We start from the raw sequence: 72,089 nt of genomic DNA, 5'->3' as shown, positions 1-72,089 counted from the left end.
CACAAAATCCCATTTCCTGCCTCCATTGCTTTGTGTACATTCCATTCAGCGTCATCAATCTTGTGGCAGGCAATACAGGTCAAGCAAATCGTATTTTTAGGAATTTAAAAATGACATGCTCCTTACCTCTTTCGCGATTTTCCCGCGAAAAAAGCCCAACCAAAATGAAAGGAAAACTATATGAAAAAACGATATCTATGCCATCATTTTGAACAGGCATATAGAGTTGGTTAATAAGAAACAATTTACATTTATTTTTCATACAATTTTCTTTTTATTCATTATAAAAAGATCGATATTCTGACCATCATGACTGTAGGTAAATATTCATACAAAATTCCCTTTATGTCAAAAGGGATGGCAAAAAAAGAGTTTTCCTGTTGAATAAAACCCAGAACTATTGCAAACTATTTTGAAGCAATATCCCAGAAAGAAATAACGTAATTGCCGTAGACTGAAAAATCCCCTAATTGACAGTAGAGCAATTTGATTGGATATAACGAATTGACATCACGTGATTTTGACGCCATTGAATTCTTAATGTAAACAAACAAGGTCAGAAGGTTCCGTATGGGACATCATCGTACATTTAGTTACTGACAAATAATTACGAGATATCAAGCTTGCCAATGCATGGTTATAAAAAATTAAAGCTAAGTCTACAGAAAAAATAAGAAAAAAATAGCCTTAGTATAACGACTTATCATTACACCTGGATACATACAAGGTTTATGTAAAAATATATTGCGTTTCATAAGTTGTAATTTCTAATTGTTTAACAATCTTATTCGTGGTAATTTTGATTTTTTTACTGAACTATTTTTAACCGATAATATATAATAAATCTTCAATGTCATTTGGAAATTCCAAGATCAATAATTCTCACTTATCACCCCAATTAAGTTTCTAACATTATTCCTAGCACGTCGAATATGTTAGCTATAAAAAAAACTAAGAATATTTAATAAAATTAAGTTCATCTTTGAAAGGCGATGACTCACCAATCTTTATAAATTTTAATTGTATTTAAATTTGTATTTACGTTTTTCATTTTTACAATAGAGAATGATATAATTTTGTAATCTTATATCTATGAAGGTAGACATGCTATCTTGATTTGAATGAAAACAATTTGTTTATAACTTTAAATTGTATAGGTATACAAAGTATAGGTTTACAAAGAAACCAATTGTTGTACAGACATGCTTTAAATTCATACTTATAAAGTCATAACATGATTTATCAGTTTGGATAATGATGACGTAAATGTCAAGGTCAAAACTGCATGGGGCACGTTTATATTCTAACGACGATAACTTTTCAAAGGAGTAGGTCTAGTAAGACCCCTTTTTGGCCCCGAAATATAGTAGTTTTACAAAATTGTTAAAATGTAAACTTTTACCTATTTATTTCAAAGAAGAATGCTTCTGCTACATACATATCTGTTTATGACAATACAATGCTTATATATGCGGGTATTTTTAATGCAGTTTATTATTATTTTATTTTCAATGATAAGCTCTGAAATCCAAGCAGGTTAAAGGTAAACCATCATCAGATCTTCTATGCAGTTACCAAATTTTATTTATTACAGTTGTTTAAAAAAAAACCATCACAGACAACTGATTAAAACAAAATAAAACTGCATAATAAAAACGAAGTTGAAAAGCATTTAGGATACATACTTCCCGCACATTTTGCCAAATACAGATAAGGTTATCTATTCCTATAAAATGGTATAAAACGGATAATACAAAATCAAATATAATTTTACAATGTGTTAAATTAATGTTATAGTGCATGACATGTACAAATAACAGGAGCGCAAGATACAAGAGGGACCGTCACGCTGATTGATCGAACATAAACTTAGAAAGCAATGGATAATATTAACCTGATTTTTAGGTTTATAGGACTGCAAAAAATTAACTGGTGAAGAAAAAATCGCATGGAGGTGCACTTCTTTTTTTTGCTACAGCGTTTTGAAATTACCCAATTCTGATGATTTTTCCCATTTTTCATCAATGTTTACCTATTTTGGTGTTATTTTCGTTAAAAAAAACACAATTCTACAATTAAACTTTTTTCATACCTACAATGCAGTGGAATAATCTGAATAAATTTAATTACAAAAACTATAGGTAGGTGTTGATATAAGAACGTGTTATCATTTTATTTAGTCAAATTTGCCATGCTTTCAATATTGTCAATTTGTGATTTTTGACTGTTTTAAGAATAGAATGCACAGTATTTAATCTTTTATAAATGATTGAAAAAATACATAATATCTAAGAAATTTGAAAAGAAATAAGTAATATGAGATGTGCATTTTTCTGGTTAAATCATTTCTTGTATCACTAACTAATTTTCTCAAAATTTGGGCTAAAAAGACTGACTTGATTTGTTTAATAATTTGAAAAATCAATTACTCATAAACTTCTTTTTGTAAATACACAATTTGTTCACAGACTTAAGTTTGATTATAACATTTTATAAATTCATCGCGATCGATATTTTCCACTTGTGTCACATGTTTCGGAAATAATTCCTGAACGAGATTTCAACAATACTGTAATGCCAGAAGTGAAAGAAACCTAGGATCTTTTGATTTGAGTTTCTTGATCCAAAAGTAAGAAAATTAGGTCAAGGTCAGAGGTGAAGGTCATATTTTAAATTTTGATGTTTGCTTATTCTCAATTCTTTACAAAAACCGTATAAGATATCGGCAACATGTTTTTACTTAATTGTAAGTTGCGACATGTCATAAAATATGAACTGTGGTTGAAAGGGTATGCTGACATTAAATTGGAGTTTTCTCCCCTCTTATATTAAAAATTGGACATACAGTGATATAACTCATTAACCATATATAATTAAGACTTACTGTCTTTTGATTTAAAGCCCTTGGTTTATGTCCTTGAAATTGAACTCAATGTCAAAAGTCAATTTGACGTTCTAGATTTTGACCTTTGTTTTTAACTTATATAGGTATAGGAAGATGTTGTATGTGTGCAAATGAGACGAATCTCCATCAAAATAACAATTTATGAAAGTAAAAAATTATAGGTCAAGGTATGGCCTTCAACACGGAGCCTTGGCTCATACCGAACAACAAGCTATAAAGGGCCCAAAAATTACAAGTAATAAAACATTCAAACGGTTTAACTAACGGTCTAATCTATATAAAAAAAAAACGAGAAACGAGAAACATGTATAAGTTACATAAACAAACGACAACTACTGTACACCAGATTCCTTACTTAGGACAGGTGTACATGATAAAACCATTTGACTTCAAGACATGTATACATGATAAAGCCATGGAACTTTTTGCATTACGTTGCAAGACTCTTGACCAGGGAAAAGCAAACCGGGAGTGATCTTGTGAAAACCGGAATCAGCTTTTTTGTACTTATTTAATGTAAAAGTATATTGAAAAACATATTTTTGGAATCTTTATCAAGTATGCCATCAACCACAACCGGAAGTGACATATTTCAAACCTGATGTAACAATTTATCCCCCTTATTTTGAAAAAAAATTGTATAGAAACCATATATTTTTGGAATCAGTGTACAATAAGCTATCATTTGACGCAGAATTTGAAATTTTAAACTGATTTTCATAGTTCTATATCAATATTGATCTTTATTGGTGGAAAGACCTTCAATTGTTTTCTGAACAATTGTTATTAGTTATAAGTTATTGTACATCTTCAAATATACTTGGGGCGTCTTGTGCACTTACAAACCAAATGTCAAGCAAAACATCAGAATCTACGGGTGCCACATGTGGAACAGGATCTGCTGACCTTCCGCATTACTATTGTTTGTCTGTTTGTCTTATTTTATCCAGGATGTTGTCACATATGTCGATTGATGAATATCCCTTTTTCGCCCCTTTGTAACCTAAAACTATAATTTAAATTCATAATTTTTGCTTTTAGTGGCCGACTAATCCCCTTATTGTAGTGTTTCCTTTTATAGATAAGATTATTTCGGCATGCATTTTTAAAATGTGATTGTGTTATTTTGTTTTTGTAGAATGTTGCTGTTCTATTTCATTTTTTCATGTTCATTTTTTGTAGTTTAGTTTATACATTTCTTTTCGTTTTTTAGACACACATCTAATTATTGTTGCTTTCTTGCCATGCGGACATATCGTATGTAATATGTATGATAAAGGTACTGTAAAAAAGTAGCTGTCATACAATGCATGAAAGTGGTGATTTTCGCGATAAGCGGCATCGTTAGTTTGAATGATAAATGAATTTTATATATAATCAAGTCGAAGGCTTCAATTAATATTTTAAGGAAAGACCTATATAGGGTGTTGCACCAATGATTGAAGTGGCTTAAGCAAAAAAGTCATTTTGATTTTAGCGTCACACCCTGGCTATTATATAACTAGGTTTTGATTGTTTATTTTCTTTACACCACACTATGAAAGTTAACTCCACTTTTAATTGTTTTTAGATTATAAGAACAATGTAAGAGGAATATATCTGAATTGACAACCCATTATGTTTTAATTGTAATAGACAGCCTTGACACATCTGGTTAGCCTTTATAATAAAAGTGAAATGAAAAAAATACTAAAATCTGAGGAAAATTCAAAACGGAAAGTCCTTAATCAAATGGGAAAATGAAAAGCTCAAACGCATGAAAGGAATGGACAACACATCTCGTATTTCTGACTTGGTACAGTCATGTTTTTATGTAGAAAATGGTTTGGTGGGTGAAACCTGGTTTTATTGATAGAAAAACCTCTCACTTATATGACAAACATATAAAACTCCATTATATTGAGAACGAACTGTGATCAAAACAATGACAAAATAGGTAAAAATGTAAAAAAAAACCATCAGGGTTCAGCAGTCAACGGTGTGTTAATATTTTAATCACTATAAAACAAACAGCTATATTAAAAACATTTAACATGACACAAATAACACAATGACGGTATGAGTAAGTACACAGTCACCTCATACGCAAGAAGGAGACACAAAAAGGCACACAAACAACGCATATTAGCAAAAACTAAAACAGACATTATCTTAGAACAAAAATACAATGACGGGATGTATTAGTACATAGCCACGTCATATCTTACCAAGAACACAAAAAGGCATACAGAAAAAGCATATTGACAAAAAAGGAAAGACAAGAATAAAAAAATATCATAGAACAATATCACAATGATGGGATGTATAAGTACATAGCCACGTCAAATGGATACCTCAAAAAGGACAATCTAATCAGTAAACTAAGTAATATTTATAAAAACAATAAAAAATACTATAACACTATATAAAGATTATAAACAACGTTAATACCCAAAATCAATACTTCAAGACAATCGTGTATTATTTGTTAAGTTGATATTGAATATTATCAACTAGGTTAAATGGCAAGACGTTCTTTGGTATTCCCCTGATTTATCACATTTCTGCTCAAACACTGGTGACGTTTTACAAAGTTTGAGTTTTGCTGCATGCTTAAAAACATCGTATAATGCTCTTTTGATAAGTCATTAGCCTGCATGATAGATTTTGTCTTTGTACCTGTCCGTTATCACTTTGATCTTGATATTTGAACTTTCAAAAATCAAAAACATGTAATACTCGAAATTGTTTTTAGGTTTCCTTATGCATAATTATTTTGTGCCGATTTCGGTTACTTTGGACTTATTTTTTTATTAAAAAATTAGTTTTCGAAATTTGAAACATGTTTTTTTCTGATTATATGTTCCCGAATATATTCTATTTTTGTACATTTTACTAGATTAGTCATATACATATGAAGAGACATTAATTGTTGAAATCTTTATTTATATATAAGGCCTGAATTTAACTGAGTATTTATTTTTTTCAGAGCTATATCAAGACATATATCGTTTTCTTTCTGTTACGAACATATTCATTGATAATTTGTACCAAAATTCAAAACACGTATTAAAGTTCAACTAATATGATAAATGCCTCCTTGAAGGTCTGCATCTGCTCCACCTATGCAATTGTACCCAACAACTTGTATTGCTTAAATGAAAAAAAATGCAGCGCACAAAGACTTTATAAATCAATATATATCTATAATACTGTAAAATTTGCCAATAAAAAAAAAATGTGTTTAGATACGAGAGATATTTAAGCTAATTTCTTGTTTATATACGAATTAATTTTGGTATTATCTTTATCTTCAAAGGCTCATTAGGGACGCTTGAATACAAAAATGTTAAAAAGGCCAAATAAATTGCGAAGTTATGGAAGAAAGTTTACGGCATAGTTTAAATACATCGAGAATTAATAGATATTAAGTTAAAATGTCTGTGTATCAGTATGTTTTTTTTATTCAAAATTGTATTTTCAAACATTTGTTAAAACATCGTTAAAAAGAAACTATTTGTAAAATAAATCTTATCTTTTGAAAACCTGGTGACTTGTTTAAAAGAATTACAATCTTTTTAAATATGAGTAACTGTTACAAATACTTTACGGTTAAGGGATTTCCTATCATTTAAAATGTATGTATACATATATTATGTCTTAACAATTCATTCACTTAGTAATTTTCTGAGCATTATGATGTTTACATTTTGAAAACTAAAAGCGTAAATGGCAACTGTGTTTTACTTAGATCTTGCGTGCTCATTTCTGTTAGCGGTCATTGAACAAGTATATGGTAAAGTGGAAAACACAGAGAGGCCAGAAAAGAAGAGGAAGAAACGGGTTTTATTAATTCGTATAACATTAGGATTAATATTTAATATTGCTGCCTTTATAACTGTCTGCGTAGTGAACAGAGAAACATTTATAGAAGGAAAGACTGCTCTAGGATTGTTTATATTTATTGTTTCGTTTACTGTGCTATCTTATATTGCTATCGAAGTAGCAGTATGGATTAATTGCCATGTTGATGATCTTGAAGATGATGATATTCTTACTAGTTTGATATATTACAGAGTATATGAAATAGAATTTGATGTTACTGTATTTTTCTACACACTAGTTCTATCAGACTGGCAATTGACGGAGTTTACAACTGCTACAACTTGTCTAGCCAGTATGGATATAGTCATAAATATTATCATGCTTGGGAAGAACTTTTACGACCTTGAAAATACCTCATGTGGGATTTGTTACCCCTTATGTTTTGTCTTGATTCCCGTTATACCAATTATACAAATCATGTCAATGAAAGTGCGGGGAAACTTACATTATAACACATGATAAAATTCAAAAACATGTAATTGTGTCAATGATTTTGAATGACATTATTATATGCAGGTATTGATTTAACAATTTCTAGTGCACACATGACAACAAATCTAAATCTGCTTAATTCTATGAGTGTTGTTAATAACATGTTTAAATGTATTAGAAAGTGTTTAGATCTGTGTCATATGTAAATTAAAATGCATTTATTAATGCTTGTCTAATATCTGGAAGGCGCAATTACTACATAATTAAGCCGACTAGTCAAACCAATAACAACAATAATATATTAAGGCAGAAATTGCATGCATTTCCAGGGCGATTACATACATATTTGATTTGAATTTATCCCGCCTTGTATAAGATTGACACTTTAAGACTGATGTTTAGCAAGCTATCAAATCATGTTGTATCATTCATTTTTTAATATAAGGAAACATATGTACATGTACAGAATCAGGATAATGACTGTTGTTTTTTATTTGTTTGGTGTGTTTCAGTTTTAGATTTGTTCGATTTGTGAAGGGACTTTTCGTTAATTGCGGTATTTTTTTTTCTTTTACATTTTGTAACGATTAGGTGTGATATTAGTTAAAAATAATCAGCTAATATCCAGTAAATATATGAAATTAGAAAAAATTATCAAACAACTAATCGAATTTTGTCTAATGCTTCGTTCGTTTCCGTGTGTGTTAAATTTTAATGTTGTATCGTTGTTCTCCTCTTTTATTTAATATGTATCATTCAGTTTTAGTTTGTAACCCCGATTTTGTTTTTTCCTCATCGATTTACCAAATTTGAACAGCGGTATACTACTGATGCCTTTATATAGTGTATTCGAATGCCATATACATGAATTCAGCTATGTTTCGGAAACCTGATCAACTGTGAAGATTCGTTTGCCATTTGATTGTCGCATGATATAAATTAAAAGACACGTTTGGCAGGATCTAAATTGTACCAGCATGAAACAAATACTTAGTTGCTTCCCTGTCAAACGTTTGGTTCATGTACCAGGTGATAAATGGAAAGTTCACAATTGGAAAGAGGACATATATATGGCGGAACATAAGATAAATAGATAATGAAAGCTGATTTTATTCTATCTTGAAGTCTTCTATATGAAGTCTACTCCATATGAATAGAGAAACAGACACATGTCGATAAAAAGCGGAGCACAGTTGGTAATAAGTAGAATGTCGTTTGTTTTTATTGAAAATACACGTCCTCTTAACGGAATAAAAACTGTGTTGTTATTGTTTATAATTGGCATGATTACATCAAAATTCAAAAAATGTATTAAAATGGGAAAACTTATGACCAGCACCCGCTGGACATTCTAAGGTCTGGATCAGCTTTCCTATGGCATTCTGTTCAATTAATAGTACTGTTATTTACACTGTTTGTTAATAAAGACAGAGCTTTTAACTCAAAGCAACAGTCTTATATAGGAAAATAAAATAACAAACTTACTTCGAGTCCCATCTCACTTTGTACTTTTTTCTAGTTGGTTTGAGATACATGATACTGGTATTTTATAGAAATATTCATTGTATTGAATCTTATGTGCTAAATATAGATAACCCCCGGTTTTTCATGATGTCATGCTATAGATTCTATGTTGTGCTTTTATATGCTGTTGTTTGTTTTGTTTTGTTGTCTTTTCTTTTCTTTTTTATTAAAATGCTGTCATTTTTTTCGACTTGTTTGAATGTTCTGATAGTATCTTTTGCCACTCCTCTATAAATTAAATTATGCTTGTATTCTGTTTTCATACAAAAGGTCGACAGTTCTCTCTTGGTACTCCATCAAACAAAAAACAAACTGGCATGTTCCCACAAGGCATACTTGGTTAACAGTGAACAAAAAGATAAAACAGGTTACATATAGAAGACGTGATCAGTATGCTGGAGTTTACAACTGACAATATATCTGTTGAATTTGGAGATTTATCTTTGTCTTTTAAATTGTCGGCATTTCAATAGAAACGAAATGTGCGCATCTCCTTGCCGACGCCTTCTGAGCTTCATATGAGTCAGAGTGCATTCAGACACTTGTCAACATTAATTTCATAATTCAGATATATCGATGTTTGGGTTCCATTAATATATCCCACAGAACTAGAAATGATAATAAAAAACAAACACGTTTTTTTCCTATAAGATAAATAATTGTTGTAAAATTCATTTTATTTTCAAGAGCTTGCGGCTGCTTCCAAGACTTTGTAATACATTATAAGTGTAATGTAAAAGAACGTCTCGTCCTTTACTAAAAAAGTTTAAAGGAACTAGTTGAAAAATATTCCATATCAACTTCACAAATAACAATGAATAATGCATGCTTGTCTTGCGGTATTCATTCTAGGTACGGACGTTGTGTTTCATCTTAATTACGTATTGTAGTGTTCTCTAATTTGTTTTCTTTTAAAAATGATTACTTTTCATGTTTTACTGTAAATAGATATAGAAAGAGGGGGTATGAGTGCCTGTCAATGAGACAACTCTCCTTCCAAGTAACAATTTATAAAAGTTAACCATTATAGGTCAAGGTAAGACCTTCAACACGGAGCCTTGGCTCACACCGAAAAGCAATCTTTGAAGGGCTATTTTTGTACTACCCAATTGACTTGGCTCGGTTTTTATACATTCTGTCGTTGTTTTCTACTTTTTGGTCGGCTTGTTGTCTCTTTGACACATTCCCCATTCCCATTTTCAATTTTATTGTGTTATTGTGCTATGGTAATTTTTTGTATTCTTTCATGTTTTCTCATGTGTTTTGTTTATAGACCTTTTTGTTTTTCTTAGTTGATATATTTGTTTGTATTTAAAGGGATAAAGATTATAACAACATTTTGACTTTTGTACCCATATTTTGGACATTTTTACCTATTATGTCTATACAAAAAAGAAGATGTGGTGTAATTGCCAATGATACAACTCTTCACTAAAGACCAAATAACACAGATATGAACAATTATAAGTCAAAATACAGCATTCAACAATTGGTACAGCCCATACCACATAGTCAGATATAAAAGGCCCAAAAAAGTAATGTAAAACAATTCAAACGAGAAAACTAAAGGCCTATTTTATGAACAAGTAATAAATAAACAAAAACAAATATTTCTTAATATGTCATGTAACTGTCTTACAAGTAAGAGGTTTATCTTACTTTAATACCAGGTTCAATTCACCATTTCTTCATAACAAAAATCTCTGTACCACGTCAGGGAATGTGACAATTGTTATCAATTCGCGTAATGTGTTTGAGCTTTTTAATGTTGCCATTTGATTAAGGACTGTCCGTTTTCTTCGTTCAATATCTTTGTTACTTTACTTTAAAACTATGAAAACAGTAGTGCATATACACTTGCTATTCTAGGATATATTTGTTTAAGACACTTTAAAGTAAAAGTGGTACAGTTTTAGAAGCAAAGGGAGATCCTATAACGAATTGCATTGTCTATATTTCTAGTAGTGTAATCTAAACGTTCGAACTTATTTTCCTATTATTAGTTAGTTAAACCCTGCATAGAAAATGCAATTTGGGTATTAAACAAAGGATGATTATTTCAATACAATAAATGAAAGATGAGTTCCAGTTTAAATAATACCTGAACAAATCGACATTTATAGAAACAACATTATTACTTGGAATTGATATTAATTTCCATCATTATATCAACGTACGCAGAAATAGGCGAGTGACTTATTTAAAAGAGACGCTTAGTTAACGACTTTAATGCTCCCAACTAACACACGGCTGTATTATATATCATTCGAAAGCTAATAATCTGTACTTTCTGTTTTGCCCGGTCGTAACAAAATCGTACGGTGCATTTTCTGTTAAATCAAGGTCAAAGGTCATGACCAAACATTCCAAGTTTAGCGGTTACTAAACAAAAACCCATTTTCTAATTTTTGTACCATAAAATTTTCCAAAAGATCATATGAACTTTATGGAACATGATACACCATTTCCAAATCAAACAAAATAAAAAAGAGATTATAAGATGCGCAATTTTTCCGAAAAATTTAAATTTATTACAAATCCTAAAAAAATGAAAAATTGTTCCAAAAGCAAAATATATCTTGGGGAATCGATATGTGTATGCTAAAAGAATAAAAAATGTATATGTGAAGCATATTTGTTTTGTAATTTTAAGATGCAATTATTAATTATTGTTCATAGAACAGCCTTCTATTGAAGTGTTTGCAGTTGCTCAAAAATCTGCCATCTGCAAAAGGTGATCATTTTTTCTTTGTTAAGATAGCACATCGCTTATTGTCAATATCAGGGAGGAGAAAGATTTTCCATAATAAAACCAGGGGTATTTAAAGTTCGAAAAGAATACAAACGAGCTAATTGTGGTAAAAATGTGTTTTTTACGATGTCAAACTTATTTGCTTTTTGTAATCATGTTTAAATGCAAACATGACTTTGCGACTAAATCTTAGGGAACATTGAAATAAATTTGTAACTTACCTTGTAAAGAAACACTTGGTTGTCTTAAGCGGGATGTGAACGAACTTAATAGTATGCTGCTGCTTCTTATTTAGTTCAAAATCGAGTTAGTCAAATTAAATGTAGTTAGAAGTTTAATCGCTTTAACTTTTTGAATAAAAGATGCTTTGAGTATTTTCAACATAAGCTTTCAAAATACAAATGCAGGTCACTGTGTATGTAAAACGCTATAAGCAGGTGTGAAATAAAAATATGAAAAAGATGCATACCCTTCCTGACTCATAAGATCAATCGCTGTTTTAGGCAGTGATCATTGTCATGGTGTGCTGTGTTTTGTGGACTGTTGTTCGTCTCTTGGACTTTAACTTTGTTTTGTTCATTGTTTTAATCTAGTTTATTTGATTCATGGTTTGTGATGTTGATTGTCCCTTTGGTATTATTTTACTTTAAAGACATTAAAAGAGGGACGAAAGATACCAAACATGCCAATGGGACAGTCAAACTCATAAATCTAAAACAAACTGACAACGCCATGGCTAAAAAATGAAAAAGACAAACAGAAAAACAATAGTACACACGACACAACATAGAAAACTAAAGAATAAACAACACGAACCCCACCAAAAACTAGGGTTGATCTCAGGTGCTCCGGAAGGGTAAGCAGATCCTGCTCCACATGTGGCATCCGTCGTGATGCTTATGTGATTACAAATCCGGTAAATAGTCTAATTCGGTAGGTCATATTCATGAAAGGGAAGGGGATTGTAGTTACGACGTAAGGAACATATCTGATATTATTTGTGAAACAGTTATTCCATAACGGTCAACCAACTCGTGATGGCGTCCGTAAAATTTACGAAGGGATGATTTCAACTTCACCATTTGTAACCCTTGGTTTAATAGCTTTCTTGAGAGCAGCAAACCTCTATCAAGAAAATCATGATAGAAAATGCAAGCACGGGAATATCGTATGAATTGGGAGATATATACCCCGTATGCAGGTGCTGCTGGAATGTTGCTACTTAGAAATGGAAAGTTCACAATTGGAAAGCTGAAATCATCTCTTTTGTCGTAAAGTTTTGCTTTCAACCGACCCTCATTGTCAATTTCTAGATGTAAGTCAAGATATGAAGCCGACTTAACTGTATATGTAGTATCCTTTATCTCTAGTTCGATTGGATAGATGCGTTCCACATAGTCACCAAATTTTGAATTGTTTAGTGAAAGAACATCATCTATATAGCGGAAAGTATAGTTAAAGGATATTGCTAACTTCTTATCTTTCTTCCTATGAAGTTCCTGCATGAAGTCAGCCTCATAATAATAAAGAAACAAGTCGACGAGTAGAGGGGCACAGTTTGTTCCCATTGGGATGCCGACAGTCTGTTGAAAAACACGTCCTCCGAACGTAACAAATATGTTGTCAATCAAGAAATCAAGCATCTTGATAATATCAGTTTCAGAGAATTTTTTGTTTGAATCAGAGTGATTCTTTACAAAGTAGGATTTATCCCTCCCTAAGACAAGATACTTGTATCTACGTTGGCCATTCTTTTTTATGAAGCAAAGTAATACCAACTCTTTCAATTTGTCTTTTAGTTTGGAATGTGGAATACTTGTGTCAAGAGTAGAAAAGTCAAATATTTTAATACTGTTACAAGATGAAAGAGAGTTAGATTGTAAGTACTCTAAAAGATCTTTGGAATTTTTAAGTATCCACATCTGATTTACGCCACCTCTAGAATAGGCAGTTTCACAATAACTTTGAAGCCCGTCTTTGATTGCTGATAAAATAGATGTTAATAATTTAGAAAGAGGTTTCGTGGAGCACTTGGAAGACCCAGCAATATACCGTTGTTTGTAAGGACACTTATGTAGTTTAGGTATCCAATACAGTGATGGAAGATCCAGTTCTTCATCTTTGGTTGAAATTCCAAAGGAACATAGAACAGACCTATGATTATCCAGGATTTCCTCTTTGGTAAGTGTCGTGAGGGTATATGTTGAGTTTCTAAGTGAATTGTCAATACCTAATTCGTTTATCAAGCAGTTGATGTAATGACTATTACACACAAAAACGATGTTATTTGGGCTTTATCTGCGGGGACAACAACTTATTTGTCTTGGAGGTCGGATAGGTGTTTTGCAACATTTGGGTCTTTAAAGATTGACGTAGAATGGGCATTGATGGAACCATTCAGTTTCTTAATTCTGATTTGTATCAACGACCTCACTGCCTTAATCCATTTGGAAAGAGTGTCTACGTCTTCCTTCTCTCGCTTAGCCCATTGCCTGGCATAATACTCGACTGGATCCATCAAAATTTTAAAGTTGTATTTCCAATTGATGGATTTAGGCTCACGATATTAACTTTCAGTAATGAAAATCGGCAAAAAAATCGTCTCAAAGTAAAGTGAAGAAGATAAACGCAATAAGAAAAATATCCGTGAAAATAACTTAATTTGCTCACGGTGATATATATATATTAAACGAGAAGACCTCATTTTGGGTGTCGCTTCTCTTCTTTCCACAATTAATTGATCAACACGCCTCTGTGTCCTATAGGAACAGTGCATAGTGCCATTTGTCATCCATTCATATGATTATTCAGATTGACTTAATTTTGGAGAAAAACGAGAAAAAAGGCATCCGGATATTGTCCCGTCATTGGACGAAATTTTAAGTAAGATTAGACTTCCGGTTTGCGTTTTTCTGTATACTTTGAACGTACATATACAAAGAATAAAGTGTATTTTCAGAATTCTATCTGCTATCATTTTCAAGTTTACTATCCACGGCAGTCACAGAGTTTATTAAATAGAGAGGGTCTGTATACTATATCAATGACCACTATGGATCGATTAGTAAAGTAAATACATGTACACTATATTTATCATATAGTAATGAATGCTCATAATATACAGATAAGCGCTAAAAATATTCATGTGAACTTTTGATACCTTTTCTGAAATTCTCAAGTCATTAAATCTTTTACAAAAATCATTGATTACAAAAAAAGAAGATGTGGTATGATTGCCATGTTGAGACAACTCTCCACAAGAGACCAATATGACACAGATATTAACAATTATAGGTTACCGTACGACCTTCAACAACGAGCAAAGCCCATACGACCTTCAACAACGAGCAAAGCCCATACTCAGCGTTAAAAGGCCCCGAACTGACAATGTAAAACAATTCAAACCAGAAAACTAGCGGCCTTATTTATGTACAAAAAAATGAACGAAAAACAAATATGTAACACATAAACAAACAACAACCACTGAATTACAGGCTCCTTACTTGTGTTGTTCATAACATACTAAATGTATGTTCATATTGAAATTGATAGAAAACCAAAAAATGGGAATATTGGAAATAAAGGAGGAGGGATAAAAAAAAGCATTTTCCTGTCCCCAATAACCTATGACTTATGATACTTTTGCTGAAATTCTCCAGTCATTAAATATTTTACAAAATTCTTCCAACAACACTTTACATACTTTAAACTACGCTTTGAATGCCCGCGATTTCGCGGGTGTGTTCTAGTATATATATTTAGAACCAAATCTTTAGAATGATACATTTAGCTACAATGATCGACAATTTTTTAACCTTTTACTATTTGAATAGTAACTAAATATATCAAAGGGACATCAAATTCATATATTGAAAACGAACTGACAAAGCCCGGCCAAAAACGAACAAGACAAGCAACAGTATACAAAACACAACATATAAAACTACAGATTGTGTAAAACAAATCCCCCAAATATATTTGGAGTTAACTTAGGGGCTACCAAAGAGTAAGCAGATTATGTTCCACATGCGACACCCGTCTTGTGGCTATGTTATTCCTAACTCGGTGTCAAGACTTATCCGGTAGTTGACAATCAAGGCAGAGATGACGATAGTTTGGTTACGTCGATTGAAACTTATCAGTCGTCATCTGATTAAACAGATATTTCATCATCGTCAATCAACTCGTAGTAGCGTCAATACATTTTTCAAAGGGATACTTTCAATTTTGCATTTGAACTGTGGTTTAAAACCATGTTCAAACAACCATTTTTCTTTAAATGTCCTGTACCAAGTCAGGCATTTGGCAGTTGGTATCCATTAATCTTTTTCTTTGTATGTTGGCGTTTGTTTTTATAGCAGTTCAGTGTTTCTGTTATATCGTTGTGTTCCTCTTATAGTTGATGTATTATCCTTGGTTTTGGTTTGTAACCCGGATTAGTTTCAGTTAGTAATTAATCGATTGATGACTTGAATAGCGGTATACTATATTTGCCTTTATTTAATACATTCATTGTGAGGAGGTTTATTTAATTTCGCGGGCAGTAAGTCGACTTAGCATGCAAAGACAAATTAAGGAAATGCAAATACCCTACATTTATACGTCATATCATCAATATTTCTTACTTGTTATTGTTTCAAAGGAGTTGAGGGTCAATGAAATCGGTCTCCTCCTATCTTTCGTCCCTCTTTTTTTCTGTTTGTCTTTTTTATTTTTAGCCATGGCGTTGTCAGTTTGTTTTAGATTTATGAGTTTGACTGTCCCTTTGGTATCTTTCGTCCCTCTTTTAGTTGTATGGATATGCAGGCGTTGCTATAATATTGCTACATAGAAATGAAAACTTTATAATTCAGTAGTAATGAGTGTTTTTATAGGTTGATTTATGCTCAACTCTTTTGTCGTAAAACTTGCTCTCAACCAACCCTCATCGTCGATTGCAAGATACGTGATAGAGTAAACTATATCTGTTGAGTCTTATTATTTTCAATTTCAATGGAAAATACGATTCCAACATTGTCACAAACTCGGCACTATTCAATAAGATGACATCATCTATAGAGTGGAAAGTGAAGTTTTAAGATAATGGCATCAGAAACTCTTGCATGAAGTCATCCTTGTATGAAAAATTAACTACTTATTCAAGCTATTCAGGAAGTCTAGTTGTAACTATAATCGTTGCGTAATAATGGATTTCTTTTCTTCAATTTTTTTCTTATTTGATGAATTGATGCATTTTAACAATAAACAACGCAATTTAAACAATCAAAAAATCAAGTTTTATAATGTTTTTACTGGGTTTTTAATTCTTTGAAATCTCATTTTCATCAATTCATTTTCTATTTATTTGTGTCTAAATCTTCAATTTCTTTTTAATGGTTCACATTAAATAAATAAAAGGTCTTTTCACTACATTAATATTAATAATACATTTAAAGCTTAAATCAAACAATTAGAAAATTCGACAGATGTTTATTTCAGTCTGGTAGTAACAATGCAGATTGCAAACTCTTAGTTATGCCCCCTTTATTTCAAGCAATAGAATTTAGTATGATTCGCGCACATATTTTTTTCTTTTAATTTTTCAGATTCTTAAGAATTTGTTTAATAAATCTTATATTGACCACATACAATGTTTAAATAGAAAGAAATGCTAAAAAGCAGTTTTTCGCAGTTGGCGGTATTTTGGGCAACTGTATACGTTGTTATGATTTGCTGTTTGGTTAGAAGTAAGCATAATTTTAGGAAACTTATGATGTCAAAAACTTCTTTGATAGTCATTACAGGGTTTAACTTAGTTTTAAGTGATTAGCAGTTGCATCAGAAAGAAAAATTTCGATTTTCACACATTTTTTAACTTTTACTCGAATTTCAGGAAACATGTGCTGTCTATCAAATACACGCTTTAAATACTAAAAAATACATTTGATTAATGACTGTTAATCTTTCTGCTAAAAGTTTAAATTGTTTGCATGTACGAATTTAGTGTATTAAAGTTGTATTATGCAATCAAGCTGAAATCTTAGAAAATATGCACCTATTCGTCCGAAGCCTTTGATCTTGATTTGACGGAAATTGCACCGTACAAATTCTTTACAACCGGGCAAAACAGATAGTACAGATGTGTAGCTTTCAAATGATATATAAATTAGCCGTGTGTTAGGTAGGTGCATTAAAAATTTAATGTTATGGGTAAAGTCACTCGCCTAAAATATCCAGGTAGTATTAATATTATTTACGTAACGAAAATTGTCAGCTGATTGTATATAGCAATGTAGTTTAAAATTAAATTTTAGTGATCAAATATGATTTGCTACTACAATGAACATGTAATATATGTATAATAAATTTTTCCAGTTAAATAAGGAGTATATATATTGCTTATTCTGATTTTTTTATATTGGACATGGTAACTCATATCTTTTTCATTTCAAAATTCACACTTGACTTTTATCAATCTCGTTTCAAAGTATAGCTATGATATTTCGTATTTATACAAACCGCAAGTCTGACTTGTGTTTAGGAATATGATAATGTATAAATCGTTGGTCATTAGACGCATCTCTTCACTCGCCCGTCTTTCTTCCTATCACGTATTTTCAATATGAGTTCTTTAATGTTTCAGCTAAGTGTCCTTTGTTTCAAATATTTTTGTTTATGCTACAAAAGTTGAGAGTGGCACTGTCTGTATATATTATAAATTGTATACCCCTAAGTTCTTAATCGAGAATGTCAGAAGTGAATAATATATCTTATCTAGTATTAGTATTAGCAAAAATGATGAAAATATTGTTATGTAAATATATATCTGACCGGAATTAACAAATAAGGAGATGCAGACCCTTGACAACTAGCTGAGTTCTTGTCATTTTTGTTCAACAGATAATATTATGTCTTGGCTTCAAATATTTCTGTCTTAAATGAAGAACGGTAGATCTGATCCTGTTTTTCAATTTTGAAATTCTATTTTCAAAATTTAATATAAAGAGAAAGTTATGTCACAAACTTTCGATACAATTTTATTTTTCTAACAATCTGAAAACCCAAACTAAAACATAACGTTTTGAAAATTGTCTATATGCGTAAATGGTTGATGTCTTGAAAAAAAAAGTCGGAATAATCCTTTCGACATTTTTTAAGTCTTTTTTTTTTAGAGTGGACTGATAATAAGATGAATAATTCAATTTCAGTGAAGAAAAATCAACACATAGTGATTTCAAGAAACTTTATATACGATATTCATAAAGAAAGTTGCTAAGTTCATCTACAATGAACTTTACCCGAATGATACTGGAACGAAAAAACCTTGATTTATAAATAGTTATTCCGAGAAAAAATTCAAAGACATTGTCATATAATTTAACAACATTAAGTAAACACCTGGATCAAGTATGACAATGCACAATTTTAGCTATAGTCGCAAAAAGATATAAAAATAACATTTACACCTATGAAATAGATATTGTTGGGTAAAGTGCATGATTAAACATTAATCTAAGAATTTTTTCATGGTGTGCACCTTTTTTTCGAAGGTGCATTTCCAAAATATATATGATTCTATTAGAAAATGCAGTTTAATGTAAAAAAAAAAAAATACCAAAAAAAAACCGAATTCACAGGAAAATTCAGATCAGACAGTGCTCAATCAAATGCAAAAATGAAAAGCTCAAACACACCAAACATGTAAAAGCAATGAGAAACAATTGTCACATAACTGACTTGGTACTGGCATGTTCTAATGTAGTAAATGGTGAATTAAACCTTGTTGTAAAGTTTGCTAAACCGCTCACATGATTGACAATTTATTTTTTAAAGTCGACAATTCCTTTAACTTTACCCTGGTTCACTTTCTGATCAAACACAAGTCACGTGAACATAGCACTTTATCTAATGTCTTGTATCAAAGCACCTTCCTTGGTTTGTTTCTAGAAATTCGTTCAAACTTTGACATTGTGAACATAGGGATGTATAGATAAGTTTAATCAGGTTTAATCCACTATTTTCTATATGATTAAAATGTTTAACAAGTCAAGAATATGACAGTTATTGTCCATTCGTTTTTGTTGTGTTTTGTCATTTGATTTTGCCATGTGATTAAAGACTTTCCGATTAGATTTTCCTCTGGGTTCAGTATTTTTGTGATTTTACTTTTTAAAACATTATAAACGATATTCCATAAATAAAATGGTCATGATCGAATTGCTAAATTAATCAATCTAAAAATGAACTTAGCCTGAATTATACTGGAACGGAAAAACCTTGATGTATAAATAGTTATTCCGGTACAAAATTCTTGGACATAGCCCTTTGATTTGACAACAATACTTAAACACGTTGAACATGTTTGACAATGTACAATATTAGCTAAACAAAAACAAATAACTTTTAAGCCTATGCAATAGATACTGTTGAGTATTCATATTTCAGATTAAACATTAATCTTATCATGCTTATATAACTTCACATTTTGCATTATTGTTTTGTAATTGAAAGTAAATTTCCCAAGTACATATCATTCTATTAGTGAATGCAAAGCTTGACTAAAGTCATTCTCCTTATTATAACAAGTAAAATCACAAAGATACTGAACTCAAGAGAAAATTCGGTTTAATATAAAAATTTAAATAAAAAAATACTGAACATGCTGAACTCACTGGAAAATTCAAAACAGAAAGTCCTTAATCAAATTGCAAAATGAAAAGCTCAAACACATCAAAACCATTGTTTATGGATTACAACTGTCATATTCCTACATGGAACACGCTTTTTTTTATGTAAATTATGGTAGATAAAACCTCGTTTCACAGCTTGTTCGACAGTCGCATGAAATTCTTAATTTTGACTGACAACAACGTGCGAACAAACAAAACCCCAAAGAATTATTAGGTAATTGCGCAAACATGTGTGTACAGCAGTCAACATTGCGTTATTTTCTAAATCACCATAAAACAATTAAATATGTCAACTAAGAAAAAACAAGCGTCATACAGACACACACCATCAACAAACGCAAAGGAAAACAATACTAATTTAGATAACATAAAAATGACTCAATGACGGGATGTACACATGAAAGTTACACTTTGTAAATACAGCTGTTACTCAAACCACGCCTCTTTTGGGGAGATTAAGAATGTTCATAGATAATGAATTATGATTACATACTGGTTCGCAGTTCTGATTTGTAGGTTGCATCTCATAGAGACATCACTTGGGAATATAACCAATGTACCAGTAAATATATACATGTGAATATTGTTTATATTAAAATAGGGGTAGTTAAGAAATGTATTGTTAGTTTAAACTCTTAGAAGTCCGGGCATATACACGTTGAAAATATGCCCCACAGCCCTATATTTTGACTTTTGCATAAAATAGTAATGCATATGCACTTTCCGTCCTAGGATATGAAAACTTCATAGTAACAGTAGTACAGTTTTAGCCGTAAAGGCAGTTCCTATGGGAAAATGCATTGTCAATATTTACAGAAATGCATCTTCAAGGTACAGATTCACGTCAAACCAAACATAGACTAGACAGTAATAGAAATAGTTTACAAAGTAAAAAAAGAACACATGATAAAACACGTTATTAAGGTAATTAACAACGTCCGTACTTAGAATCTTTACTTTAGGACCATCGTGTATTATTGTTGATATTGCTACAGAATATATTTCAACAAGGTCTAAATATCTTCAGATGATTTTTGTTTAAGGCGACACTTTTTTTTATATAGCCTTGGTTCATGAATTTTTTTATCAAACACAAGTGACGTGAACATAGCACGTTATCAAATATCTTGCATCAAAGCGCCTTCCATGGGTTTTAGCGAAATTTAAGCTAAACTTTGACATTTTGAACCTAGGAAAGTATAGATAAGTTAAAATTTATTTACGGTATTCTTTAAAGAAAAACAGTCGAGAACGAGTTGCTCAGTTGATTTTTAAATACTTGTTCATAGAATAAGAACACAGACTTTTCCCTATTACCGGTATTTGACAAAATAATAAACACCTGAATCAAGAATGACAATGAATGATATTGACTAAAGTCACATAAAATACAAAATAACCTTTGAATCTATGAAATAAATATTGTTGGGAAAAGGGGCAGATTAATATTAAGCAAATATGTTTTTTTCATATTGTGTATCAGATGTTTTAATACTAGTATGAAGGTAAATTTCCTGAAGATATATAATTCTATTTAAAAAATACAGGGTTGGCCTTAAGTAATTCTTATTATTGTCAAAAGTAAAATGACAGAAATATCGAACTGAAAGGAAACTTCAAAACAGAAAATCCCTAATCAAATGGCAAAATGAAAAGCTCGAACTCATCAAAGTAATAGGTTACAACTGTCATATTTCTGACGTGGTACAGGCATTGTCTTATGTAGAAAATGGTTGTTTTTCTATGTCAAGATCAACACATTTTGCTAGTTTTTTTATTTAATATTTACTACAACACAATTTTGCTAGAATGTAATTGCCGTTTCTACTTCTTAAAGTGATTTTCTGAATAACAGTAAAACGTATATTTACAATACGCCTTTATATTATGGTAAAAACAGAAGCAACACGACAGGTGTCATATGTTGATATGTTGATCAGGATCTGATTACCATTTGAGAGCATGTGAGATCAACCGCAGGTTACGATCGACTTGCTATTGCTCAATCATTATTTTTCCATGTTGCGTTTTGTGTGCTGTTGTTTGTTTGTTCGTCTTTTGTTTTTCTTAGCCATGGCGTTGTCAGTTTGTTTTCGGTCAATGAGTTTGAATGTCTCTCTTATGGCTTTAGTCTTGTCCTCATTGTTTCGTTCTGTTCAGTACTGTTAAGTTTGAGCAAAAAAAATGTTTCAGCAATCGTTTTTCAAATTTAGAACTCATGATATACATGTGTTTAATTTGTTAGAGTAAAACAGTGAAGATAATGTATTAACTCATCTGCAAATCAGATGTCTAAACGACTTTTAAGTATTTGATATTGTTTTCATTGTGGTAGGTTATAGACAAGTTCCCAAACTATCATACAGGAGATTTTTATTTTTATCTTTCAAAGTCTGTGGCAAGATCAAATTATTGTCTTTCAACGTATAGAACAATATAATGATTACAAGTTTAAAGTGACATTAGATACGAGATATAAAAAAGTAAAAATATGGTTTGTTTCAGTACAATCATTCATGGAAAGGAAACAGTGAAATAATAACTCGTTTGTAGTAACTTATTTGGTTAATTTTGACAGAATAAGGTAAGAATCATCGTTGATAAATTAGTTACTTGCAATTTAATAATTCATCAAACTTATTAAATCTGAATTCATGTGATCTTGTATTTAACGCATAAGATAGAGATGGGTAACGCATGCATCTGCTGTTAAAATGGAAAGCATGTAAACATCAGTAGTGAAACAATGATGAACCATTTGGTTGACTGATTTGATCCACAAAACATAAGCCTATTGTTGGTTGACGTTTTTTTATGTGTGCATATGTGTTTTTCGTTTCATGTTTTTATATAGATTATAGACCGTTGCCCTTTTTTTAAATTGATTTGCACTCGTCATGTAAGGTTATTTTATATCTTGACGTTCAGTGTGAGCCAAGAGTCAGCGTTGAAGGCCGTTCTCTAACCTATAATTGTAAGCTTTTTATTCAATGGTACAGGCATTTTCAAATGTAGAAAATGGTGGATTAAACCTGGTTCTATAGCGCTAACCCTCTCACTTTAATAACAGTGTCATTAAATTCCGTTATATTTACATGATGCGTTAAATAAAAAGTCACAATTAATAATATAGTCAAAATATGGGTACGTCAGTCATCATCGTATAACAATTTTAAAAGGAACAATTTAACAGAACACAAACACATCTACTATCTACGAACACCTTGATTGAGCTGAGTGTCTGACGTCAGAAATTATTTTATACGTCACATAAATTTGTCGTTCAATGTGCATACAAACAATTTTATAATTTACATAGGTAATGTAAGCATACAGGGTTAAAAAATATAAAATATGTAAGAATAAATTACAGAAATAGACAGAGATTCAAACTAGTCCAAAAGTTATAGATAGAATTTATGAGCATCCAACAATAGTTAATTCCACTACGTGATTGAATGATTTTGACGTTTGTGGTTCAACGTTTATTGTAATTCATAATAGAAATATATCATAATGACATATTATAGACCAATATCATACTGACGGAATCATTTAAAGTACAAAGTCACGTTATAAGAACAAAAGAAAAACAAAGAGTCGCATTTACAAAACAAACCACCAAAAAAATGAAAGCCAATACAAACACATTGACGAGATGTATAAGTACCGAGCCACGTCAAATGGATATCACATAGAACCATTCAACAGTAAAAGTACTATTAATAATAGGACAAAGACAAATGAAAGAATAATAAAACATGTTGTTAAGATGATAAACAACATCAATACGCAGAAATTATACATCAAGACCATCGTGTATTATTTGAGAAGTTGATACGGAATATTTTTCAACAAGGTCTTGGTACCTTCCGATGAACTTTTTCAGAAAAAGGACGAGACGTTCTTTGACATACCCCTGGTTCATCCAACTTTCTACTCAGACACTGATGACGTTTTACAAAGTCGGAATAGGAGCTGCAAGCTCTTGAATATCGAATAAGTTGGGAAATATATATCCCATATGCAGGCGAAGTTGGTATATTGCTACTAAGGTGGGGGAAATTTATAATTTCAAAATTAAAATCGTCCTTTGTCATAGATTCTGGTACTGAGATGCCTGTGTAAGTCAAATTCGAGATATAAGTCTAAAAATGAGGCGGAGGAAGCCGTGCCTGTTGTTTCTTTAATCTCTAGTTCTGGGGGATATATAAATGGAACCCAATCAGAAAAGTTAAGATTGTTTATGGAAAGAACATCATCAATATATCTGAAAGTGAAATGAAATAATCTGGAACCCCGATTCATATGAAAATAAGAAGAGGTCGACAAGAAGAGGCGCACAGTTTGTTCCCATAGGAATGCCGACAACTTGTTGAAAAAGTCTACTTCCAAACTCAACAAATATGTTGTCGATAAGAAACTCCAGCATACTGACCACTTGATAAACATCAGTAGGGAAACAATGATTAGCCATTTGGTTGACTGATTCGATCCACAAAAAACATAAGCCTATTGTTGGTTGACGTTTTTTGGTATGTATATATGTGTTTTTCGCACGTTTTTCGTTTCAAGTTTTCAAATAAATTATAGACCGTTGGCCTCTTTTAAAAATTGATTTGTCTTGTAAGGTTATTTTATATATTGTCGTTCAGTGTGAGCCAGGAGTCAGCGTTGAATGCCATTCTCTGACCTATAATTGTAAGCTTTTTATTCAATGTGACTGGGATGGACACTCATCTCATTGGTACCAATATTACATCTTCTTATATGTATCATACAGGTAATACATATGATAGATAGGCTTTTAACCTTCAACATGAAAGACCTAAACAAATATCCTACTGTACAAGTTCACTACGTAGTCATATTTATATTTATGTGTACAACGGGTTATATGACAGTCGGCTGTCTACGTATACAGACGACATCTTTTAGATAGCTAATTAGATGAAGCTTAGGAAAAAAACACGCAAAATTTGTCGCATATTATTAAATCCATAAATTGTTAATTGTTAAATTTAAATTTTTTGCAATTTAGTTATACCTCTTAGTTACAATTATGTTCAAAATCAAATATCATTCAACTAGAATGTGACAGCTAATGTTCCTTTAATTTTAGAAATTTTAAAATCTAAAAATGACAAAATGTCTTTATTTTGACAATTAACCTGAGAGTGTACCTTACGTTTACAAATATGTATGTTTTGGTTTTTCCTATAAATATTAATATATTGGGGACCTGCCACACGCTAATCATTCGATTGTTCGAACATTTCATCTGTCAGAATCATTCATTATTTTGGTAAAAATATATATACAAAAAAGGGTCATTGCAAGAAAAACATGATGTTGAAGCTTGATAATATATGCTAAGTTTTTCTAAATGGTTATTTAGCTAAACAATAATTTAAAAATTTCCCCGAAATTAGTTCTGTTGTTCTATTTAGATATATGAATGATCGCTATTTACATTAAATTTACAAAGGGAACATAATTAAAAAAAACACCAATAGAGTATTTATCGTATTAACATGTTGAGAAGTCTACAATGAAACAGTTATTAAAACTGATAAGCTGACTAAAGATCAGATTATCAAATGATTTTAGAAAATAACAAAATACATTATATTTATAATAATTGTTTTAATCTGGACAACACAGGATTACGATATACAATATGATTACAATTTCAATTACAACAAGATATTGATAAATAGTCAATGAACAACTTAAATAAATTTTAAGCAATCAATTACAATGAATTACTTGTTGTATAACAAAAATTAATAAAGTGGTGATCTGAATTGTTTTCTAACTTTATCAATTTATAACAATTCCTTCAAAGTATAATAATACTTATAACATTATACTGATATCTTATACAAATTGTTATATGATTTTATCTTTTTCACTGTCTACTCCTTTATATTTAAATGCTTGGTATATCATAATTATCAAAAGAACAGTTGATAGAAGTGGTGATAGCATGATACCCAACAAAACAAGACTCGCAACAAACCATTTTGTATTTTTATCTTTAACTATCACCTCATAGCAATTTTTTCCAAGTATAATAATATTTATAACTATATCTAAACAACCTAGTACTGTTGTGGCGGTTGTAAACTCATTCATTTCCCAATTTGACAAAACCAGATTGTAGAAATACACTAACGCATCAAATTCTATTTCATAAATTCTGTAACATATCATAGAACACAACATCTCGACTTCATCCTCAAACATATCATAACCATGATACATAAAAATCCACACTGTTACTTCAATGACAATATATGATATCACAGTAAACGAAACAATAGTTATAAACAATCCAAGAGCAAGGTTTCCTTTTATGAATATTTCTCTATTCAAAACACACACAGTTATAAAAGCAGCAATGTTGAATATTAGTCCAAGTGTAATTCGAATTAGTACAATCCGTTTGTACCATGTAAGTTTGTATTTTTCCCGTTCCTCCTCAGTGAGCACATACTTGTCTTTGTGTTTACTTTTACCACAACATGACACATGTTCAAAAACATTTAACAGAAATGAACATCCAATGTCTAAGTAAAAGACAATAGTCATTTTCTCAGCAATTTTGAAACAAATTAATGTTATAATATTCCGTATATGTGCGTTATAAAAACTTGTCAACAGAATATGATAAACGAAAGCGTAAATGTCCCAGGGCGGCAACAGTTAGATCATAAATAAAATTTTCCAAGTAGTCTATCAATATGAATGTACATCGTATATACAAAAAAAGATTTAAACATTAAATGGCCTAGTATAATTTTCCTGATTACAGTTTCTTTTTAAAACGAAACCATATACTTACCTTTAATTTTATTGTATTTGGTTTAATGAATAAAGGTTATCTAAATTGATAGGAAAATGTTTTTTAAGCATTGAAATCATTAGAACAACCAACAGGTCGTTTATGATATCTCGGAACTATATTATATAATATGATTATTTAAGGAATGACTGTAACATTTTTTTCTGTCTATGAAGAAATAACATAAAAATTTTGGTGCACACTGAATAACGCGCGTAGCAGGTTATTTAACAGTGTGCACCAAATCTTTTATGTTATTTCGAATAGACAGAAAAAATATTACAGTCATATCTTAAAATTTAATTCTAAATTCCATTTTAAACCGTAAAAAAGCATGAAAAAACGTTGATGACGTCACGGTCACATGACTAAATTGTGTCTATGGGCTCATAACAAAATTACGTCAGGCAATCAGAAGACGCGTTACATCCAAAATTAAATTATATTATATTATATGATTTTACCAGGACAAGTACATCCTGAAATTACGTATATATATATATATATATATATATATATATATATATATATATATATATATATATATATATATATATATACTCTATAAGAATCTCCAACCAGTAAACTTAATAGGTATTGGATCATCAAAATTGACAATACTACACAAACAGGAAAAATTATATGAGTCTGAAAGATTGTGTAACAATACCGATAAATAGATGGAAAACAAAACACTAAAAAGTGTTGAATATCATTGCACAAAGATGGAAAAACTGAACAGATGATATAAATTATACAATAATTGCAAATATTTCGGCTCAACAAATGGCCTTCTTCGGTGACAAAAGTTTTAACAATAATGAGATATAATGTATAAGGTGTAAACATAGATCACTAATAATACAGGTAAGTTTGATACCTTAGTAGATGATGACCGGTTTTACAAAAAAACTTAATTCGGACCCCACCCTCCAATTCAGCGAGGAAATAACAGAATGTTTAAAGGAAATGTGTGACAATAACATCATTGATATAGATACTTTCAAATATTTAAAACCTGAAAATTCAAAACCTGGGCGATTCTACCTGCTCCCTAAAATTCATAAACCTGGTAACCCAGGTAGACCAATCGTCTCAGCTAATGGTCATCCCACCGAAAAAATATCCGAATTCGTTGATTACTATCTTCGACTACATGTAGAAAACTTGCCATCTTTTATTAAAGATTCTACAGATTACTTACTAAAAATGCAGGATTTAAACCCTCTACCTGCCAATACTACTCTTGTCACTATGGATGTCACCTCTCTCTATACGAATATTCCCCATGCGGATGGTATTGAAGCATGTAGAGAAGTTTGGGACTCTCGATCTCTTAAAATTCCACCTACTGATTGCTTAGTTGAAATGCTTACTATGGTCTTGAAAAAGAACAACTTCACATTCCAAGGAGAACACTATTTACAGACAAATGGCACTGCTATGGGTACAAAAATGGCTCCATCTTATGCCAATATATTCATGGGTAAATTTGAAAAGCAACTGCTGGAGTGCTCCATCGAAAAAACCGCTTTCCTGGTATCGATTTATTGATGACGTTGACATGAAATGGGACAAGGGAGACCAAAAATTACAAACCTTTATAACAAATGCTAACAATCAACACCCTACCATCAAATTCACCCATGAAACATCTAATTCCACCATAAACTTCCTTGATACATCTAGCACCCTCTGTAGGTATAATAAACACAGATATATACTCTAAACCTACAGATACTCATCAATACTTGTCGCCTGAAAGTTGCCATCCTCCACACTGCACGAAGAGCATTCCATACAGCCAAGCTCTCAGAATAAGGCGAATCTGCTCCTCTGAAGACACTGCAAAACAACGTCTGGGGCAACTTAAAGGACATTTAAAAAGAAGGGGATATAAACACAAAAACATCAAAAATAGTTTTCGAAAAGCGGAATCCATCCCCAGAAGCAGTCTGCTAACTTACAAAGATAAACAGAAAGGTAAAAGAATCCCATGTGTGCTCACCTACCATCCATGCCTGAGAAATAGTTTCAAGACCATTCGTGATCATTGGACAGCAATCGAGAAACATTCGAAGTTATCCAAAATCTTTCCTGAGCCTCCCATGATTGCCTTCAAACAACCTAACAGCCTGAGAAACATACTTGTCCGTGCTGACCTTTCCAAACCTAACCATACTGTAGGTAATTGTCAGCCTTGTGGGGATAAGCGCTGCAAATGTTGCAACCAATTGCAGCATTCATCAACATTTCACAGTAAGACCACAGAAAAGACATACAAGATCTTCTTCAATGTCAACTGCAAAAGCTCAAACGTGATTTACGTTCTTGAGTGTCCTAGATGTGGTCTCCAATATGTTGGTGAATCTATGCAGCCATTTCACAAACGCCTTAATGGCCACAGGAGTGACCTCACAAAAAAACCGTATATTCCTGTCAGCCAACATTTCAGGTTACCAGATCACAATCTGAAAGATTTTGATCACATGAAGATCCTTGTGATCGAACAGAATTGTACATGGCAAAATAGGCAAAGAGAAAATCGGGAGAGGTTTTGGATAAAAACACTGGGTGTCCTCCATCCAGATGGAATCAATAGAAAGAAATAATTAAATTTACAGTCTAGTGTTTATATTATTATATTCAGGATTTTGGATTAAAATCAATCGACCAAAACTTACCTGTATTATTAGTGATCTATGTTTACACCTTATACATTATATCTCATTATTGTTAAAACTTTTGTCACCGAAGAAGGCCATTTGTTGAGCCGAAATATTTGCAATTATTGTATAATTTATATCATCTGTTCAGTTTTTCCATCTTTGTGCAATGATATTCAACACTTTTTAGTGTTTTGTTTTCCATCTATTTATCGGTATTGTTACACAATCTTTCAGACTCATATATATATATATATATATATATATTATATATATATATATATATATATATATATATATATATATATATATATATATATATATATATATATATATGATTAAGTCGCACAGAGTTTTGTAATTACTCAATAAAATACCATGCGCATTTCCAACAGCAAAAGTTCTTTTGTAATTTTACAGCCAGGTATCTGCTGTTTTATCATTGACAGATATTTATCTGTAGTCTAATCATTGTGGTACATGTATCTACAATTAAATCATTAACGGACATGTACCTGTAGTTTTATAGTCGATGGACATTTATCTGTAGTTTGATCATTTACCGACATGTATCTGTAGTTCAACAATTTAGGGACAAGTATCCTTTTTTTATCATTAACGTACATGTGTCTGTAGTGTTGGCATTAACGGACATGGCCAGCTGAAGGACGCCTCCGGGTGCGGGAATTTCTCGCTACATTGAAGACCTGTTGGTGACCCTCTGCTGTTGTTTTTTATTTGGTCGGATTGTTGTCTCTTTGACACATTCCCCATTTCCATTCTCAATTTTATGTATATGTAGTTTTATTATTGTATCTGAATTTTAATCATTAACGGACACGTACCTGTAGATTTTATCTTTGATGGACATGCATATGTAGTTTGATCATTTACGGATATGTATTTGCAGTTTTATCATTTTTTGGACATGTATCTTTTTTTATTTTTAAGGACACGAATTTGTAGTTTAACCATTCACGGACATTTGTCTGTAGTTTTATCATTGACGTATATGTATATGTAGTTCAATTATTAACGGACATGTAGATGTAGTACAACCATTAACAGACATGTACCTGTAGTTTTATCGTTGATTGACATGTATCTGTACTTTGATCATTTATGAATGTGTACATGTATCTGTATCTTAATCGTTGATGGACATGTATCTGTACTTTGATCAATTACGGACATGTATATGTAGATGTATCGTTGATAGACATGTATCTCTAGTTTTATCATTTACAGACATGTATCTGTAGTTTATCATTCACGGATATGCATTTGTAGTTTTATTTAAGGACTTGTATCTGTAGTTTTGTTATTAACAGACATGTATTTGAATTTTAATCATTCACGGACACATATCAGTAGTTTTATTAAACTTTGACTCGTATCTGTGGTGTAATTATTTACGTACATGCATCTGTCGTTTTTTTATTATTATTTACGGACATGTACTTGAAGTTTTATCATAAACAGACATGTATCTGTGGTTTTATCATTTACAGACATGTATATGTTGTTGTATCTATCACAGATACGTATCTGTAGTTTAAACATTTACAGACATGTATCTGTAGTTTTTTTCTTTTACGGTCATGTATCTGTAGTTTATCATTAACGGACATGTGTTTGAAGTTTAATAATAAACGGACATGTTGATGTAGTTTAATCCTTCACTGACATGTATCTGAAGTTTGATAATTTATGGATATGTATCTTTAGTGTTATCTTTAACGGACACGTATTCTTAATGGATTTTTTTGTAAAAGATGACCGGTTTCTGCAGTTTTAACATTAACGGACATCGTTTGTAGTTCAATCATTCACGGAAACCTATCTGTTGTTTTTTTATTAAAGAACATGTATCTGTTGTTTTTTTTATTTACAGACATGTGTCTGCAGTTTCATCATTTACGGACATGCACCTGTTCTAAGTCAGGAATCTGATGGACAGTACTTGTCGTTTGTTAATGTAATATAGACGTGTTTCTCATTTCTCGTTTTTTCTTTTTTTTTTTGGGGGGGGGGATTATATCTAGATTATACCGTTGGTTTTCCTGTTTGAATGTTTTTACACAAGAAATTTTGGGGCCCTTTATAGCTTGTTGTTCGGTGTGAACCAAGGCTCCGTGTTGAAGGCCGTACATTGACCTATAATAGTTTACTTTTTATTAAATTGATATTTGGATGGAGATTTGTCTCATTGGCTCTCACACCACATCTTCCTATATCTATGTATCTGGGTTTTTTTTTTATTATTTACGGCCAAGTGTCTGAGGTTTTATCATTTAAAGACATGCTTTTGTAGTTTTATCATTAACGAACATGTGTCTATAGTTTTGTCATTTAAGGACATGTATCTGTAGTTATATCATTTATGGTCAGGTATCTGTAGTTTATCCTTAAAATGCATGTATTTGTAGTTTCTCTAGTTCGTTATTTACGGACATGTTTTTGTAGTTTTATCATTTACGCACATTTTTTATAGTTTTATCATTAACGAATATGTTTCTCTAGCTTTATCATTAACAAACATGTATCTGTATTTTGATCATTTACTGATATGTATATGTAGTTTTTTCATTGACGAAAATGTATTTGTAGTTTTATCCTTACCGGAAATGTATCTGTTGCTTTATTATTTACGGAATTGTGTCTGTACTTTGATAATTTACCGACATTCATCTGTAGTTTTATCATTGATAGAAAGGTATGTGTAGTTTATCCAGGATGGAAATGCATGTGCGTGTATTTTTAGCCTTTACGGACATGTGTCTTGTTTTATCATTCATGTACATGTCTATGTAGCTGATCATTTACAGACATGTATCAGTTGTTTTGTCGTTGAGGGACATGTTTCTTTAGTTTTGTCATGATTGGACATGTATCTGTAGTCTTATCTATGCTGGACATGCATGTGTAGTTTTATGATTTAATGACATGTTCTTGTCGTTTTATTATTTACGGACATGTTTCTGTGTTTTATCATTACTCATCATATATACCAAGATTGAATTTGGATTTGCCAGTATCGCATATCGCAGTCTAATGATAAAAAGCTGAAAATACAAAATGAACAATTTTACAATGTGTTGAATTAATGTTATAGTATAAAATTGAGAATGGAAATGGGAATGTACCAAAAAGACACCAACCCGACCATAGAACAGTGCATCACATGTCAAAAAAGAGGACCTAAAGAATCAAGACGGACAGTCAAACTGATTGATCGAAAATAAACTGATAACGCCATGGCTTACAAAGAAAAAAAATGAATAGACTACAAATGTCAAATGATACCAAGACCTTGGTACGAAATATTCTTTACTTCATAAATAATATACATAGTTAGGGAATATAGATGCTAGCTGCTGAAGTTGCTTATCATCTTAAAAACGTGTACATACATAGCATTGTTATATTGTTCTATGTAGAATACTACTTGTACTGTTTAGTCTATTTATAGTACGATCAATTTGACGTAGCTCGTTACATATACATCATGTACATCTCTGCGATGTGTTAATTTGCTATGGGATATTTTTGCATTTTTGTCCTTTAATTTTTTTTTATATGTTTTTTGTGTTTCCTGTTTATATATTTGTTTGTATTTAAATTAACTTAGTTTATAACACAATAAAGATTTTTATACCTTTATTTGTTTAAGCTGTTTTGAAGCTGACTTCACACATCATGCACATGACATATATGACTAGGTTAGCATTATATTTATAGTTTAAACATTATTTTTTATTATGATGGATCGGGAAATGGATAATTGAAACTTATTGTAATCCTTTTCAATTTTGCGGATGCAAGTGCTGCCTTGTAATTTTTTTTCTACTAGCAGTTACTGACCTCAAACACCATGATTGAAATTTTATGTCTACATTATATACAAACCAATGGCAATCCCTCCCGGCCCGTTATGAGTTTAGTATCATGCCATCATAACATGTATGGGAAGAACATAACCCGTATCATGCCAACAACTGGTTTTAGAATAAATATGTTTATTTCCGAAGCAATGACCTCATAAGTAAATCATTATTAATACCAACATATGCAATCCTTAATGACTTGACAAACGAGCAAACAAATGTACTAGGATGATCTTTCTATAGCATTCAATGTATGACTTAATTCGTGTTCTAGTCATAAGACCACCTCGATGAACATATATAAATAAAGCTGACCAAACTGAAGTGTTTATTTCATATATTCTAAAATTAAATAATTAAAATTGTAAAGCGTCATGTTCACACCACGACCGACTTCTTGAGGTTATGATGAAACGTGTAATTCGCGGAAATACAATGTAATTATTTGCATTAAATGTCTCGTCAATGTAAGATAAACCGAGAAGTCAAAAACATGAGATTTTATTCAATGTGACTGATTAAATGACTACACATGATATGATTTATGTAAGTTTACTACTAAATAAAGCTTGATCAACGTTATTTTATACATTAGATTCACAAAGAATAATTATAATGTATACACAAATCTGAATTATGAAACTAACCATTTCTTTAACACTGACCACCTATGTCACGTCTTCTAACGATTTAATATATATGCTCTAAATTATACAAAATGGGAAAAAGGCAGGAATAAACAGGGGGACTAACATTTGATTATTTTCAATTTTTGTTTTGGGAGGGGTAAACCAACATTTTAAAATGAATAAGCTGGCATGGTAAAAGCGGCAAATAAGTTACCTTTAAAACGAGGATGAAAATTAGTATCATGCAACAGAAAAGTCAGGCACCATTGTTAAACGTATTCAATCATTCAATTTTACAAGCAGGTAGGGCTACATTTTTCATGGATGTATTTGACCTTTTGATTTTGCCATTTGAATTTTGAATTCTGACCGTTTTGATATTGCTCAGAGTTTATATTAGAATTCTTTTTATTTTACATTTTGCTGAATATGTTGGAAAAATAAACTTACCAAATTATTTATAAATATATAGTGTGATTCAAAAGGTTGTTTGTATTCGACAAGACAACGCAAGTTAGCGATGTTTAACCAACTACAGCTACTGTATACTCTAAGTCTGACTCGGGCAGTACTATTAGACATTTGCTAAAAGAAAATCCGTATTTGATATTAGTTCACCAGCTACTTATATATAAGGCATTTTATATCATTAGATACCCCCCAACCGGTACACGCACACACAAACACACACACCACCCAATGTATATCTTCGATTGTTAGTACACGCTGCATGCAGTTAAACGCTACAATTATCAATATCAAGCAAATTATAGAGTATCATCTGATTGAGATTACTAACAGATTACATTTCAAAGATTTTAATATACTGACCGCAGTAATTTTAAGTCGTATAGAACCCTAACGTTTATGCAATCTAACTTTAAGAGGGGCCGGGTTATATTGGTTTGACTTTTTTTCTCAAACAAACTGACACGTTTAGTTTCAAACAGCAATCTACCAAACTTTGAGTTTTTTGTAAAAGTGTAACCCATGCTGCGATAGCGTTTTTAGTGATTCTCCCTTTGTAACTATTGTTCTAAATTTTTACTAAAAATTGAACATGATCTGTCATGATAAAATAACCAGCCAAATATCAAATCAATATCTTCAAGGATGGAGAAAAAAGTCTGGAAAACTGATTGGCTGTCCTGACAGATGGAAAGACAGACAGACGGACGGAGTGCAAACCTAAAGTCCCTTTCGACTTAGTCGGTAAGGGACTAATAACTAGAGTCGTGAGTTATAATAGGAGAGTGGTAGTTGTTTGCTTTACCTCCAGTGGCAAATATGTAAACATATTTATTATGAGAGAAAAGTAACAAGTAATAAAATAACAATTAATAAAAAAAAAAGTAGGCCCTTTCGTCCCTCTTTTGTAATATGCGGTCGCCCAGGATGACGAGCGAACACTTTGGAGTGCCACTGGAAATAATATATATATTGGGTAGGACTGGCATTTGGCCTTACACGACTCCGCAAAAGTTGTTGAAAGGTACTTAGCGTTCAGAGATCGTGGCAATCCCTTTACACGAATTGTCGAATTTAAGAGGCTCGTTGGTACAAAAATTTCAGCAAAAAATTAAACCTTTATTTTTTCATTACAAATTTATTTATTACACTATTAGTTATTACTTTATGATATGGTACAAAAATCAACCCAAAAAAATCGATTCGGTTTGGCCCCAGATGACTGTTAAAATGTTAATATCATTGAAAAAGCTCCAAATTATCTCCCTTTGGTACAAAAATGCCATTTTTTGGCATTAAATTTGAAACATCTTTTTTAACTCATCGGTGACCTATATTTTTTTATTATTGTTTTCAAATCAGCTGTACATAAACTAAATAATTGTAAATTTTAAGCGATTTATGTAATTATTTCATTCTTTTATTTCGATATTACCTCTTTTTCTCCTATTAGTTCAACAGAAAAAAAGGACATTAACAAAAATGTATGCTTCTTCCGGAGGCAGATTGTGAGCTTAAATGAACGGTGACCCCATTTTTTTATTTCATTTTTCTTTTAAGTATGTGATAAAGTTTATTTATAAAAGGATATAGCGAAATCCTATATTAGAAAAAAAAAATATTTATACCCAGGAGCCCCCATAATGTTTGTTCCCGATATGTTTGAGTGTGACTGCAAATGTATGTGCCCTGCACCAACAAAAATGACTTGATTAAACAATTGGAAGAAGGCCAAAGGGATTACCATTTTTATACATCAATCAAAAGGAAAATAGTTACAGGCGTTTCTATATCATTATGAGGCAGACTCCAAACAAGAGCTTCTCAATCAAAAATAATTGGGACTCCTCTAAATTTAACCTCTGATTTGGTACATAGATGAGTATCTTAGCAATTGTCGACTTAGGTTATCCAAATCTGTATCATTGAGTCTAAGATAAAGATAATCCAGTAAACAGTAAAGTCAGAGCATTCAGAAAATAAAAACGAGGGTTGGTCGAAATCAAAAACTTTATGGGAAAGCAGTGACTTTGATTTTCCATTGTGAACCCTCCTTTAAAGTGAAACGACAATTAAACTTTAACTGCACATTGAATATATATACGATATGATAGTATATGGCTTGTTTTTCCTTAAAGAGGGTTGCTACTTTCAAGGACGCTGGGTTACCATTGTGCATGGTCAATTTGATTGTATTCCTTTGAAGGTTTTAGTGACCCTTCGCCTTGTTCAAATGAGTATGTTCTTTACAAACTTGATAACATAGCTTTTAGTAGTATATCAAAGTGCAATCGTTATTGACTTTCGTACGAACGGGGAAATAGATTAATGTAGGACTTTTGAGTTTTGAATGTCTGTTATTAAATCAATATTCAAATGCCTGTACATAACATCATTTTAATGAAATTTGATTGAGCGAGTATTGTGTAAATACTTGTACATGTATAAAGTTCGATATTGTATGTTAGTTGCATAAGCGCAACTGTTTGTGATATCCTTTGGGGTCTCTTTTTGAAGAAACATGCAGTTTGTATGTTGTGTCAACTATTGTGTTATTTCTTTGTGCGATTTTTTTTTTTGAAGAATGGTCTTGCTTGTATATATGTTCTAATTCCGTCACGTAGTTTTGTCATTTTTTATTGTTTTTTTTAACATTGTCATAAAGCGGAAGGTTTGGTTAGCCATCAAACCAGGTTCAACCCACCATTTTTTTTTAATGTCCTTCACCAAGTATTTGGCAGTTGTTATCAAATAAATTGTTTTTTATGAATGTTGTCGTTTGTTTTTGTTTGACACACATTGTCCTGTTTAAAATCCTGGTACATTTGATAACTTACTATACCAGATTAAATGTGTGCAGATAATCCAAGGTAAGTAATAGTAGGAGTGAGCTACTGCGAGTACTCTGATATATCTACTGTGTTCCTTTCTTTATTGTGGGGGATGTATTAATATCCTGTAACGTCGGGTCTGTGGTTTTGTTTGATGTTTTTTTTTCTGCTGGTTATATATCTGGTGAGTTAAGCCCTTGTCGATTAAGGGCATACGATACAGTTACAGGGGAGGTAATGACGTTGCTAACGTAAAATGTTTTCACGACGACAAACTGTGACATATCGAGAAAAGATGCATTTTTCGACTGATTTTTATCATTCAAACTGATTTAATTTAAAAACGAGTTCATGGACTCCTATTTTTCAAAACAGCAATTTGTTTCATTTTGCAGGGTGATTATGTGACCCAAATTTTATAAAACTGTAAATAGTGGGTTTTTCTTAATTTTGATAAACATGCAGCAAAAAATGACATATTTTCCTCAATTCATGAACATTTGATAAATATGAGTTATTTCTGAATTAAAAAATGCATAATTTTTTAAGATACTTATAAAGTACAGAAATTACCAATTATTTAACAAAAAACAATTTGTGTTTATCTTTTATAACAAAAAAGTTATGTCTTTCTTTCGAAAAAGAAATTACGGCCACAAATCTGAAGTTTGAGCAAATATACAATTTTTCGACCTCATTTTACTCAAAAAGTAGCAAATGAAGGTAAAAAATAGCCTATATGCAAATTTTCACGAACTTGTAAATACAGGATCAAAACTGTACCGTATGCCCTTAAATAATCCTTTGGTGTGCTGTTGTATCTCTGTCCCAGGTTCTGTAGGTTTGGAGCCTTCATACATATTTAAACCCGCCACGCCCTGATTAATAACAAATGTTACGGAAATACAAAATTAAGACAATTACATATTGAGTCTTTATTGATAAAATCAAAATTGAGTAAGTACAGGTATGCAGTGTAATGCATTGGTTTAAGGATTAAGAACCTTTTGTTTTATTTATTGCTAAACATATCAGTCAAGCATCTAATTCTTATACATTGTCAAAATCAGATCAGTGTTTTGTGAAAGTATGAAACTTTATAGATATATACTCCGTGTGCAGCGCCTGCATATGGAGTATATATCTCCCAATTGATACGATATCCCCGCGCTTGTATTTCCTATCATGATTTCCTTGATAAAGGATTGCTGCTCACAAGGAAAATATCTAACGGACGTCATCACGAGTTGGCTGACCGTTATGGAATAACCGTTTAACTGATGATATCGGATATGTTTATACGTCGTAACTACAAAATTCCTTTCACTTTTATGAGTGTGACTTACATAATAAGACCATTTACCGGATTTGTAATACAGAAGCAACACGACGGGTGCCACATGTGGAGCAGGATCTGCATACCCGTCTCAAGCAGCTAAGATCCCTCCAGTTTTCTATGTTGTTTCTGGTGTACTAGTATTTGTCTATTTGTCTTAACTTTTTTTATTTTTAGCAATGACGTTGTCAAATTATTTTTGATTCATTAGTATAAGTTTGACTGTTTCTGTGGTATTTTATTTTAAATCTTTCGCCCCTTTATTGAAAACTTACAAAAAATTTTGTATAAAGATCCTACGATAAAAACATGTGATGGCCAAATTCAAGATGTCCTCTTCAAAGTACAAGGAAAGCAATACAATACATTTAATGAAATCGTATCTATATGATGTGGCTCTGTACTTATACCCCCGTCATTGGGTTACTGTACCATTGCAAAGTTTGTGTTCTTGTTCTGCGTAATTGTTGATAGTATTTGTCTTTATATCTTTATGTATTGACATATTTGATTGTCTTAAAGTGATTAAGATAAAACTACTATGTTAATTGCTGTACCAACATTTTGAAATTTTTAACTATTATGTCTGTTTATTTTGTTTGCACTTTGTCGTCTATATAATGGAAGTTCATTCGACTGTCATACAAGTGACAGACTAAGTTAGCGTTAAACGCAAGTCAGAAATATGACAGTTGTTACCGTTTACTTTAATATGTTGTGTTTGAGATTTTCGTTTGACCGTTTGAATAAGGACTTTTCGTTTTGAATTTTCCTTAGGATTTGGTGTTTTTGTCATTTACGTTTTATAATAATAAGAATGAGGTAAGTCAAACACTGCATTCTCTTAAAAAATGATCTATATATTTTGTAAATGTACTTTCAATTAAAAAACAAAAATACAATTTTAAGGTAGTTCAGGGGTATAGAAAAAAAATGACAGAATTTTCTTATACTTTGTGAAATTTAACTTTGAAGTATTGTAAATGAAAAAATGCAAAATAAATTGGGGGTGACCTGCCATCTAAGACATATTTTGACCTCTGAAAATGAGTGCAAATAGGTTATATGGAAATATAGGGAAAATGGACAAAAAAAAACAATTTGATTGAATTTTTAAAGCAAAATAAATGACAGAAATTGCTCATTTTTTCAGATTGTAAAGCTTGATGTCTCTATTTAATAAAATTGAAATAAAATTTGGGGGTCACCGGCCATCCAAGAGATTTTTTTTACCTCTGAAAATGAGTGCAAATAGGCTAAATATAGGGAAAACTGACATAAAATATCTTTGATTGAATTTTCAGAGCAAAATAAATGACAGAAGTTGCTAATTTCTTTCAACTGTAAAGCTTGATGTCTCTTTTTTATTAAATTGAAATAAAATTTGGGGGTCACCGGCCATCCAAGAGATTTTTTGACCTCTGAAAATGAGTACAAATAGGCTTAATATAGGAAAAACAGACATAAAATCTCTTTGATTGAATTTTCAGAGCAAAATAAATGACAAAAGTTGCTTATTATTTCATACTGTTAAGCTTGATGTCTCTATTTTATAGAATTGAAATAAAATTTGGGGGTCACCGGCCATCCAAGAGATTTTTTGACCTCTGAAAATGAGTGCAAATAGGCTAAATATAGGAAAAACAGACATAAATCTCTTTGATTGAATTTTCAGAGCAAAATAAATGACAGAAGTTGCTCATTATTTCATACTGTAAAGCTTGATGTCTTTATGTTATAGAATTGAAATAAAATTTGAGGGTCACCGGCCATCAAAGAGCTTTTTTTACCTCTGAAAATGAGTGCAAATAGGCTAAATAAAGGGAAAACAGACATAAAATCTCTTTGATTGAATTTTCAAAGCAAAACAAATGACAGAAGTTGCTCATTATTTCATACTGTCAAGCTTGATGTCTTTATTTTTTAGAAATGAAATAAAATTTGGGGGTCTCCGGCCATCCAAGAGATTTTTTGACCTCTGAAAATGAGTGCAAATAGGCTAAATATAGGAAAAACAGACATAAAATCTCTTTGATTGAATTTTCAGAGCAAAATAAATGACAGAAGTAGCTCATTATTTCATACTGTAAAGCTTGATGCCTTTATGTTATAGAATTGAAATATAACTTGAGGGTCACCGGCCATCAAAGAGCTTTTTTGACCTCTGAAAATGAGTGCAAATAGGCTAAATATAGGGAAAACAGACATAAAATCTCTTTGATTGAATTTTCAGAGCAAAATAAATGACAGATTGAAAAGTTGCTCATCATTTCATACTGTATAGCTTGATGTCTCTATTTTATAGAATTGAAATAAAATTTGAGGGTCAACGGCCATCAAAGAGCTTTTTTGACCTCTGAAAATGAGTGCAAATAGGCTAAATATAGGGAAAACAGACATAAAATCTCTTTGATTGAATTTTCAGAGCAAAATAAATGACAGAAGTTGCTCATTATTTCATACTGTAAAGCTTGATGTCTTTATTTTTTGGAATTGAAATAAAATTTGAGGGTCAACGGTCATCAAAGAGCTTTTTTGACCTCTGAAAATGAGTGCAAATAGGCTAAATATAGGGAAAACAGACATAAAATCTCTTTGATTGAATTTTTAAAGCAAAACAAAAGACAGAAGTTGCTCATTATTTCATACTGTAAAGCTTGATGTCTTTATTTTAAAAACGTGAAATAAAATTTGAGGGTCACAGGCCATCAAAGAGCTTTTTTGACCTCTGAAAATGAGTGCAAATAGGCTAAATATAGGGAAAACAGACATAAAATCTCTTTGATTGAATTTTTAAAGCAAAACAAAAGACAGAAGTTGCTCATTATTTCATACTGTAAAGCTTAATGTCTCTATTTTATAAAATTGAAATAAAATTTGAGGGTCACAGGCCATCAAAGAGCTTTTTTGACCTCTGAAAATGAGTGCAAATAGGCTAAATAAAGGGAAAACAGACATAAAATCTCTTTGATTGAATTTTCAAAGCAAAACAAAAGACAGAAGTTGCTCATTATTTCATACTGTAAAGCTTAATGTCTCTATTTTATAAAATTGAAATAAAATTTGAGGGTCAACGGTCATCAAAGAGCTTTTTTGACCTCTGAAAATGAGTGCAAATAGGCTAAATATAGGGAAAACAGACATAAAATCTCTTTGATTGAATTTTCAGAGCAAAATAAATGACAGAAGTTGCTCATTATTTCATACTGTAAAGCTTGATGTCTTTATTTTTTGGAATTGAAATAAAATTTGAGGGTCAACGGTCATCAAAGAGCTTTTTTGACCTCTGAAAATGAGTGCAAATAGGCTAAATATAGGGAAAACAGACATAAAATCTCTTTGATTGAATTTTCAGAGCAAAACAAATGACAGAAGTTGCTCATTATTTCATACTGTAAAGCTTGATGTCTTTATTTTAAAAACGTGAAATAAAATTTGAGGGTCACAGGCCATCAAAGAGCTTTTTTGACCTCTGAAAATGAGTGCAAATAGGCTAAATAAAGGGAAAACAGACATAAAATCTCTTTGATTGAATTTTCAAAGCAAAACAAAAGACAGAAGTTGCTCATTATTTCATACTGTAAAGCTTAATGTCTCTATTTTATAAAATTGAAATAAAATTTGAGGGTCAACGGTCATCAAAGAGCTTTTTTGACCTCTGAAAATGAGTGCAAATAGGCTAAATATAGGGAAAACAGACATAAAATCTCTTTGATTGAATTTTCAGAGCAAAATAAATGACAGAATTTGTTCATTATTTTATACTGTGAAACTTGATGTCTTTATTTTATAGAATTGAAATAAAACTTCGGGGTCACCGGCCATCCAAGAGATTTTTTGACAAAACAAAAGACAGAAGTTGCTCATTATTTCATACTGTAAAGCTTGATGTCTTTATTTTTTAGAATTGAAATGAAATTTGAGGGTCACCGGCCATCAAAGAGCTTTTTTGACCTCTGAAAATGAGTGCAAATAGGCTAAATATAGGGAAAACAGACATAAAATCTCTTTGATTGAATTTTCAGAGCAAAACAAATGACAGAAGTTGCTCATTATTTCATACTGTAAAGCTTGATGTCTTTATTTTAAAGAATTGAAATAAAATTTGAGGGTCACCGGCCATCAAAGAGCTTTTTTGACCTCTGAAAATGAGTGCAAATAGGCTAAATATAGGGAAAACAGACATAAAATCTCTTTGATTGAATTTTCAAAGCAAAACAAAAGACAGAAGTTGCTCATTATTTCATACTGTAAAGCTTAATGTCTCTATTTTATAAAATTGAAATGAAATTTGGGGGTCAACGGCCATCAAAGAGCTTTTTTGACCTCTGAAAATGAGTGCAAATAGGCTAAATATAGGGGAAACAGACATAAAATCTCTTTGATTGAATTTTCAGAGCAAAATAAATGACAGAAGTTGCTCATTATTTCATAGTGTAAAGCTTGATGTCTTTATTTTTTAGAATTGAATTAAAATTTGAGGGTCAACGGTCATCAAAGAGCTTTTTTGACCTCTGAAAATGAGTGCAAATAGGCTAAATATAGGGGAAACAGACATGAAATCTCTTTGATTGAATTTTCAAAGCAAAACAAAAGACAGAAGTTGCTCATTATTTGATACTGTAAAGCTTAATGTCTCTATTTTATAGAATTGAAATAAAATTTGGGGGTCACCGGCCATCCAAGAGGTTTTTTGAACTCTGAAAATGAGTGCAAATAGGCTAAATATAGGGAAAACAGACATAATATCTCTTTGATTGAATTTTCAGAGCAAATAAATGACAGCGGGGGCATCATCTGTGTCCCTTTGGACACATTCCTCATTAATTTTTTTAGAAGTGACTATTAATATTAATTTTAACCATGACTGTATGACATTTTATATTTTAATATTTTGTGATGGATTTAAATGAGTAGTAATTGTTGCATTAGAAATTTGAATTGAGATCATTGTTGGAATAGGGGAAAGGGGGAGGTGAAAACAAATAATTTTTTTTTTTGGGGGGGGGTCAATTTTTCTTATTTCATATTTCAGAAATTAAATCTGAATTTCTTCAAACATTTTTTTTTGAGAGGATTAATTTTCAACAGCCAAAGTGAATTGCTCAATTTAAAGCCAAAAAAAAAATTTTAAGTTTGTTAGACCACATTCATTCTGTGTTAGAAACCTATGCTGTGTCAACTATTTAATCACAGTCCAAATTTAGAGCTGTATCCAGCTTGAATGATGTGTCCATACTAGCCCAAACCGTTCAGGGTTTGAACTCTGCGGTTGTATAAAGCTGCGCCCTGCGGAGCATCTGGTTAATATTGTGCTTAAACCATGCATGATTGTCACAACATATGAAAAGTGTGAGCTGACAGTCTGCTAAGTTTTTATCCATAAGTCTCATTCTGACTTTCTATCTGACAGGTTTTTATGTGTCAAAATTTGTGTTTCAATATATAAGGAAGATGCGGTATGATAATTGATGTTAATGAGGCAACTCTCTGTAATAGACCAAATGACACAGAAGTTAACAGCTACAGGTCAAAAGCCGTTATCACATAGTTACATGTAAAAGGCCCTTCAATGACTAATGAAAAACAATTCAAATGAGAAAACTGAAGGCATTTTAATGCACAAAATGATGTTCCAAAAACAAATGTGACACAACAACAAAAGATTACCACTGTCTGAATTACAGGTTCATGTAATTTGGATAGGCACATACATAATGTGATGGGGTTAATGTTTGAAGATGACAACCCTTCCTCTTAACCTGGGACAGTGGTGTAAATTGGTACAACATATGGGTTTTATCAATTTGTATTATTCATTTGTGAACTCTAACTCTACTCTAGCGAAAAGTAGATTATCACAGATAAATTTGCAGAATGAGTTGTATGAATAGTCATGCTAGTCAGGATTCTTGTCTTACAACCTTTATGAAGCAAGAAAAATGTGACGATATTTGTATGTACATAAAAGTCTGTTATAAAATTAAAGATTTCAGTATATTCCCATTTTACAATATCATTTGTAACTGCTGTATTTCACATGTTATTTTTCTTTTCTACTGTAGGATAGTAAGTGGTTCAAATATACATGTATGCCTCCTGAGACTAAAATTACATGCAATAGAAATCAGCCCCAAAAAAGCAAATGCTAATAACTACAGCTGTACATTTTTTGTTAAATGTAAATACAATGTATGTGCTAGGGTCTAAATTGACCCTGAATTATTTCAAGTGTTTTTGACCTAAAACTTTTTAATACATAACGTACTATTAAATTATTACATGTAATATAATATGCCATTTGTAATTTCCTTTTCATTTAAAGTACAAATGGGAAAAATTTGGTTAATAATATAGGGAATCACTGGAGCATGACCTGAGCGGGTCCCCTCTTAGGCAGTCAGTGAGCCCCCACTTATGAAAAATTCTGGATCCACCGCTGGGGTTTTTTATTCAACAAAAAAATTCACGAGTTTTAAATTACTGGAAAATATCACATGTTCATACGAGCATGCCCCACCCCCCCCCCCTTTTTTTCATTCAAAAACCTCCTAAACATGCTAAAAAGGCACATACTCATACATTTTTATAATTTTGACTTTTGAATAATTTTTATACATTCGACATGTCTGATACGTGTACATCAAATAAGTCTTTAAAAACGTTTTGTCTATAATATATCTCTTATAATTGCCATGCAACTTGGTCCAGAGGCTTTCAATTTAGTAAGCTCTGGTCACACAAAATTGGTTAAGATCGGTTAATTCCTACTATCCTATTACAAATGTATATAGGAACATAAAGTTAATTTATTATCCTTTGATTTTATCTTTATTTACAAAATATAGACTCTTGTGTGAACATTACACATCTTACAATTTTTTTCATACACCTTTAAAAAATATGCCTTAAAGAGGAAGTATTTTAAGAGTTGAAATTATACTGTAACTTTTGATAATGAATGGACCAGCTGAAAAAGGTTAAAAAATGTCTGAAGCCATAAAGAGAATATAACACCCACTTAGCGCAGGTGTAATTTTTAAAAGTTTGCATTTAATGTCTTTAACATGTTAAAGAAATGCACTTCGAATTACTCTGTAGAGACCTAACAAGCTTTTAAATTTAAGAAAAAATCATTTTATGACAAGACCCCTTTTCCTGTTTAGGTAGTAAAAGTTTTGTTTTTCTCTCATGAAGGTTCTGTAGGATCAAATATATTATAAGAGGGTCAGGAAAAGTTTAAAGAATAGAGAATAATGCATTTATATTACAATACATTTGTAAATAAAGAAAATAGACATACATGTAACAATGAAGAACCAGATGCTCCGCAGGGCGCAGCTTTATACGACCGCATAGGTTGAACCCTGAACGGTTGGGGCAAGTATGGACACAACATTCAAGCTGGATTCAGCTCTAAATTTGGATTGTGATTAAAAAGTTGACACAGCATAGGTTTTGGACACAGAATAAATGTGGTCTTATGAACTTAAAATATTTTTTTTTTTGCCTTTGAGCAATTCACTATGCTGTTGAATATTAATCCTCTCAAAAAAATGTTGGAAGAAATTTTCTTTTTATTTATGAAATCTGAAATGAGAAAAATTAAACCCCTCCCCCCACCATTTTTTTTTCACATCCCCCTTTCCCTTTTTTCAAAACTGATCTCAATTCAAATTTCTAATGGAGTTTGCAACAATAACTACTCATTTAAATACATCATAAAATATTAAAATGAAACAAAAAGTTCTTGTTATCACTGAATGGTAAAGAGTGTTTTAATTTATCAGTTGGTAGTAAAAGTGAATATACATTGTGCATTGTATAAAACAATGATTTAAGTTGATTCAACTACTATTCTGGACAAAGAAAGATAACTCCAATCTATTGAAAATTTCTTGCTATTGCACAATATTGTGCAATTATATATTTCTTGCTATTGCGCAATACTGTGCAATTGAAAATATTTGCTATTGCACAATACTGTGCAATTGAACATTTTTTGCTATTGCACAATACTGTGCAATTGAAGATTTCTTGCTATTGCTGAATACTGTGCAATTGAAAATTTCTTGCTTTTGCACAATACTTAATATAATAATTTTGGATCCTGATTTGAACCAACTTGAAAACTGGGCCCATAATCAAAAATCTAAGTACATGATTAAATTCAGCATATCAAAAAAGCCAAAGAATTCAATTTTTATTAAAATCAAACTTAGTTTAATATTGGACCCTTTGGTATTTAATGTAGACCAATTTGAAAACGGGACTAAAAATTAAGAATCTACATACACAGTTAGATTTGGCATATCAAAGAACCCCAATTATTCAATTTTTGATGAAATCAAACAAAGTTTAATTTTGGACCCCGATTTGGACCAACTTGAAAACTGGGCCAATAATCAAAAATCTAAGTACATTTTTAGATTCAGCATATCAAAGAACCCCAAGGATTCAATTTTTGTTAAAATCAAACTAAGTTTAATTTTGGACCCTTTGGACCTTAATGTAGACCAATTGGAAAACGGGACCAAAAATTAAGAATCTACTTACACAGTTATTTCCGGCATATCAAAGAACCCCAATTATTCAATTTTTGATGAAATGAAACAAAGTTCAATTTTGGACCCTTTGGGCCCCTTATTCCTAAAAACCTGTTGGGACCAAAACTACCAAAATCAAACCCAACCTTCCTTTTATGGTCATAAACCTTGTGTTTAAATTTCAAAGATTTCTATTCACTTATACTAAAGTTATGGTGCGAAAACCAAGAATAATGCTTACTTGGGCCCCTTTTTGGCCCCTAATTCCTAAACTGTTCAGACCTCAACTCCCAAAATCAATCCCAACCTTCCTTTTGTGGTCATAAACCTTGTGTTTAAATTTCATTGATTTCTATTTACTTATACTAAAGTTATTGTGCGAAAACCAAGAATAATGCTTATTTGGGCCCTTTGTTGGCCCTTAATTCCTAAACTGTTTGAACTAAAACTCCCAAAATCAATCCCAACCTTCCTTTTGTGGTCATAAACCTTGTGTCAAAATTTCATATTCTATTAACACAAACTAAAGTTATAGTGCGAAAACCAAGAAAATGCTTATTTGGGCCCTTTTTGGCCCCTAATTCCTACAATTTTGGGACCAAAACTCCCAAAATCAATCCCAACCTTCCTTTTGTGGTTATAAACCTTGTGTTAACATTTCATAGATTTCTATTTACTTTTACTGAAGTTAGAGTGCGAAAACTAAAAGTATTCGGACGACGACGACGCAACCCTCAAGACGACGCAGGACGACGACGACGGCAACGTGATAGCAATATACGACGAAAAATTAAAATTTTTGCGGTCGTATAAAAACCGGATGTTCAATTATAAGAATTACTGAAAAATGGAAAAAACAAAAAAATAGATAGAGATAAATGATATAAAGAATTAGATAAGAATGAAATGAAGGACCCTCCATCCAGACCATCGGTGAGAAAGGTAGTTTTGTGAAATGATTCATTTTTTAAAATAATTTATACAAACTTTTACAATCTAGATCCCGCTAGCATGTTTAACCCCGCCACATTATTTATGTATGTGCCTGTCCCAAGTCAGGAGCCTGTAATTCAGTGGTTGTCATTTGTTTATGTGCTACATATTTGTTTTTCGTTCATTTTTTTTAGACAAATAAGGCCGTTAGTTTTCTTGTTTTCTTGTTTGAATTGTTTTACCATGTTTACATTGTCATATCGGGGCCTTTTATTGCTGACTATGCTGTTTGGGCTTTGCTCAATGTTGAAGGCCATACGGTGACCTATAGCTGTTAATGTCTGTGTCATTTTGGTCTCTTGTGGACACATTGAAGTTGTCTCATTGGCAATCATACCACATCTTTTTTATATAGATGGGATATGTTCTAAATTTTAAGTGTGCATGCTTATTTAAACCCAAAATGTAACAACTGGAATCCGGGCAAAAGCAACTGCATTCGCATTCAAATAATCCAAGTTTACAACAAGAAAATTCTGTTTGCATATAAATGTAATAATATAAACCGCCTACTTTCATGAATCATGACCTTTTCTCCCAGAAACGCAAGTGGTCTGAACCCTATGCAGATGACATTTCTCAAGTCCACAAATTTTCAAATCTATTACATGATAGAAGTACCATAAGCTATGCCTATGGTTAACTTACATGTATAATTTTATTTCCAGCCTGAAAAGGGGGGGGGGTCATTGTTTTGTTGTTCGACACGGATATTTTTTTGAAATTATTTCCGCTATTTTTACGCTTACATATTATTTTTCAGTGGTCGTGAATCGGCCTTTGATCATGTATATTTAATTCATTAGTACTTACTTTTCAGTTTAAATTTTCCCCTTTTATGATTTGTTTACATCTATCTTTCGCATGTTTGTCGGACCTTTTCTAGTGTAAGACAAGGGTGAAACTGCTTCATAAGCTACCAAAATGAAGATCTTTATCTATAATTTCGATCTGCATTACAGTATTCATGAAAACCAGTTCACGTGTTCGATTAATATGAGCTATTCTCTCTTCATTCTTCTCCTACGTCAAAACATGCTCCATATTTATTTTTAGAACGGAGGTACTATTTCGACAATGACAATAGTAACAATAAACTTTATTAAGTTTTAAAATGGCATTTAAAAGTTATTCAACTCTTTCTCAATGTATTTGAATAAAAAAGATTATTTAAATGATCATATTTTATTGTTATGAAAAATTACGATAATGTGCATGACTTACGATATCATTGCGCAACTTTATGCGCAGACGGCGCGAAAATTTAAACCCCTGAACTACCTTAAGAGATATAAGCTTAGTGTTTAGTCATCAACTTTAACCAACAATATCTTTTTCATAGGTCTAAAGGCTATTTTGTATTTTTTGCGACTGTATCCAATATTGTGCATTGTCATACTTCATCCAGTGGTTAAATTTTTTCAAATAATAGGGCAATGTTCATGACCTTATTTTCAGAATAACTATTTAACAATCCAAGTTTTTTCGTTCAAGTAACATTTAGGCAAAGTTCATTTTGACCATTTCCTTATAGAATATCACATATGAAGTTTCTATATTTTTTTGTCCAAATGTAGGTTTACAATGTCAAAATGTGAAGATTCTTGCTAAAACCAAATCAAAGAAGTTGATTTGATACCAAACATTAGATAAAATGCTATATATTCATTAACCCCTGATTAGAAAGTTCATGAATCAGCTGGGTTATGTCAAAGACAGTGTCAATCATTTGAAGATATCTAGATCTTGTTGATCTCGGTATAAAGACATCATTCGTAAATATAGCTCAACATGCAGACTTCTAATACGTTCAGGTATTTCACATCCAATTTTTTATGGAAATATTCTTTATAAAGCACGAAGATGTCAGTATTCACCTCAGAAACTTACAAAACCTTTGAATAGACTTATTAAGAAGGGATATAATTACGATACTGTTGTCAAGTCATTAAAGATTGCATATACTGGCGTTAATATTGAGTCACTGATAAGGTCTTTGCATCGGAACTAAAAACATTTATTCTAAAAACAGTTGTTGGCATGACACGGGTTATGTTCTTCTCATATATGTTATGATGGTATGATACTAAACCCCTAACGGGAAGGATTGTGCCTGATGTTCATATGATGAAATCATAATCTTTCAGTCAGTTTAATTGAAGTCTCGAGCTGGAATGTCAGTTAACTGCTAGTAGTCTGTTGTTATTTATGTATTATTGTCATTTTGTTTATTTTCTTTGACATCAGACTCGGACTTCTCTTGAACTGAATTTTAATGTGCGTATTGTTATGCGTATACTTTTCTACATTGGTTAGAGGTATAGGGGGAGGGTTGAGATCTCACAAACATGTTTAACCCCGCCGCATTTTTGCGCCTGTCCCAAGTCAGGAGCCTCTGGCCTTTGTTAGTCTTGTATAATTTTAATTTTAGTTTCTTGTGTACAATTTGGAAATTAGTATGGCGTTCATTATCACTTGACTAGTATATATTTGTTTAGGGGCCAGCTGAAGGACGCCTCCGGGTGCAGGAATTTCTCGCTACATTGAAGACCTGTTGGTGACCCTCTGCTGTTGTTTTTTATTTGGTCGGGTTGTTGTCTCTTTGACACATTCCCCATTTCCATTCTCAATTTTATTGTTATGTATCAAATTAAAAAAAAAAAATACACGATGGTCCTAAAGTATAGGTTCTTAGCAGTTTTTTGTTGATTATCTTAATAACGTGTTACAGTGTTTGTCTAATCGTCTTTTTAAAGTATTACTTTTACTGTCTAGTCTATGTTCGGTACATTCCATGAGACGTGAATGTGTACATGTACCTACGTGTTTACATCTCGTCATTATGTAAGTGTACTGTTGTATATTTTTGTATTCTTTTCCTTCTTTTTTGTGACTGCTGTTTTTATTGTGCCTTTATGTTTTCTTTGTTGACATACTTGATTGTTTTATAGTGATTAAGATTAAAACACAATGTCACTGCTGAACCCTATTTTTAACAATTTTTACCTAGTACGTTTGTTTGTTAGTTCGCACATTATTGTCAATGTAATGACATTTCATACAACTGTAATACAAGAGGGACGAAAGATACGACGATAATACAGTGATGTGTTTCGTAAGCTCTAAAACCAGGTTTTATCCACCCTTTTCTACATAAGAAAATGTCTGTACCAAGTCAGAAATATGACAAATGTTTCTCATTGCTTTGATGTGTTTGAGCTTTCATTTTGCAATTTAATGAAGGACTGTCTGCTTTGTATTTTTCTCTGGGATCGGTATTTCGTGTTAGTTAACTTTTAAAATAAAAGGATGAGGTAAGTTAAAAACCGCATTAATTAATAGCGTGATATATTTTGGGAAAATATTTGGAAAATAAGATCCGTGATATGTAAAAATAATAATACCTTAATGTTCAATCTTACACTTTTGCATACAATATCTATTTCATAGGTCTGTAGGTTATTTTAATTTTTTTTAAACTATAGCCAACATTGTGCATTGTCATACTATACACAGGTGCTAAATTAATTTTGTCAAATAATAAGGCAATGTCCATGACCTTTTTATCGGAAAAACTTATTTATAATTGTTTCGTCACTTAAATGAAATTTAAATGTTATCTATTCATTCAAAAAAGAACTTGAAAATGTCGAAAGTACCATTTCAAATTGTTCATCCTTTTTTTTTACTTTTTTATAAAGACATCTAACATATATGTCAATAGACAATTCACAAAACAATTTGTTTAGTTGGTTATCTAAATTGTTGTAAATCATATTCATTTTCTAATTATTTTTTATAAATCATTTTTGTATCGAAAGTTTTTGACATGAATTTCTTTTAAATTTTAATTTTGAAAATAGAATATCAAAATTAACATGATTAAAAGACAAGCAAAAAAAATGAATAGATTGAATGATTGTTTTTTATGCAACAAAAACAACACTCCATTCTTTTATGTTTGTCGATCTGGATGAGGCGCTTGAAAATGGAATACTCTTTGTAGATGGAATGGATACTTTAGTGGCGATTAAGTTTTGTCATCAAAAGATATCATTAATTTTTTTTTTAAGATCTTTCACATATACTGGTATGTCTGGGACTGTATCTATTTTGCACCATGATATCACATTTAGCGTCCTGCATTTAAAACAGATATTGCAAATCTATAGATAAAGAATTATCTGTTTTGAAAAGAATGATATCTCACCTTTGTGCCCGGGTATGTATCTCCTTATTAATCAATTACGGTAATATATATATTTACAATCAAAGTATATTTCTTATATTCGCTTACATTTCTGTACGCCAATCTTAAAATAGATATAGTATACATTCAAAAATTCTAGATTAAGAAAGTAGTGGTGTAATAATAATAATAAATAATAATGAAAATTTATAAAGCGCCCTATATAAAAAATAAAAATTACTCTAAGGCGCTGTACATACACATGGTAATTAAAACATATCAATGACAATAACATAAAACATAAAAAATACATCATGTCAGATTCAAATGCTGAAATAAAAAATGCCTACCATGAAATAAAAGGTCAATACAAAATACATGTTAAAACAAAGAATAAAAAAATAACAATATAGGATAAAAGCATGCAGAACAAGCAAAAACTCAATACAAAGAGTAAAAGAAAGCCCGTAAAAGAGAAAAGAATTCAAGCTAATTAAAAGCAATACGATAAAAATGAGTTTTTAACTGTATTTTAAAACACTCTAGGGACTTGCATTGTCTTAAACTGTTCGGGAGATTGTTCCATAGAGATGCCGGTACCCAATCAAATTGTCTTTCACCGTACGTCTTCGTTCTCACTTTTGGAACGGTGAGTAGTTTTGTGGAACTTGAACGCAAAGATCGGTTTGGCACGTGTAGATTGACTAGTTCCCGGATGTAAGCAGGGCCAATGTCATTCAAAGCGCAGTACACATAAGTCAGTATTTTGTATTGTGGTCTATATTGGACGGGTAACCAATGTAAATCAGCAAGTATCGGTGTTATATCTTCATGTTTTCTTGTCCTGGTGATAAGACGAGCTGCTGTATTTTGTACTTTTTGTAATCTGTTCAATGTAGTCTTGTTGATACCGTTCAGCAGAATATTCCCATAATCAAGTCTGGATGTTACTAGACTGTTCACAAGTGTTTTGCAAGCAGTTGTTGTTATGAAGTTGCGAATGCGTCCAATATTACGGAAGTGAAAATGACAGGATGTTACTATGGCAGAAACTTGCCGTTCCATCGTTAGGTGTTGATCAAAATATACACCTAGGTTTTTCACGCAGGATACACTACTTATAACAGTATTGCCGACTTTGAGTTGGAGATTTGGTACACTAGCCTTCAGATGTTTCGGTGTGAATATGATAAGTTCGGTTTTATCTTGATTCAGTTTTAACATATTTGTTGACATCCATGAACTAATGTCGGAAAGACATAGTTCAAGTTTCGAAAAATAGTTTTCCCAGTTGTCTAGTGGCTTGATAACCATGTAAACTTGTGTGTCGTCCGCATAGCAGTGATATGTCATGCCATGGCGACGGCATATTTCACCTATTGGCTTAGAGAAAAGACAGTACAATTTCGGGCCAAGCACGGAACCTTGTGGAACACCGAATGTTAGATGACATTTCTTCGATGTATTTGTTCCAATCACCACACGTTGATGTCTATTCGTCAAATACGATTTAATCCATTCGAGAGCGCAACCAGTTATGCCATATGAAAATGACAGACGTTCTAGAAGAATTCTGTGATCTATAACATCGAATGCAGCGGAAAGGTCCAATAGCACCAATACTACTGATGACTGTTTATCTAAAGCTGCATTGATATCATGATGTACTCTCGCTAATGCAGTTTCAGTTGAATGGCGTGGTCTGTATGCTGACTGAAGTGGATCACACAATGAGTTCGAGTCCAAATGAACATCTAGTCTCTTATCAACTACCTTTTCTAGAGTTTTCGAAATAAAGGGTAAATTGGACACTGGTCTGTAATTTTTGTAAATTTCGGAATCAAGTCCAGGTTTTTTCAGAAGAGGTCTCACAAGAGCCTGTTTAAAGTCTGACGGCACGATGTTCTCATCAAATGATGCATTGACGATTTCTGATAGTAGCAATACGTTAAAACACACTTCAATTACCCTCCCTAAAAAATAAGCTTATTTTAGAACAATGTCCGCCACGTTTGATTTACGTATTGATGCAGTATCAAAGAAAAATCTACAATGGATGTTATTCATGTTTGTGTCGTCGCAGTATTTTTTATTTGCTTAACAATAAAAGGTAGGGACTCGACGACATAAAATTAAAAATATTTTTTTTATAATTCCTTACATATCATAATAGTACGGCGGCTTTGTGAAAAATTGTGCAAATCCTGCTACAAGCATGAAATTTGGCATAGACCTTCCTAAACTATTACTCTTTGATTTCAGATAGGGAGGCATTTCAAAAAAATGTCTCACTTCCGGTAAAATTCAAAATGGCGGACATCATACTTAAATCAGCCCAATATCGAAGGCTAGTATGTGAATAGGTGTTATTATCATGCTACTATCATAATATTTAGTACAAACCTTTGTTTTACTACTTTTGGATATATTATATAGATTAAATGTCTTAAAAAACCTCACTTCCGGTAAAATCCAACGTGGCGGACATTGTTCTAAAATAAGCTTATTTTTTAGGGAGGGTAATTGAAGTGTGTTTTAATGTATTGCTACTATCATTACATTGTGCAGGAACCTTTCTTTAGTGCTTCTCATGGATACAATGTATAAGACGTATATCTTTAAAACCTTTACTTCCGGTAATATCCAAAAATGGCGGACATAGAAATATCAATTTATTATTTAAATATTCAACTTTTTTCAACATGTAAAGAAAATGTTGTTTTATGTGCTGGTCATTAAACTTTTGACTTTAAGTTATCTCAAAAACCACTAATTCTATTTTGTTGTAAATGTTTAAATACAAAGTTGACACTTCCGGTAAAAAATATGACGGGACGTATTATGGTATACAAATGTCCGGTGTCCGTCTGTCTGTCTATCAGTTTGTCTGCTCGGCGTAAACATGCCGCAACGTAACTTTTTTTTTTGGTGAAAATAAGATTAAAACTTTTTGAGTTACGGCACTTTGTAACTAAAACAGGGGTGTGTTTTTTCACATGTCGCACCGTATCTCAAAAACGATTCTTGATCATTATTACTTAAAACTTTACACACTTCTTAGTTATAATAATCGTAATATCTGTATACTTTTTTGGTGATGATTTAAAATTTCATTCTTTAGTTATTCAGTATTTTGTAAAAAAGGGGGAGGGTTATTTACATGTCGCGGCATATCTCAAAAACGATTTAGGATTATTGCTTGAAAACTTTACACAATTCTTTGTTATAATAATCTAAAGTTCGGTATACTTTTTGATGATGATTCAAAATTTCATTTTTTAGTTATTGAGTATTTTGTAGAAGAAACAAAAGGGTAAGAGAGTGTTTTTTCATGGCGCGCCGTATCTCAAAAACGATTTAGGATCATTGCTTAAAACTTTACACACTTCTTTGTTAGATTTATCTAAAGATCTGTATACTTTTTGGTGCTGATTCAAAATTGTATTTCAGTGATATATAGTTTTTTGTAAAAACAAAACCCACAGGATGGGGGGTTAACCATGTCCCGCCGTATCTCAAAAACCATATCTGGTTATTGCTTAAAACTTTCTCAGAAACTATTTATGATTATTGCATAAATCTTCCACACAAGACGTCGGGCGTATCATGTGCTCATGGCGCAGCTGTGTATTACCACTTACAGTAAATCGAGTTAATTTGACACAGTTGATTGGTGTAATGATGAAATTTCCCGAAATTGCGCGAATAGTTTTGACTTTAGTTCATTCATATATGTACATCAATGGTTCATGCTATTCGCTTTACATTTGTTTAAAATAAAAGTGGATACGAATGATGCATAAGTCTCATAACATAGTGGTATTTGGAGTTTGCACTGCAATTTGAAATGCAGAACCTTTTCAAAGACCTCAAGAAAGCGATTTTGCTTAGTTCTTTGATTTCAAATTCAGCTATATTAAAGATTTATCAGTCAGTAAAGGATAATACAGAAACTAGAAGGTTTGTTTCATACTTTGAACTTTTCTTTGATCTTGAGACAGATTAACGACTACAACCATCAATCTCTAACAAATTTTTGTAGGTCGATTTTAACTTTCTAATTGTATATTTCCCGTGTCTCAATGTTCTGTTCCTCCTTTAAAATATATACTTTTCTGACACTTTGGACTTAAAACAGAATTGAATATTAATTTATACCTTATAGTTACAAAACGATGTACATAACATATGAGTGTGTAGTCCAAATACTAAGGACGTCTTGAAAGGCTATAACTTTAAGCTTTCATGTATTAAAACAACTCTTATTGGTGTAAGGCGTCAAAACACAAAAAGTATAATAGCCTTTCATTTGAATTAATGGATATGTGAGCAATGGCATTGAATGAGATAAATATGCACCAAAAATGTAATATGGAACTATGTCACCTTACAGTGGGTCTCATTGGGGTCTAAGCGTGAAGTTGGAATTCAGATTTTTAGTAAGCAGGACACGTGAAAATTTATACAAATTATTGTGCCGTGAAAACGGGAATTGAAGTCTGGCAGGACCCGGGTAATTACAAAAAAAATAATAATTGCTTACGTACATAGTGTAAGTGGGATATGGGAATCTGACAAAATAGTAAGCAGGATCCGGGATCAGAACACCCCAATGAGACCCCTTGTACAGTTTAGATAAACAATCATCAAAACCATTACTGTAAATTGTAGGTACAGCAAATTATAAGCTAGAATATACATATCAGCAAAAAACGTGAGGATCAACTATGTTATTCATGTCAGAATACAATTAACATTCACTAAATTATAGGCTCCAAGCTTTGTTCAGACACATAAAACATGTGGCTGTGCCAGGATTAATCCTCTGTCTGCACACCCAGACTATCAGTACCCTCAGATGTTGAATTTGGACCAAGGAGAAAGTTAAAACTTCAGAAGGAGACCTTGTCCATGTTGTCATAGATGTAAGGAGATGTGGTATGATTGCCAAACCTGTTTTCATGTAAGCTTCCAGATTTATAAATGAGATGATCAATCTTAAAATCGAGAATCAATCCCAGCAGACGTTATGATTACATGTACAGGATTAGGTCCTCCAGTCACAAGATGCGATATGCGTAGAATGTTCAACAATAAAGAATTTCACGATGAAAAGTTGTGAATTGGGTCTGAACAATGGACAATGTGCGAGAATGACACTCTAGCGCACATATTTATTTCTTCCGATAGTGCATTTTTAGAAATGGGATTAAATAACTACGATTTCATGTATTTTTCTCCGTGTAGTTTGGTTCTAACCACGTGTGTACAATGTTTTCCAAAGCTTAATTTGTCTTTTACTCATTTCTAACCTTTTTTTAGATCCTGAAAAGAATGAAATTGAAAGCAAATAACTTATAGTTCTTTAGACGGACACATTTGTTAGCTGTCACTTACTTATATTCATATATTTCCACACATTAGAGAAAATAATTGCTGGTGCAAGGTGCTTTCATTTCTGCCGACTGCAAGCATCTAAAGATAGCGATCCGGCTTCTGATTGGTTGTATTTCTAAAATAGGCGGAGTCTATAAGCCGACGATCACGGCAGCAAAAACATCTATTGCAACCGTTTACAATATAATTTAAGCAAAAAAATACCGTATTTGTGATTCAATAATTAAATTGCATCATATCGGTATATGTTTTTCATCCGATTGCATGCGAGTAATTTGTATTCATCAAATTGTATCGATAGACGCTGGTTACGGAATCCGCCATTGATGAATACATAATGAGGTAATAGCAGAGTTACCTCCTCTTGACAAAAACTCCTCGAAAATGCCTTAACATCGCTGCGCTCTGCGCCATAGTATAATATGCACATATATCAAATGATATCCTACGCTTGTGTATGTTCAGTCAATACAGACTTCAGTAACAGGAGTGTACTTTAGTATTGCGTTCATTATCACTGAACTAGTATATATTTGTTTAGGGGCCAGCTGAAGGACGCCTCCGGGTGCGGGAATTTTTCGCTGCATTGAAGACCTGTTGGTGACCTTCTGCTGTTGTTTTTTTCTATGGTCGGGTTGTTGTCTCTTTGGCATATTCCCCATTTCCATTCTCAATTTTATTCTGACTACTTAAAACAATCCGCAGATTTAAAAGGGATATTCAAACTTATAAGTCGACGATAATATCAAAACGGCATGGTAAAAGTCGAAGAACGAAGTAAATGACAAACAAAATTTTACAAAACTCTTTATCGACCACCAAAGATCAACACGAAACATCCTTAAAACCTAAGGTTATTGTGCCCCTGGAAGGTTAGCTGGCGACTGAAATAAACACGAAATAAGTTGTCATGTCACCTTATCACGAATGATATCTTTAAGCTCAGTCGTGACCCAACTCACTAGCAACTTTTTTTTTTGCGGTTTAAGATTTTTATATACTAAGTATTAGATCAGATCTGAAAATTGGCAAATAATTTGTATTCCATTCCTGTTTGTAACACAATGATACTTTTGATTCGCATGAGACGGGTTACATGTTGTTGACACAATCGAACTGATCTCTTTTTAAAATTTTGGAATTCCCCTAGCTTTTGTTTAAAAACATAAACATCGGTAAAATACTGTCGCCTCTAATGTTCCTTTGATACATACAGATAAGAAAAAAGCAGCCGGCTCACGTCAAGAAATCGAAGTCAAGGCTATCTAGGGTTGTGATATGTGTACCATTGTTTGTCTGCGAGTGTTTTCCTATGTATGGCCATGTCGTTGTCAGTTTATTTTCGACTTGTGACTTTGAATGTCCCTCTGTTATCTTTCGTCTCTCTTTCATATGCTTGCATTTATTGTAAAACAAACTACAACCATGACAAGGAATGTTATCCTCTAAAACAGAACATTTACATAAAGGCTGACTAATGTTAATTTGTTATACAGCCACTATAAACCTATACTTGGAGTCAAACTGTATTCTGAATTACATGAACATTCACAGAAGAAAGTTTTTTACCATCAGCACTGCAATATAAATGCTTACCCTTTTTGTTCAGATATCAAATCAATTATACAGACCAGACTGTAGGGCTTTACGACCACGACAAACGGAGACATTCCACAGACTACAGTCATGTGATCATTGTTAGTGTAGACTGTCGATCAAAGGTTGGTTTTTTCTTGACTTTTGTTTAGAGATATTTTGAGATGCAAGCAGCAGGACAAGACGTTTCTTTCAATACAGGGTTCTTTTGACATTTGTCCTAGCGGTGAACTGATGTTTCAGGTGTTTTAGGTCCCCATTTATAGATTGATATTGCCAAAGCGTATTTATCAATAACGAAAGGTTTTGATATTGATGTCCAATGATGCTGGATAACAGCTCGAGATATGTAGTAAATACACATTTGACCACCACTCTATTGCACTGACATCACATTAAATATCCGAAGTCTAACATTCATATCCGCAATATTATTACAAGATTCGTGGTTTATAGGCGAGCGCCAAAACAAGGATTCGGAGGTTTTTAATGCACCTACCTAACACACGGCTATATGATATATCATTTGAAAGGTATTTACAAGAAACGTGACCATAGGGAACTTTGACGACCACCCAAATCGTATGATCTAGAAGCTTTTCTTTCAATTGATACCAAAATTAGCTGTGTGTTAGATAGGTGCATTAAAAACCTTAACGAGAGGCCTTTTCTCAAATCGGCACTCGCCTATTAAGAATTGTGTCGTGTTCTTCAAACACTCTGAACCAATACTGACATTCGAGATTTGCTACATTGTAAACCTTCCACTAACTTACAAACATATGCATTCCAGCCAAGGGTCCCATCATCGTAATAACGTTCCTACATTACAAAAGTTATTTGAGGTATGAATTACTGGTTAACATTACGTATATTTAGTGCTAGGTTAAACTATCCTGCCTAGACAAATAATATTATATTGAGTCTCTTAGTTTGGGATTGAATAACCGAAACTTTCTCCATTTTAAAACGAATAAAAGGCTGTTCTATCATAAAACAATATATTTTTAAAGTTGTTAGTTTATATTAAATTGATTTATATTCTTATTAATACAAATTTATTTCATAGAAATCGGCATGACATTGTAAAAACTCAATTATAAGCATGTTTTGAAATATTTTATTTGTTGTCTGTTTTGCGTGTATCAAATTCAACATATATGGCTAAAACTTAAGTGTTCACTTTCATTGAGATATACTAGGCGGTTGTATCAATAAATACATATTTGATCATAATTTTCTATGAATTTTATTAAGTTTTGACGGACTTTGCATAATTTAAAACTGAAAACTAACCCCCTTTTTGTAAAGTCGCATACGTGTGTTCGTAAATCTCATTTAATGATGGGTTTCCACTTTTTGATGAAAAATTGAATAAGGAAGAAAATAGATTCAAGTTTTCAATCATTCTACTGTGAAAAGGGTGTTAGAATTTGGGTTAGATATTCAATTCTTTTTTCCTCCTTGAAAACAACATGTGACCTTTGATCTAGATTTCTGAAAAACTGCACCATATTTTCTTTTGGCGACCAGAAGAATCTCAAAGTACACATATTTCCAAATCCAATGATAAATGATATAGCCGTGTACTATTTTGACGATTAAAATTTTATTATTCCGACTTTTGTCATCGGCCTATATATCATGTAGTAACAAATCATATTTGATCAGTTCACTTCAATTTTAACTACTTAAACTACATTTCTATTTGTAGATACAATATAAACTAACAATTTTCGTTGCGTAAATCATCAATGTATTTTGAATTAAGTGTGTTGAATTATGAACTACATATAAACAAACAAGACACGGCGGGAAACAATGAAAGATGCGGGAATATCTCATCTTCATTTTACATATTATATAGTACATAAGTAAATTCATGAACTCGGTACGATTCATACAAAAAAAATGATACCATTGTTAAACGTGACCAAACATTCAATTTTATAAGCATGAAGTGCTCCATTTTCCATTCGATGGATGTGTTTGAGCTTTTGATTTTGCCATTTGAATTTGCTATTTGATTAAGAGCTGTCCATTTTGAAATTGCTGGGAGTTTAGAACTCTTCGTTATTTTACATTTTTTTAAATATGTTGGAAACATAAAGGAGTAGGGGCATTAAGGCCTAGTTTTTGCCCAAGAAAACAAAATGTTTGATAACCATTTTAAATTGGCACATAATGTTTAGAAAGGCATCGGGTCAAGAAATATAAATGAAAAATATAAAGATTTTTATCTGATGACGTCAAAACTACGTCATAATATGTACTGTTCACAAAAACGATGAAAAAACACAGAATTTATGCAGTTTTCTATCTTTATTTCCGTTGTGGAAACATCCTGCGCAGCCAAGAAACAACAAAATAATTTAACAGATGCTTTATTATAACTATTGGCATAATCTCACCAAATATAAAGTTGTTTCTTGGGTGCGCACATACTTTTTCAATCTAAAATATACTTAAAATTTGATGAAAAAACAAGGAAAATCACAAAATTTAACATAATATGCAAATTAAGTCATGGTTTGTTGCCATGGTAACATGTTCGATGTCAAATTTGTTTTGTTTTTCTTAGTATCTCATACCTTAGTCAAGTTTTCAGTTATTTAAGAATATGTATGATAACTTTTGAATTTGCAGAAATTTTTTGGGCAAAATAAGGGCCTTATTGCCCCTACTCCTTTACCTAATCGTTTATAGATATGTAGTGTGCAGGATTCAAAAGGTTGTTTGTATTCAGCAAGACTAACTCGGGCAGTACTATGAGACATTTGTTAAAAAAATCTGTATTTGATATTAGTTCACCAGCTACTAATCTATAATGCATTTTATACATTTATATAAACCTCAAACACACACACACACACACATATACAAACAAACAAACACACCAACACACACAAACAAAAACAAACAAACACACACACACACACCACCGCCCCATTTCCTTGTTTCATACTGCAATCTAACAAACTTTTAGTTTTTTTGTAAAACCGAATAGTGTGACCCATGCTGCGATAGCGTTTTTAGTGATTCTCCTTTTGTAACTATTGTTCTATTTATTTAAGTAAAAAATGAATCTAACCTGTAACTTGTCTTGATAAAACAATAAACCAAATATAAAATCAATATCTTCAAGCATGAAGAAAAAAATCTTAAAAACTGATTTGCTGTACTGACAGATGGATACACAGACAGACAGACAGACAGACATACAATCGGACGGAGTGCAAAACTCAAGTCCCCTTCGACTTCGACTAGAGTCTTCAGTTATAATTGGAGAGTTGTAGTTGTTTGCTTTACCTGCATTGGCAAATATTCAAAGCATATTTATTACGAGAGAAAGCTAACGATTAATAAAAAAAAAGTACGTCTTGTAGTAGGCTTTCGCCCGGGATGACGGGCAAAACAATTTGGAATGCCATGTGAAATAAGGATATATTGGGTAGGACTGACATTTGGCCTTACAGAAAGACCCCTCAAAAGTTGCTGTAAGGTACTTAGCGTGCATAGATCGGGACAATCCCTCTGGACGAATCGTCGGATTTAATGCGCCAACAAAAAAGACTTGATTAATAATCCAATTATGAGGAAAAACATTATTTTTAATGTAGGATTCGCCAATAAAGGTTTAGATGCTGTAAATATTAGCAATATTTTCCATCAAAACCCTGTACAAAAAACTTTACCCAATTACTTTAAAAATAAAGCTACACCTGTTATTTCTTATACTTACACCAAGTCTATTGCATCCAATATTTATAGCCACAAGTGAGTTTAAGAGGCCTTTAATCTCAAAGATGTGAAATCCAAGCCTCCGGATTGCTCATGTTCATCGTCACAATACAATCATAGTTCAGCTGGTCATGTTCTTACTGGTTACCTTGGCATCATTACCAATGAACAACTAAGAGAGTTGTTAGCCAAGGGACCAAAATATAGCATCCCACAGATCATCAAATGGAAAAAGAACTTCAAATTACTGATGGATGCAGTTTAGGACTATGCAAGAAAATGGTTAAAGCGCGAACCAGACGAACCAGAACTAGACACTTTGTCTGAATGGATCAAAATTATTCAATCACGCATTCAGAAGCGCATTCAAAAACTACGATGCAATATAAGTACAAGAGTTACTAACCCTTTCAAAAATCCGGATGTTGTGGAAGCTTTATCCTCTTTGCATGACACATTTGTCGTTGTTCATGCAGATTAAGCCTCAAATAATATTGTCTTCATATGTAAAAACCATTATTTGCAATGTCTAACAACGGAGCTTGGAATGAATAAAACTACTAGTAACCCTACATACTCTTTAACATAATTTACCAAGGACGAAATTTTATAAAATTATAAATCTGTCCTTCTTTCTTTTGGTATCAACATCAATGAAAACGTAGAAAATTTACCATCATTATACTGGATACCTAAATTACACAAAACTCCATATAAACAACAATACATAGCTGGGTCCTCAAAATGTTCGACTAAACATTTTTCTAAAGTACTGACTACTGTTCTTTCTACAGTTAAAGATGAGCTTAAAATTATTGTGATGAGATCTATTCTACCAGTGGTGTTAACCAGATGTAGATTCTCAAAAATTCGAAAGATCTACTGCTTAATCTTCGATCACAATCTTAGCAATTTTTCAGCAACATAAAGACTTTTGATTTTTCTACGCTTTATACTACTATTCCCAATGCTCAGTTGAAAGATCGACTTCACCATCTCATTAAACAAAGCTTTTTCTATAAAATTGGAATCGTAGATACAAATTTCTTGTTTTGGGTTACAATAATTCATATTTGGTGAAGAATCACACTGAATCCAACAGAAATATACTGAAGATGATATTATCAAAATGCTGGACTTTTTTAACGACAATATATTTGTTGAGTTTGGAGGATTTTTATTTCAACAGACAGTCGGTATTCCAATGGGTACTAAATGTGGACCCCTACAGGCCGATTTTTTTTTGTACTCGTATGGAGAAGAATTCATTCAAACCTTCTAAAAGACAAAAAGAAAAGGCACCTTGCGAAATTCTTTAATTTTACTTTCCGATATATTGATGATGTTCTATCATTGAATAGCCCATATTTCAGCTAATACTTACATCTCATGTATCCCAGTGAACTTGAATTTAAGGATACTACTGATACTAGAAGGAATGCTTCATACCTTCATTCCTCATTTTTTACGCAGATGGACGACCACACACGAAAATCTATGATAAACGGGACGATTTCAACTTCCCAATTACCTATTTCCCATTATTTCTCAGCAGGAACATACCCTCTGCCCCTTCGTATGGTGTTTAAATATTTCAATTGATACGTTATTTTCGTGCTTGTTCACACTATACGGACTTCATACACAGGACTGTGCTCCTTACGCAGAAACTGATCCAACAAAGTTATGAAGAGGACAGATTAAAATTGACACTCCGTAAATTTTACGGACTCATCACGAATTGGTTGATCCAAACTAGCTAGGGACATTTTTACCACGTGTTAGATTGAGGTTTGTCATTAAGTCGTCTAATCTTTTAGTTAGCAAACGTGACTTGTTCCCGATTGTGACTGTTTTGCTGAGTGTGAATTCGCATTGCTATAAGACTTGTAACGGTACTTATCTATCCCAAATTCATGTATTTAGTTTTGATGTAATATTTGTAATTCTCATCGGATTGTGTCAAATAGAATTAGGGTTAATTAAAGATCGGACTGGGGTATGAATAGAGTTCAATTACAAATGTTATTGCTTCATGGGTTTTCTTAACAGTTTTCGAATGTAAGGAATATTTTCAAGATATTTCAACATATATTTTTTTATTTCCTCCTAGGAACATAAATCATTTACATTTTGACAAACTTATGTTGGAAACAAAATCATAAATCACAAACACAAGTGGTCAAATCTTCAAAAGGAGTAGGTTCAGTAAGACCCCTTTTTGGACCCAAAATATAGCAGTTTTAAAAAATTGTTAAAATGTAAACTTTTAGTTATTTATTGGACAGAAGAATGCTTCTGCTACATAAATATGGGCTGTTTTTGACAATACAATGCACATATATCTGGTACTAGCACCATTAAGTCATGCTAAATTACTGAAATCTTCACAATTCTAGCATTTTAGTTGAATTTTAGACAGTTTTCGTGTGAAACGAAAGTGGCCGTATTCGTGTTCATCCTTAATATTGAAATGTAAGTTGTATTTTATGATAATACATAACATATATAAAGGTTGTGGATGAACACGGATGCGGCCACTTTCATTTTTGACAAAAATCATATGAAAAGTGACATTTTTCGGCATATTTGGTAGATTTTTCATATTTGAGCTTGAATCGGGTTGTTTTTAATGACTATATCAGTTAAAATCTTTCACATAAATTAGTTGATTCAAATGAAATAGACACTTAAGTGTTTAAAAAGAGGTCAAAATCTTTCGTAAGATAAACTTGAAATTTGAGGCCAAAATCGGTCCTTACCGGACCTACTCCTTTGAATTTCCCAGACTGACAGATAAGGCGGAATTTGCATAAGCTTTCTGTTTTTGTTTACATAAATACCATATGAACATGCTGATAAGTGATTTTCTTTACCTTGCATGTGTACAGCTTTAATCTAAACTTTACTCCATTTCACAGTAATAACTTTTAAAAATTCCATTGGTTCATAATATCTAGACAAGATTAATTCTATAAATATGAAATTGCGTAATTTTCTTTAAATTAAACTCATTTAGATGTGGTAGAAACGTCCAATGTATACTAGAATAAGAACGAAATGTTATAATTGCAACACTAATCCCATTTGTAACCGATATATGCTTGACATGATTAATTTGGGAACCATTTCCTAAGCAGTTCAAGGATATATTATGGTATTAAATATCTCCTGAGATACGTCTATTTTCTCCTTAGTCTGTCCCTTTAAAGTAGGTCTCTCTTTCTCCTTGAATACATCGGGTCATTCCACAACCCTCTATGAAAAAGATTTGTCCAAAAAACTTTGAATTTAATTTTTCTTAAGAAAGCATTTCTGTTATGATGTGCACAATTTTCATTTTCCCACCAAAATTCTCTATTTTGTTAAAAATACAACATAGAAAACTAAAGACTGTGCAACTTACGGTATCCAATACTATGCCCAGTGCCAAACAATTGTTCTTTTTAAAAGACCTGAATGACGATTTTATAAAATGTATTAGGTGTTGCAACAGTTGATCAAAATGACAGAATGACAGAATGACAGAAATTGGTCCATTTCTCTTGACATGTATGATTAAAACAAAGTAAGATAAAATTATTACTGGGTAAATTTTTTAAACTAAATTGTTCTTCTGTTAATATTATGATGGATACATCTTTTTAAACATGAAAGGGTATAGAAACAGCTCTGTCGATAACAAGGCTCATTAAATCTTTAAGCCTGGCATGTTCGATTAAGTACACTTGTCAGTTGATTTTTTGTTTCTTTCAGATTCCCCATTTACTATTTCATTGTACTTAAAATTTCTCTAAACAAACATGTGCAATTCTTATCAACTAAACAGCTAATTTAAAAACCGTGGAAAAGATATCATCTTATAATTAGTACAGATATAAAACCGAAATATTTTTCTCCTACAATTATATGTAGCCTAAACACACTGTTCAGTGCTTAACATCCTAACTCAGCCCCCTTGTTTGTTTTTGAAAGATTTTGCTGAAGTATTTGAAATTTTTGGTCCCTGCCTTTTTTCTTTATTGATTTACATTAAATAGATACTTGTTTATTCCTGTTTAAAATTTCCTCAGCAAAAATAGGATTCCCGTTTACATTTAAAACCAACTGTCCGGGAAGTAGGAGGCTTAAAAAAGTACACTGTATTACCAGAAAAAAGTAGTATGATAATACTTATTATTCTTTTATATGACAATGAATTAAAAATAACAATGCGTATACCTAATACAAATTAAAGAGACATAAAAGACAGACCACATAACATCGTGACTGTTATCTCCTGCAATGTTTGTAATTATAATATAAAATTAATTAATGTGTTTATTTTTTCTTTGTGTATTATATTGTATTATTATATTAATATCAGGATGCATATTTCAGATTGGTTATCATGTATGATTTCCAAAGATTCAAAATATCTGTAGATGACACTTGTATCCCATGATTTTGTTTCTTATTCGCAAAATCCCATTTTGTCAAAATAAGACAGAGAAAGTGTTGTTCGATTGACATTGTTATCCTCATAAAACATGAAATGTTTTAATTTTCATCATCTAATTGATCATTCCAAAATGTGAAAATATCTTCGACTTTACTTATGATTATTTTGGTTGTATTGCAATTGAAAAATAAATGTTGCAATTTTTTTTAGAATTATTAACCGTTTGGTAAATATGACATTTTCCTTTTGACAATTGCAATTTTATGGCCGTGCAACGATTTGTCGTTGCCAAATAGTTTTAGCCTTGTCCGTCATTCCGTCATTCTGTCATTCCGTTATTCCGTTATTCCGTCAGTTTGTCATTCAATCATTCCGTCATTCCGTCATTCCGCAACAAACCATTATACGGAGTTTTTTTCTAAACGCTTTCAGATATTTGGCTGATTTTTGGTATGTGAGTTAACCATGATGAGTTACAGATCAAGTTTAAGTTTCGTTCCGCTCTGCTAATTTTTGCCGAAATAACGGGATTTGCACTATGACAAATTGTTGAAGATCACAGTTATACGGACCTTTTTTCTAAACGCTTTCAGACATTGGGCTATTTTTTTGATATGTGAGTTATAGATTAAGTTTAAGTTTCGTTCAGCTCCGCTCCGCTAATTTTTTCTGAAATAACGGGTTTTGGACTTTGATAAAATGTTGAAAATCACATTTATACGGACTTTTTCCGCTTCCAGATATTGGGCTGGTCTTTGGTTTGTGATTTAATTATGATAAGTTACCACTACTTTAACAACAGCCCATTAAAAGGCAGTGAAATGTCTGTGAAATATCACAGGACCGTGAAAACCCGTGAAAATACACAGTGACTTTTGTAACAAAAATATTTCTAAAGGCCGTGAAAAATATTTCATGGTAGAAAAAGGCCGTGAAACTTCGATATCCCGTGAAAAGGCCGTGATCATTTGTCCTTTCATGCTTAATAAAAATTATCACGGCCTTTTCAATGGTTGTTGAAACCAGTGAAAAGGCCGTGAAATTTTTTCATGTCAATTTTTTCTTATCCTAATTGATTCAGATTTAGAACATCCCATGTGATTATTGTAATATGGTTTATTATTTCCACTCACATTTTTCTAAATATCCTTATACACTTTTCATTATCTAGGTTTATGTCTGTTTAAATATTATTATATGCAAGACTACTGTACAGGATTGACTTTTAAATGGAACCATTCATTGTTATAATTAATACCTTTGTGCCAATAAATATTTTTTATCTAAAGAAATGTATTTTGCTTCTCGTCTGTACATTATTATCAACAATGTAAATATTAATTTTAATTGGAAACGAAACATGTAAAAACGAGAACTTCCCGGAATATCTGACCGTATCAGGATTCGTATTTCTTTTAGAGAAATTGTAACATTTCCGCAACGTTTTTTTAAAGACGCAGGTCGATTAATATTTACTTTATAAATGCAAGACGAGTGACAGCATGTTTGAGGTAAGTTAATTTATTAATATTTCATTCTTTTATGCATCATATCACCAAAATATTGATTACGTTTGTGAGCATTTCCATTGAACTGGTTTTCTCTGAATTTGAAGAAACCGCGCAAACATATCTGCATGTGATATATGATATATCCACTTATATTTGAATCTGTTGCATTTTGCACTTGATTCCTTTATTCATTTCGGTTCATATTTTCTAAGACTTACCGGAGCCTTTAAATACGATTACGGTTTGTTTTGTTTATGTATTTTGGGGGAAAAAGGGGGGTCCTTTTTCCCTACACTGACCACATAAAAAAATGAAATTTATGTACATTACACTAGGTAGACATAGACAAATTAAAGACATAGATAATTGGTTATGATTATAATAGCAGTATCTCTGAAATGGAGTTCACTATGATAATCAGAGTCGTAACCCCCTTTGAATGTGTCGGGAGCTATTTAAGAATTTTCTGACTTGGCTGTCGGGACACAGAGTTTAAAAGGGACCAATCAGAGTCGTAGCAGGGAAAGTATTTTATATTTGTACCTCAAAATGTCCATTCTAGAAGGATTGTGCCATATCATACATTTTCATAAGAATCATTGGTATGGCAATGAGGTGTTAAAAAAAATAATTGGTAGGGCAAATGTGTCTGCAGTAAAAATTGCTACGCCCCTGGCCCCCTGTAAATCAAATACAAAAAATGTAGCTGTGACTCATTACGGCTACTTAGTCTAGACAAGTTTGGCTTTAGCCATACATATTATTACTTCAAAGAAATATTTAAATTTAACTATCTGTCTTAAAAGTGTCTTTAGTCTTTAAAAAAATCTAAAAAAATAATATAAGTTGACAATACAGAACTTCGTTAACTAATGATGCCATATTGGATAGGGGCAGATTTTATGGAAAATGGTATGAAAATATGGGAAAACCTATACATTATTCCAAGTGGCTGTTCTGTACCAATGATGCTATTTAGTATTTTTCATACCATTTTCACCTCCAGTATGAAAATCTGCCCCTATTCAATATGGGGTCATTAACCGTGAAGTCCTGTATTGCATGGAATAACATTGTTTAAAGTACATGTATGTACATAAATGCCAAAAAAATAATTTTAATATATAAATAGTTTTTTTATATATATATACATGTATACTATTATATGTAATGTTTTTTTTTATTTATTATAGAAATGAAGAGCAAAAGGATATAGCAGTCTTTATATGAAATAGTTCAGGAATCTAGTTGGAAAGAGAGCTTTTCAGTTAAAAGTATTTCCTGGGAATTAACAGGAACTTCTATGAATGTGTTTTCTGGAATAGTTATTCAAAAGAGCAGTGAAGTGAAGGATTACATTAGACAAATATTGCTGAAGTGATAAAATCAGACCCAAGAGATGTGCAAAATTTCTACAATACATGTTACAGCTGACTTTAGCTACTTAATCACATTGACATTTGTGTGCTTGTTTTCTTTACATAATTACTACAGTTCTATTAAAAGTTTTATTTTTTTAATTTGTCACAATTATTACGGAAGTCAATACAGCATTTTAATATGGATTTTCATTGTCTCACTTGCATTGTAATTAAAATTAAGTTGTCTGTAGATGTTTACACTAGGTTTTCAGGCATTTCACTTCACTTGATTGAAACAGCATTTAATTTTATTGTTACATTATGGCTTGAAAAATTCATTTAACATTTTACAGAGGTTTTTAAATTAGTGCATGGCTGTTTATCACAGTAGTACATGTACATTTCACGGTCTTTTCACAATGGGCACATAATTTATCACGAATTTTTCACGGTGTACATTTTTGTTTTTCACAGGGTTTCTACGGTCTCTTTATCCAAGTTTTCACTTGGTACATATCTTCACGGCCTTTTCACGACAAAAAAAGGCATACTGTACTACATTATACGGTATCTTCACAATGGGCACATAATGCATTATCACGACTTTTTCACGGTGTACATTTTTTTTTCACAGGGTTTCTATTGTCTTTAGAACCCAAGTTTTCAGGTGGCAACTCTTCACGGCCTTTTTACAAACTTTTCACAGCCTTTTCACAACAGTCATTCCACGGCATTGTCACGGACAAGTTTCACGGCCCACCGTAAATTAACCGTGACAAACACTGTAAAAAAAACCAGCATTTTTACGGACATTTTCACGGCCAATCTACGGGGTATTGTTCCAGTAGTGTACAGATTAAGTTTAATTTTTGTTTCGCCCGGCTTGTTTTTGTCTAAATCATTATAAATTGCATATCCGTGATGTACTCCAAGGGTTTTTACATTACCTGTAATCCATTTAATGTTATTAAATTTTAGTGTTTTGTCTGTTGAGAGATCCTATAAGTAAACCTTTTGTTTTATCAAAATTAGTTTTAGATCCCCTAGGCTTTTTCATATAGCGTTAGAGGACATCAACATATTTTTCTATGATTTCTCATTTTGTTCAAAAGCTGAGTGGCAACAGCAAAAATGAATAATTTAGTTTCGATACTTTAACCACCACCATCATATGTTTGAATCCCTTCAATTCCATGGTTACCTTGTATTGCCCGTGCCATTGGTTCTGCATGCAAAAAGTATATAAGGGGTGCTATTGAACAGCCCTGTCTGGCCGAACTAGTTATCGAAAAATATTTTTGAAACATGTCCATTCGTTTTTATACCAGTTATAGCATCATAAAGTAACATTTTGATGCATTGTCTACATTTTCCCCAAAAATTAAACTTTTCTAATACAAAATCCACCAATTCCCTTTCATCTCTATCAAAGGCTTTTTGTTGATCATTAAATATAATTAATAAATTTTCGTCTTATTGTCTATAGTGTCTATTATCTTTGAGA

Source organism: Mytilus galloprovincialis, chromosome 12 (assembly GCF_965363235.1).
Source record: "Mytilus galloprovincialis chromosome 12, xbMytGall1.hap1.1, whole genome shotgun sequence".
Classification (NCBI taxonomy): domain Eukaryota; kingdom Metazoa; phylum Mollusca; class Bivalvia; order Mytilida; family Mytilidae; genus Mytilus; species Mytilus galloprovincialis.
The sequence above is the reverse complement of the archived record's forward strand: the minus strand, read 5'-3'. Positions refer to the sequence as shown.